This window comes from Lactuca saligna, chromosome 2 (genome assembly GCF_052625555.1).
Source record: "Lactuca saligna cultivar CGN05327 chromosome 2, ASM5262555v1, whole genome shotgun sequence".
Lineage (NCBI taxonomy): Eukaryota > Viridiplantae > Streptophyta > Magnoliopsida > Asterales > Asteraceae > Lactuca > Lactuca saligna.
In genome coordinates, this window is record NC_136418.1 from 186,429,027 (window position 1) to 186,501,115 (window position 72,089).

General features: G+C 35.8%; 3 protein-coding genes and 1 long non-coding RNA gene across 4 annotated transcripts; 2 read left to right on the plus strand and 2 right to left on the minus strand.

Annotated features, from left to right (window-relative positions):
* Positions 1-20,331: 20,331 nt before the first annotated feature.
* On the plus strand, positions 20,332-23,569 carry LOC145028543 (putative methyltransferase PMT15). The gene is made up of 6 exons (XM_078977236.1): positions 20,332-21,072; positions 21,819-22,029; positions 22,149-22,446; positions 22,556-22,948; positions 23,038-23,115; positions 23,204-23,569. Exons 1-6 carry the CDS (start codon positions 20,359-20,361, stop codon positions 23,433-23,435), a joined length of 1,926 nt encoding a protein of 641 aa, XP_078833362.1. The 5' UTR covers positions 20,332-20,358; the 3' UTR covers positions 23,436-23,569.
* An 11,258-nt stretch (positions 23,570-34,827) lies between these two features.
* On the plus strand, positions 34,828-36,517 carry LOC145029443 (uncharacterized). Its single transcript, XR_013676544.1, has 3 exons — positions 34,828-35,248; positions 36,145-36,213; positions 36,320-36,517. It is a non-coding gene; the product is annotated as an uncharacterized LOC145029443 (long non-coding RNA).
* A 7,331-nt stretch (positions 36,518-43,848) lies between these two features.
* Positions 43,849-44,450, minus strand: LOC145029444 (Bifunctional inhibitor/lipid-transfer protein/seed storage 2S albumin superfamily protein). Its single transcript, XM_078977969.1, has 2 exons — positions 44,092-44,450; positions 43,849-44,012 (listed from the first exon to the last, which is right to left on the minus strand). Exons 1-2 carry the CDS (start codon positions 44,357-44,359, stop codon positions 44,005-44,007), a joined length of 276 nt encoding a protein of 91 aa, XP_078834095.1. The 5' UTR covers positions 44,360-44,450; the 3' UTR covers positions 43,849-44,004.
* Positions 44,451-47,916: 3,466 nt separating this feature from the next.
* LOC145030513 (protein FAR1-RELATED SEQUENCE 12-like) lies at positions 47,917-49,949 on the minus strand. The gene is made up of 4 exons (XM_078978867.1): positions 49,471-49,949; positions 49,074-49,356; positions 48,760-49,009; positions 47,917-48,686 (listed from the first exon to the last, which is right to left on the minus strand). Exons 1-4 carry the CDS (start codon positions 49,947-49,949, stop codon positions 47,917-47,919), a joined length of 1,782 nt encoding a protein of 593 aa, XP_078834993.1.
* Between the last annotated feature and the right edge of the window lie 22,140 nt (positions 49,950-72,089).

A 72,089-nucleotide genomic window follows, 5' to 3' on the forward strand; every position in this document is an offset into this window, starting at 1 on the left:
GCAAACTTCGGGCAAAACATAGCCCTATCCGTGAACATGCGGGTGATCTCTATCACCGACTCTTCATCCTGCTTCAAAGTCAAAAACTCCTGAGCAAGTTGCTCCTGCTCCAATCGTGGAACATAGCGAGCGCGGAACATATCCCTGAACTACTCCCAAGTAATAGCAGCTCTCTGATCATCAGTGTACGACCCAGTCGTAAGTCTCCACCAGTCCTTGGCCCCAATCCTCAGCAGGTTCATGGCGCACCTGACCTTTTGGTCAGTAGGACAGGAGCACGTGAAGAAACAGCCCTCCACGTCAAATAACCACCTCATAGCCCTGATCGCATCCCGAGTACCATCAAATGTCGGGGGCTTCGTATTATTGAAGTCCCGATACTGAAAAGCCCGACTGGCTCCTCCTCCACCCCCTGCCACGGTTACAACCAACGTGGCTACGGTGGCGGCCGTCTCTGCCAAGGCTACATAGTGCTCATCAAAGTACTCGACCATAGCGGTCTTAATCGACCCAAACATCTCTATTAGTTGTACTCGAAACACAACAGCAATCTCATCATGCAGGAACTCTCGAATCCTAGCATCCAACTCCTTTATCCCTATCTGCACCACAGGCTCAGGTGCTACAGGCACATCCTAACCCCCGTCTCCTGATCCTCATCCTGACCCGGATCCAGTCGTAAAATGTCTTGTCATCACCATACTGAAAATATACAAAGGGCGTCAGATAAACAACATAAATCGGGAGACCAATTCTCACAAACTCTAGGGATTGTGACTTCCTTGTTACGCTTATGGGTCCTGTGATTTCAGTAGTACAGGCCCATACTACCTTCCACACCTACCCATATTTGTCCCAAGTATCATCACAAACCCTAATAATATACATAATCATGACGAACTCTCCATCCTCACTCGTAGAGGAGAACGAAATATCTCATATAAAGAAAACACTAGCACATTATATAATCAGGAGATTTCTATCATCCAATCCTTAAAGATCCCTAGCCTAGTACTAGCATGTTGTTCTAACATATCATAATATCAAATAACTATACGGTATTTTAGGGCCTACTTACTGGCTCCGGTTGATCGTATACTTCGCATCCTCCATCCTTTATTTTGAAAACCGATTAGAACTTATTCTGAAAATCTCCTTGATTTGAGACTGGATTCACACGAGTGTTTCTACAATTCACTCGAACCAAGGCTCTGATACCAACTTGTAACATCCAAAAATTTAAGCCAAATTTAAACTTTTCCAACCATTAAAACCCAAATAGTGTGATACAAATTGTTTTCAAAATATTATTCATCAGAGTGTCCCAAAAATAAAATCATAAGGATGAGGAGCGGTATGGTCACACCTTTGCCTTGCCATGATCTCCTGATGTACCTGAAACAATAAACTGAAAACTGTAAACTCAAAAGCTTAGTGAGTTACCCCCAAAATACCAATACCACACTGATAATACCATATCACTAACAAATAATCACAACCTGCATACAGGGCCTCCTGATTGGACCGCCTTGCAAGGCCTACAGTCTATCTAAATCTATTCCAAGCCTTCGGTGTGACTGGGCCGACAAACAGGCTCACAGCCCATCCGAACTGCTCATCGGTATGTTGGCCTTTAGCACAAAGCAGGACCGCCTCAACCACCACCAGCCATATAACGATGTACACATAAATAACATAACCTAGCACATATATCAGGTATAACTACCTCACAGAGCATCAATCATAGCAATCTCATATACTGGAATACCAACCTCACCAGATCACCAACATACTATTCTATCGAATCATCATAGTATAACAACATCATGTCTATCTTGATACCGAACTAACAGATCATAATTAAATGCATTCTACTCAAATCAGTATACCAACCTAAAGGGCCGACCTTGGTGCCTTAGACCCTTTTTACATAGTGAGGATAACTTACCTCGCTAGTGGCTCGGGATAATACCGCCCACTCCTCCAGATATAGCTCCAACAGCCTCGCCTGTACCCATGAGTGACCCACCAAAAATACTAAAATTACCAAAATGCCCATGGAAGACACAGGACAATTCCCAGAGAAAGTCAAAGTCACTGGTCAATGGTCAACAGTCCATGTTGTATTGTTGTTGAGTGCAACTTTCCCCTCACTGAGTCCCTACTGATTTAAGAATCACCCGACCCAACTCGTCGAGTCTCTAACAGAATCGTCGAGTCATTACGCGACTCAGAGTTTGAGAACCCAAACTGACTCACCGAGTCATCTCCCAGACCCGCCAAATCCACACAGGACCAATGCGGACAAAACCCTACTCGACTCGCCGAGTCATCTCCCAGACTCTCCGAGTCCATACGGTTATTCCCATGATCAGGCGATATATAACTATTTTTTCGTTCCAAACAATAGATCTAGATCCCTAAAGTGTATTAGCAACGTAAAGTTGCTACCTTTACGTATTTACATGCCTTAAAATTCGAATCCAAGCTTGAAATGAAGCTCTATTCATAAGGAGGGTTCTTTCATAGCCATACAAGGAACTTTATGAACTTAGGACCCAAGGGAGGTCCAGATCTGAAGTTTCAACTTCAGATCTACCTCATACACCACACTCCCTTCATGAATATGCTAAAGGAAGCCCTAACTCCATCCATGAGAGGTTCTAAGAAGAAATAAATCAACGTAACAGCTGATTACCTCCAAAACATGTCCCAAACTGAGATGGATTCAAGATCTACACGAATTTCCTTGATGCAAGCTTTTTGATCTACAAGTTTCCCTCACTAAATCACTTTCCAAAGCCCCAAAACACTCACAAAGCTCACACACATGAAATTAGGGTCCCTGGCTCTCAAAGGGTGATAAGGGACAGTGGGAGGCGCTAATGGTTTAATATATATGCTCCTCCGCCACCGAACTTTACAACCTCTAGAAAGATCGTGCTTCTCCGACACCATCTCACTGACGAGATCCAAGTCGAACAACTGGAATTTGAGGGTCAATAGTGGTGGAGGTTATGTCGCCGGAAAGATTATTGGTGGTGGCGTCGGAAAGATTATTGGTGAAGGAAGGTTAAGTTACAAGGATATTATGGAGCTGGAGTTGGGGTTGGGATTGGGGGTTGGTTGGAGGCGACGATTGTAGTTTTACCGGAGAAATCTTTGACAGAGGGTTGGAGGAGAAGATGAAAAACATGGTGACAAGACATTTATAAGATGAGGAAATGGGAATTTGTATCTAGGTTGACAACAAATGGTATTTGTAGTGAAGCATCTCAATTGACAACGAAAGAGTTGAAATCGACAATGTCCACATTCAAATTTCGTTGGGATGTTGGTGTCCTACGGATGTGGATCGGTGATGAAATGGGAAAATGTGGAGGCAAATGAACAAGAAAACAAAGAACACATCTTCGCTCACAACCTTCAAAAGAGAGAGGGGAGAGAGAGAGAGAGAGAGAGAGAGAGAGAGAGAGAAATTTAATGACTTTTATTTTTGACGTGGCATATCTCACCTATCATCGGAATATTAGCCCAAAAAATAAATATTAATTGACACATATATAATGTCAACCGAGAAACCATTTAAAATCGGAAAAAATGACTATATTGATAGGAAAAACATGACTTTAATGACCTAATTTGCAAAAAAAAAAAAAAAAAAAAAAAAAAAGCTTTGATGACTTAACTGGAAAAATACATGACATTTTCCAAAAACTTAGACATAAATTTTTTCCCTCGGTTTCTCCCCGATCGAGAAAACCACAATGACCTCACAAACGCTCCTCCTCACCTTTTACACTTTTTTTTTCTTCTGTGTCAAATCTTTCACGCTACATGCACTACTAGAGAGACTATAGTGCTTTAGACTTTTAACAAAGAGAAACCACTATCAAGTAAAACAAGAACACTATCAAGTAAAACAAGAAAATTTAGTGTCAAAACCATGAATGAAATACATCTCATACATTACACAAACCACAACTGAACATTATCAAGTAAAACAAGAAAACTAAAAACACGTTTCTTTTACATCTAGAGTTATAATGCCCAATTCTTTTACATCTAAACTGTCAAAAAGATTTCTTGAAACTTCATTAACTCTTCAAAATTTTGGAGACCAGACAACACAAAGCAATCAACAGCCTCATCAATAGTTGAAATCAGAAAATACGTAGAGAATAGCCACCATCTATAAGAGAGCAATCAACTTTACACCATTTTGAGTAGATTGACATTATTTTGATTGAATCAACCAAAATTATGCTAGCTGAACTTGCATTAAGAACAACCCCATCAGAAAAAATAAGCAATGTATATGTAGTTGGTTCCTTAATAGCTAGCATTGACTTTAAGCAGCTGCAAAAAAACAAACTAATATTGAGATAACAATTGTTTTACAAATTGAAACATGTACCTGATACACACAACAAAGAATGATACACACCGAGTACTACACAAATAATTGGTGTTAATCCACAAAAACTGGTCATCCACCAAGCAAAAAAATATATTACAAAATGGATATGTTTCATATCATGATTTCCAATCGCCCTAAATGTGTACGATTAAATCAGAAAAACTAAAAAAATAGAAAGAAAATCGTCTAGACAACGTTAAATTCAAGCTAATGTGAGGAAGGCGACGTCGCCGGAGAAGGTAGACCGCGATTAAAGTCTGAGAGAACGAGGACGGCGACCAGGGGCTGAAATGGCGGTGAGGCTGATGTTATTGGAGAGGGATCAATTCTTAAACGACGAGTGTCGAAGATGATTCTTAAGCAGAGGGTCTGAGATGGCGGAAAGCCAGAAATTTACCTGATAAGCGTAGCCGATTATAACAGGGAAGAGGTGAGAATAAAAAAAAAAAAAAGGTCGATGCAGGGTATGATAATCGACTAAACCTGCCATGGCAGCAGGTAAAGGGATTCATGCGATATGTGATATAGAAGGTAAGGGTAATATTGTCCATTTAATTATTTTTTTCAATTTTAATGACTTTATGTTGTAAAAAATGATGAATAAATAATAAAAACTATTTAAAAATTAGATTTGGACAAATTTGATATTTTAAAGCATTAAGAATGACAAATATGATATTTAAAATTTAGATCGGACAAATACAATATTTAGACGATTAATAAGGGTATATATGAAATTCTTCCTAATTTATATTTCAAAAAATTATTTGTAACTACATTTTGATGGAAAAATATTATGTATTTTAAAAAGACAATGACTTGTAAGGGTAATTAACTTTACATTTTATACATATCTAGTCAGCAAGTTTATTTTTGTGTTCGATATATCATTGAATTTGTTGAAATTAGTCAAAAATGACCAATACGATAATAATAGTGGGTTTTTCCGGTTTCCAATGTCTTTTCCAGCCAAACATGAATTTTCTGACCATCTTTGGATTTTTCGATCATTTTCTCCGACCAACATTGAATTTTCTGGCAATCTTATTCATAATGCGCGAAACAAAAACCCTTAGAAATTTAAAACCGTGTTCTTAAAAACTAAAAACAAAACCATTGAAATGAAAATCATTTGAATGAGGATGAACACGTTCCTGAAATCGAAATTGTTTTTCCATAATCGTTTGAAGGGTTTTTCAAAAATCAGAAATTGTTCATGAACTTAAAATAAGAATGATTTTTGAATCGCATTCCTAAATAGTGTTTTCATTAGATTTCGAGTTTAAGTTTGAAAAACCCTAACATTGTTTTGTATCATATTATGAGTTTGAGTGAGTCTGAAAACCCTAAACTCACAAAGAATATGGTATCTGAAAATATGATGCAAAAAGGCTTGAGTTTGGATTTGCAAATCGGCTCTGAAATCGGATTTTTTAGTTCAAGTTCAAGTTTGAACATGCTAATTTGCTATGAAATTTAAATCTGCAAGTCAAATCTAAAATCATATTTTTTTTGAACCTGCAAATCTACAAATCGAATCTAAAATCCAAAGTTTGTTGAAAGCCCTCAAGTGTTTGCGCTTGCATCTTGGTTTTAATAACCGAAACCCCACCCTTTTCATCGATTCATTTGTAAGTTTGTGTGTGGCCCTATTAAAATGGTGAACATGGATTGGTATTTGTTGTGCATGTATGTACTTTCACCTAGGGGTGAGCATTTGGACCGAACCGGACTAGATCGGTTTGCAAAAATTGGTGGATCTTTGATTGGACTTGTTGATACTTTCTAGGTCTGGAGGCCCAAATGTTCACCCCTACCCTCTCCCTAGCTTCCCTCCTTTTCTTTTCCAACTTTTCCAAATTGTTTGTTTGGTGATGGATTGACTTTTAAGTTGTGTCAAAAGATGAAAAAGCCATTATTATCGGCTTTTAAGTTGAGTCAAAATTGTTTGGATGGAAAAGATGACGGAAATCAGAATAAGCCATCATTATCGGTCATATTGGTAATTTTTGAACAATTTCAATAAATTCAATGGTATATCAAACACAAAAATAAATTTAACGATGAATAGTATATACTATGGTTGTTAAAATCGCGATCTTGATCGTAGGATCGTACGATCGTAGTTATGAAAAACGATCTGGATCATAAAAGGATCGTATTTTGGGTAGGATCGCAGGTAGGATCGTAGGATCGAGATCCGCTCCGATCCTACCTTTCCTTGATTTTTTCTTTTTTTTTTTGCAAATGAAATTTTTTTACCACTTCATGTCTTTTATCATTTACCAATGTACCATTTATCATTTTTTATTGTGACCTATGATTAATCTTTTGAAGTTTTTATAACTTTTGAACGAAAAATTAAATGTTTGAAATAATTTTCATGGTTAAATATTATTAATTAAAAATATATTTTATTTTGTGGAATCTTAGGATCTCGATCCCGATCTTAGGATTTCGATCTTACAAACCCAAAAACAATCATAGGTAGGATCTCCATCTTAACAACCTTGGTACAAACCTAAAACTGATTACTCACAAATCTCCGTGTTTAAAAGATAAAAGTTATTTTTTCGTTGGATTGTCTTAGGTGCTGTTTGTTTTTTCTGAGGAAAAATATCTGCAGTCTGCGGACCACATCTGTGGACCTCTACAGTAGAAGAGGTGGACCAAACGTCTGCAGTCTGAAAAAAGAAGACTGTTTGTTTTTTTAACATCTACGGGCTATTAAAATAAACTGAAATCTAAATAAACTGATTTTTTAAAACTTCAAAGTGAATTTTTTATATATTTTTACGACTTTATTATAAATATATAACGAATCTAGATCAACTTTTATGTATTATTATATAAAAAATAAAAATAAAAATGGTATTAATTCATATACATATTTGATAAAACCCAACAACTTTGATTGCAAAGTTATAACTAAACATTATAATTAGTGATCAAAGAATTTGATACATAAATAGATGGAAATAAACTTCAATTTTTTCAAATAAATCTATTAAAAACGTACGATAAATATTTTCTCGAGAAATTGATGATACTCTATTAAATAAAGTTTTACAAAAATTTGGCAAAAACATATAAGAATATATTATGATTTTTTTTTTTTTTCATATTTATATAAACAACTTCAACGACTATTATTATAATAAATTTTTATTTATAAATTTGTTAAAAATATCATGTTTGTATCGTCAAATGTTTTTTTTTAAGTTTTGTATTTTTTTTTTTCATATTGTTTATCATTAATAAAGTTGGAAAAAATATAAATTAAAAAAAAAAACTTAAAAAAAATAAAGATATATATGTTTTTTTTAAGTTAGAAGATATCTGAAGATGTTAGAAGACTCTGGTCCACATCTGCGCCAAGAAGAGGGCGCGCAGACATTTTTAGGTCTGCAGTCTTCAAAAAAACAAACAGTCTGCGAAGACTAATGTCTGCGCGGCGCAGACAGAAGACATCTCGCAGATCTGCAAACAAAAAACAAATACTACCTTACTGTTTTATCATCATTTTGTTTCTTGGATAACAAATATACAAATAAATAAATGAATAATAAGTAAAATAATAAATAAATATTGAGAAAATCTTAAATTTTGATTTATCGTTAATTTGGGCCATCCTGTTGTTCCTTCATACACCCCACGTTGACCTCACAACAATCTCTTATTGTTTTATGATCATCCTTTTGTTTCGTGGATAACAAATATACAAATGAATAATAAGTAAAATATTAAATAAATACTGAGAAAATCTTAAATTTTGATTTATCGTTAATTTGGGCCATGCTATTGCTATTGTTCCTTCATGCACCCCACGTTGACCTCACAATATCAATTGATATTAATATAAATACTTAGATGTATTATGCCATCCCAAATATCGTATTTTAATATTCAAGTTTCTTCTCTCTCTCCCAATGACCCATGAAAAAGTATATGTCACATATCTATTAAATATTTAACGAGAATAGCCGTAAATAACAATTTGTACTTAATTAAGTTGTATAATACAATATTTTAAATCACAAATTGTTGTTGTGTATGGGAAAATTTTGTTGTGTCATTAAGGGTTTTTTTTTTTTCTTTTATTTTTTTTAATTTGCAGTGTCAAATCTTTCACTGTTTATGTTTGAATTGTACTACTAGTATGGATTGGATATCTAACAAAACAAAAAACGAAATAAAAAATAGGACGTGTAGAAACCATCTTTAAAATAATTAGTCTCCATTATAATTGTAATCGTTAATGATAGTTATAAGTAAAATAAGTTTATATATTAAATTACGTTACTCTATTCTCTATATACACTAGTGGATATCTTAAATAATTATCTTAACTAAAATAAAATTTTGTTTTGATTAAATAAGTTTTTTTCTAAATTAACAAGTTATTATAATAGTTAACAATTACACAAAATTTATAAATATATTTAATTTTATTCACGTACAAGTCACAGATAAAGGTTATTGCGTAATTTGATTATAATTATAATAGATGTTTATGTTATTATATCGTTCAAATTAATCACAACTTTATACATCAACTTAATATGTAAATATTATTATTTTATAGTTAATGTGTTGAGATTATTTTAGTTTCCATATATTTAACTTTATTTAAGTTTTCTTGTTCTACAATGATTAGAATCTTTATCTTTAGTCTCATATCCTATAAAATGATCATTGTAATCGGTTAAAGGAATAAGAAAAACATAAAAACAATTTTACTCATTCAATTTATCAAAGCAAAACCTAGAAATCAAGTCCTAGTGTTTGTCTACCATGTCTGGCGGTGAACAACCAGGTTCGTCTAAAAGAGGAAAATCCATTCTCGATATATCTTTGCCTTACTTCTTCACCAATTCCAATCATCCTGGACAAAACTTCGTAGGAGAAAATCTCCTACACAATGGAAATTATGACGATTGTGAAAACGAGATGTCGAATGCTCTGTTTGCTAAGAACAAAATAGGGTTCGTTGATGGAAAGCTACTACTGACACAAGAAGATTCAAACGAATTTAACAACCGGAAAAGATGTAATGTAATGGTGCGTGGATGGCTAGTGAGCTCCATGGAGAAGGAGATAAATAGCAGTGTGAAGTATGTTGTCACCGCTCGTGACATATGACTAGATCTCAAGGAGGGATTTGGAAAAGAGAATGTTCCTCGAGTGTATGAATTAGGACGAACGATTACCACCATACAAAAGACAACTTGTCTGTCTCATCATATTACAAAAATCTAACAAGCGTTTGGGGTGAAATTCGATTTATAAGCCAAATCCCCACGTATACCTGTAAAGTGTGTCGATGCGAAATCAACAAAGAGATCACCAGACTTTGTGATAAATAACGCCTTTACGAATTTTTATCGGGTTAAACAAAGAGTTCAATACAATAAGAACACAAATCCTTAGTAGAAGCCTTTACCCACCTTAAATGAAACATACCACCTTATTAGCCAATATTAACAACAAAGAAAAATTAGGATGAAACAGAATTCCAGTTCATAAGTTACAACATTCCAGACGACGAAAAGGTCCATTTCTCTTCAAATTAGTAAATTTGGATCATAATCAAGGGTTAAGAAAGACAATCAAAGAAGGTCAAAGGATAAGTGGTGTACACATTATCAAAAACCCGGTCAAATGGTGGAAGGCTATTTCGAACTAATTGGATATCCGAAGCGGTGGAACACGAAAGTACAAATGCAAAGAATTAGACTGAAAAACAAAAAATGAAAGCTATAACAACAGTTGTGGAAGAAGCGGATTCTTAAACAATCATGAAGGAAGAATGTGAAGATATCACGAGAATGCTTAAGGCGTCCAAAAGTATTGATAAACCTCCTAAAGCCAACATCAGTGGTAAGAATAATCCAAAAGCATACATGACTGGTAAGATTAAAACTCCAATTTCTTGGATTATTGATTCTAGAGCAAGTGAGCATATAAATCCTCATAAACAATGGTTAAAAGACCTTAAAACTAATCAAGGCAATTGTTTTGTCACTATACCTAATGGTGCATTTGTTCTTATTAAACATAATGGCCATATACATCTCACTGATGGTTTTGATTTGAAAGATGTGTTAAACATTCCAATTTTCAATTGCAATCGATTTTCCGTAAATCTCATTTCAAATGAAATATGTGTTAACGTTCATGACCAAAACGTGTTATATATAGGACTTACATTCAAGGAACCTAATTGGGACGGGTAAGGAACATGGTGGACTATACTGTTTGGAGTCATTCAAGGAAAGTAGGGTGGCAATGACGGTTCCTAGTAAAGAGATGATTTGGCATAGAAGGTTGGGGCACGCTTTAGAGGGAGTAATGAAGAAGTCATAACAAATAGATGTAGGTAATTGTAATCAATTTTGTGATTCATGTATTAGAAAAAAATAAACCAAACTACCTTTTCCTATTGGTTTTTCTAAAACAATAGAGAGCTTTGAGTTAATAGAGGTCGATATTTGGGTCCATATCAAAATGCTACAATAAATGGGGAACATTTTTTTCTATCGTTTATGATTATAGTATAGGAGTTTGGGTTTACCTTATGAAAACTAAGTTTCAAGCGGGCCACCTACTTATATCATTCTGCAACATGATTAAAACACAATTTAACATAAACGTTAAGAGAATATGAACCGATAATGGGTGGGAATTCAAGTCTAGATATATGATGGAATTTTATAAGGAACAAGGGATGCTTATAGAAACTTTGTGTCCATATACGCCATAACAAAACAATATATGTGACATCCCCAAAATCATGGCCAGAAAAGACTGATTTTGTTTACGCTTTATAAAAATCAGAGTACTTCATTTTATAAAAAGGTTGCGGAATTTGTTCCCAGAAAAACATGGTAAATACGTTATTAAAATATTTTCGAAGAAACGTATTTATTTCATTTTAAAACGTTTGGGATGTCATCGTTAATACAAGAACATAAGCATAAACAGAACTTACAATTATTCACACTAGTGGTCTACATCTCTTTAAATCTCTCAGTGTAATGTCACTTCATATCAACACCTGTGATATGAATAAACTGAGTGGGTCAGGTTGGGAAACCTGGTGAGCACATAGGGGTTTCAATCCCACAATGTTATACCATATATATAGTTTAAAATTCACAAAATATACAATTTCACCATACATATATATAAACAACTCTTATCCCATCCCGTCGATCCTCGCAACGAGGCTATCCATACTCTCGGACCTAAGATTAGTCGTTTTACCTACTCCATACTCTCGGATCAGAAATGAACGAATTTACCAAATCCATACTCTCGGACTAGGGACGAATGACTAATCCATACTCTCGAATTAAAGATGAATGATTATGCCTAATCCATACTCTCGGACTAGGGATAATAGCTAATCCATACTCTCGGATTAACGACGAATGATTATGCCTAATCCATATTCTCAGACTAGGGACAATGACTATGTCTAATCCATACTCCCGGATAAGTGACATGTACTAACTTCTATTCTCTGAGTTTAACTCACTTGTACTCGTAAGAATATACTACCCAATATTCCTCATATTTAATTTAGGTCTACTCTTTATCCTAAATTATCAAATATAATCAGGTATGTTCTTTAACACAAATTTCAAGCAACATTAATTAACTCGCACATAAACATATAATTAATACTTCAATCAATACTTGTATTAAAATCATGTTCGTGAAAGAGACTATGCACTCACCTGAGAAGGTGGTGACTCGGTACTCGGACAGCGCTTCGTTTACTTTAAAATAATTTCCTTCGACGAAACCTAGTATTATCACCAATAGATTTTAGTCTATTATTCGTCCAGACTAATTAATAGTCTAGCTATTATTACTATTATATAAGCGTTAAAAAAAATACTTATATAACCCATAATAATAGCCCAAGTATTTATTATATGTTCTTAATAACGTTAATATAATTAAATAAAAACTATATTAAAAATAGCGTAGGCGTAGCTCACTTACAACGGGTTTTATAGAAAACCAGGCTTTGCTTGGAGCAGCGTTTCCGAGCCAAAAAGCTCTTCTTCTCGGAGCCGTCGAGCACTCCGGGGCTTCCGCCTCGTGCTAGGGAGGTTCCCTAGGCTTTTCGCGGGATTTCGGGGCTAGAGAGAGGTTCTAGAGAGAGTAAAGAGAAGAAAGAATGGGAAAGGTGTGAAGAAAATGAGGGTGAGAGAGGTGGTATTTATAGGGTGAAAATGGCTAAACTTGGTGCCACATGTCACCATCTAGTGGCAAGACTTGGGGAGAAAGCAATGGCCAAGATTGTGCCACATCACCCATTTTCGCACAACACACTTCCGACTTCTAAAATCCGTAACTTTCACATACGACCTCCATTTTTGACGTTCTTTATATCCACGCGTAGGTAAAAATAATATCTACAACTTTCATTTTGACTCCGTTGGCTAATTCTCGATCGATCTTAAATTTAACAGTACGAGGCGTTTAGACTGTTAAATGACCGCGAAGAATTCGTAACTCCTTCATACGGACTCCGTTTTCGTCTGTCTTTTTACCGTTGAGTTCCTATTAATGAGATCTTCAACTCTCATTTATTTCACGTAAGCCAAAAACCGCTCGAACTAAAATTCGAGTTTCGGGCTGTACACTGCTAAGTCGAATCTTAGAAAAATCATAACTTATACGAAGTCAGATTTGGGCGTTCTTTTTATTGACGCTCTTAGTTTAACATATTCTATGACTTTTGTTTAGATTGCTAAGGCTAAAAAGTCTTCTATCGTAAATTCACTATTTACGTCTTCCGGTGCCGTGTCGGTTTTGCCGTAAAACTTCGGCGGGCCATAACTTCTTCGTTATAACTCGGATTTCGGCGTTCTTTATATGTACGGAAACCTTGTGACATATTCTAAAACTTGGTTAAGACTATTCATTATAAATAATCTTTTGTCAAAAAATCATTTTTGACCCCTATTGCCTCTAAATTGACTAGCCCGGATCTGCGGGCGTTACAATATAGTTGAGAGAAAACATCGACACCTCTTGGAAATAGGGTGTGCATTATGTTTTCAAGCTTCTTTGCCAATGGAGTTTTAGGGAGATTGCATTTTAACTACCTCATATATCATCAAAAAATTACCTACTAAGGTTCCTAAAAACAAAACTTATAACATCCCAAAAATCACAATAAAATTTACATTTTTTAGTTAAAGTAAAATCATTGTTTCAATCAAAACTCAAGTCATAAAAACCAAATATCATGTATAATTATCCCAAAATCAGAGTGTTATAAAATCTCCAAAGCATATCACTGAAGAATGTATACGATCACGCCTTCGCCTTGCCCTTATCCTCTAAAGTACCTGAAACCATAAGTGATAGCTTATATTATTTCCATATTTTTATTAGTTTATTTTAGTATTTTTACCTCTTTTTATTAATATTGCATTGTATATTCTTTATTTTCTTTATCATGGATCATATCGGGGACTTTCTAATTTCCATGAGATATTTTGTAGGGTTTTGGAGCTTATTGCAGTTGCAGTTTGACTGGAGTTGGGCTTAGTGGGCTTTTTGATGCATTATTGGGCTTGACGGATCCATCAAAGGAGATTTAGGCTTAAAAAGTTGAAGATTTGGATGAAATGGGCTTTTGAAGATGGGTCATGGATTCTTATTTTGAGCATGGACTATCCATATTTAAAGCTTGAAGGTGATTGGCCAATTTCAAATCATATGAGTCATGGAAGGGACCAAGGGAATCTTGGGTAGTGGAATGGTTAGTGGATGTCACACCCCCAAACCAGAACGGCGGAATTGTTCGAGGGCGGATGACTTCATGTAGTATCATAACAGTTCAGTAAATAGTAAAGAAAGCAAACACAACCATCGTAAATATAATTTAAAAAGTTACATAGTTGATTGTAATACATGTTTCAAAAGAAATTACATTTATGATGATATATAAATTTGAAATTTGATGCCTTAGCGTTCCTTCCCCAAAAGTTGTGGTTTACCTGTATTTCTGAATCCCTGAGAAATACAAATAGTTTTGAAAAAGTATCAACAATTAAGTTGGTGAGTTCATAAGCGTTGTTGTATAAGGATTGTATGCCTTTTTGTATAAAGTAAATGAGTTTGTTTCTAGAAAATCCAATATTTTCCATAAATGAATAGTAGTTTTAAAAGTTCCAAAAACCGGAATGCATAAGTATTTTCCATACCTAAGTAGTGTAAGTAGATTTATATATGTATATATAACCACTAAGACGCTTGTTAGCCTCATAAATCAAATGTTTAAATACTTCATATGAGTTTTATAACCGTACTATTGACCCAGACTGTCTGTCATAATGTGCTTCAGGCGTCGGAATGATATGACGTTTAGCTAACCGTTTAGGTGCGGGATTGTCAATCCCGTATAGATCTATACACAAGTATCACGCTCTCCCTACAGGGGATTATGGTTTATAACACAAGACTTAAAATACGTACTTGAAAGTACGTGAAGTAAATGTCTCAAAAAAGTTAGTATCAAATAGATTTACGTATGAAAAGTCCATTTTTCTTGTAAATGTAAGTATTTCCTTTCCATAGTGTTTATAAAGTGTAAAATATCATGAATATCTAGTAAGCTATACCAATTATAGTTTTTCAAAAGCGTGTTTCGTTTGAATGATAAACCTTAGTTTATTACCAACTTTGCATGTAAAGTATAACATTTGTAATAACGTTATTTTACTTATTTAACATTTATACACAAAATGTAGATAAAGCATTTGAAACTAAATGTAACGATTTGCATTTTAACATAAGTTTTTCTTGTGTTTCACTTGTATCCCCCCCCCCCCCCCTTAAAATATAGTAAAAACGTGAAAATATAGGGGTATGAACTCACTTGGTACTAGTGACGGTTTGAAGAAGACGATGTTTAACTCGGGCAGCACTTCGACTGGAACGAAGCAAATTTCTCGGGAACTTCGGGACTCCGCGCTTCCGTCAAGGCTTGGACACGTAACTGGGGCATCGGGGTAGTCTCCGGACGCTTAACATTGAGTAAAAGTAGAAAGGAGAGTAGGATTGAGAACCTAAACCCGAGACCTTCAGTTTCTATTTATAGGGCGCACTTGTGAAGCTTACGTCGTGAGCATGGAGTTGCTAAGGTCGTGAGTTCGATCTTATCCCCTCCGTAGACTAGACGTCTGATAGCCCGTCTCTAGCACCCATCAGTCTAGCTCACGTCGTGAGCTTCAGGATCACGTCATGAGTCCTCTGTTAGTGTGGGAATTTGTGTCCCAAACTTCGGAAATTCATATCTCCCGCATACGAGTTCTAATTTTGACGTTCTTTATATCCACGCGTAGGTGAGAATATACTCTACAACTCTCGTTTAGACTTCGTCGGCTAATTTTGACTTTCATTTTTAATATTAGATTTTTAACAGGTCGGGACAAGAAAAGTCCGTTAAAAAATCATAACTTCTTCATCCGAATTCCGTTTTTGTCTGTTTTTTTACTGTTGTACTACTATTGTTGAGATCTTCGATCCTCGTTTAGGTTGCATCAGCTAAAAGTCGTTAGATCTCTATTTCGAGTTTTTAGCTGTCTACCGTTATATCCGAAGCATAGAAAAATCATAACTTCCTCATACGAAGTCAGATTTGGACGCTCTTTTTATGTATTTTTACGGTTTAATGATATATACGACTTTCATTTAGATACCTAAGGTTAAAAAGTATTTTATTGAAATTTCACGTTTCACGCTTAACAATGTTTTACTGGTTTCGCTGCGGATTTTTTATTGATCATAACTTCTTTGTTATAACTCGGATTTGGGTGTTTTTTATATTTTTGAGAACATTGACACGATGACTATCATTTTATGTATCCCAATTAAGACTTTTGAACATTTCATTTCTGACGCTATTTTTATTTATTTATCATTTCAAAATAGATTACAATACTTGACTTAGGTCATTACATTGACTTGAAATATCGGGTTGTCATAGTGGAGAAGAATGGACCAATAGCATTCCAGCAACACTTGCGAGGGTGGGATCTCAAGCGCGCGGGTACCCGCGTAACTGCACACTTTTGGATATTTTGGTCATTTTGTTTACCATTTACCTTGGGGGGTTGGATCTTTCAGCAACACTTTCGATTTTCCACCATTAGAGAGCAAATAGAGGCGATTTTGGGAGCTTGGATACATTTCTTCTCAATTTCTAAGTAATTGGTAGATTCTTGATGCAAAAACACTTTTGTGATTGTTATTTTGTTGCCATGAGTGGCTAATTTCCCTATTTTGGTTAACTTTGGCTAAAACCATTGAATGTTTGTGGATTTTTGAAGTATTTATACTTAATTATCATTTATCTTATGTTTATGATTCTAGTTCATATTTCTTATGATTGTTTAATACTTTGATCATGAGCTTGGTACTTGAATGAGCAATTGTTGGTTTATTTCTTTGGTTTAGCATTGAATCATTGAATTTACTTAGAACAAGGGATTTATGATGGTAGAAATCATCTCTAGCTTATAAATCATGACTCATTTAAGGATGTGTAAGCATTAACATCCTCTAGGAATTGGAGATTCTTTCATTCTTAAGGCTAATCAACTATTTGGGTTCAATTGCTTCAATTGGATCCTTGATTTTGATTAAGAAGGTGCGTTGTGGGCTTCCCTAACCTCCATAAAACCTATGAGGAATATTGGCATATCATGCTTCGTGATTGCTATAACCAAATTGGGATGAATGATGAGCATCATATTGAATCCTAATGATAAACATACAAATGTTCATTATGTTGAATTACCTTGGTTAACCAATTTTCTCCAATATTTGAGCATCTCATCATCTTGCTTAATTGCAAGCTTTTTAGTTATTCAAGTCTTTTAGTTTTCAAGCAATCAAAACACACGCCTTTTAGTTTAATTGTAGTTAGTTAGTTTATTTACACTAGTTCTATTGGATTGCATTGGTGATTGAATACAACCATTTTCCTGAGGATCGATACCCTTTTTTACCATTATATTATGTTTTATTTACAAAGAGTGTAATTTGCTTGGTGGACTTGACATCCCACCAATAAGATAAAACTTCACATTGTATATGTATTGTTGTGACGAGTATTTTATGGGAACTCACTAAGATTCGACTTATAGTTGTTGATTTAAAATGTTTCAGGTACCTCAGATGACCACTAAAAGGTAAATGCGAGATTGTACATCATCCAATAGTTACATGTTTTGAGAGATACCTTGATATTATTACTCTAATTTTGATATAGTTGTAAAACAATGTTTTTGTGACTTATGATTTCTATGATAATGCCTTTTAAAAATGAAAAAAATTAATATGGTTTTTGGGTCATTACACAAAAGTTTACTAAACATTACTTAGGAATGGGTTTCAACAATCCAAAGCTGATCATTCGATGTTCATACATCGGAAAGGTTTCATACACCTTATTTCTCCCATCTATGTCGATGATGTCCTCTTAATGGGAAATGATGAAAGAAAACTTGAAAAAGTAAAAGCACAGTTGTAAATACAATTTAGCATCAATGATTTAGGGCCTTTAAAATATTTCATTGGTATTGAGGTAGCCTCTCCTTTTGAAGATTTCGTTATTAGTTAACATAAAAACACTCTTCATATATTAAATGATTTGGGGGTTCAAGGCAATTGTCCTAGTTCGTTTCCCACGGAGCAAAACTTACACCTTCGTAAGGATGATGACAGTCCAGAAGTTGATGCAAAACTATACCGAGGATTAATTGGCAAGCTACTTTATCTTATGGTTACTCGCCCATATATAACTTTTTTGATAAGTCAACTAAGCAAGTTTTTGAGTAAACCAAGAACTACTCATTTAGATGTTGTACATAGAGTGCTTCGCTACTTAAATACCACACCAACACAATGTTTATTTTTGCCTTCATCCAGAAACCTCAACTTAATGGCTTACCGTGATGCTAGTTAGTTGAGTTATCCGTCTACAAGAAAATCTTGTAGTGGTTACATTATTAGTTTAGGAGGATCTCTTATTTCCCGGCGAATGAAGAAACAAAGGTGATGTTTGTTTTTTGGAAAAAAACATCTTCAGACCTCTTATTGTTGCGCGACACAGCACACACGCAACACTTTTCATCTTGCAGCTGTTTGTTTTTCAGAAGTTTTCGGATTTAAAAACCTCTGCATGTGTTCTTCTTGGCGCAACACTTGTTTGGCTCTTCCTTCCTCTTTTTTTTTTTTTCTTGCTAAAATATTGATTATATATTTATGAAATCTTATTTCACAATTTTTTTTTGTTTTTTTTTTTTGTTTATTCTTGTTGAATTTTTTTATATTGAATAATAATAATTTGTTGATTAATATCATCATTTCATGCTAAAATATCATTATTTTTTTTTGTTAAAATATCATTATTTTTGCTGAAATATCATAAATTTTTGCCGAAATGTTATACATTATTAAATTTTCGATATTAAAAAACTATTTTCGGATTATAAAATCAGTTTATTTTAATTTTTAATATATGCAGCAGTATGCATATGTTAAAAAAAACAAACACACTTCTTATTACAGTCTGCAGCCGTTTAGTCTACATCTTCAACTGCAGAGAGTTGCAGAGGTGGTCCGCAGACTTTATGGATTTTTGCTTCAAAAAAAACAAACAACACCAAAGTGTTGTTGCTAGATCTTCGGCTGAGACAGAATATAGATCCATGGCTAGCACAGTGTGTGAAATAATTTGGTTAAGGTAGTTACTATAAGATTTTGATGCTACACAAATTAGAGCAACTCCTTTAATGTGTGACAATGAGGCAGCGAGATACATAACGATCAATCCAGTATATCATGAGCGAACCAAGCATGTAGAGATTGATTGTTATTTTGTTATACAACGTGTCACAAATGGATACGTGGAACCTTGTGCCATTCAATCTAAGTGTCAAATGACAGATTTGTTCACTAAAGTTTTGGGGCAAATCCTTTTCGTTTTCTTTGTAACAAGTTAGGTGCTCATGATCTATACAGTTCAACTTAAGTGAATGTTGAGATTATTTTAGTTTCAAAATCCTTATCTAATTCACGTACTTATCTTTAGTTTCATATTCTATAAAAAGATCTTTTTTGTTTGAAACGATAAATAATTATTTTTTTCTCCTGAAGTATTGAATCCATGAACACCTAGTTAGATGTTAATTTAGAATTTTCATATTAGACAAATGGGCTAACCTCAACTTGTCTTCTAAAAAGATTTTTGTAATCAATTTTTGGAATAAGAAAAACAGAAAAGCAATTTTACTCTTTCAAATTATTATAATGTCAATGAAATAATTATTTTTAACATATATTTACCAAAAAAAATATATAATATAATTATATGACGCGCCACTCAAGTTAACAAATAATGTATTCATATCATAGTTGTTACAAAGGCATAACTTTTCTAAAATTTGAACTCAAATATTATATATAGTAGGTAAAGAATAAAGAAAAATATAATTGAGGAATAAACGAACCTAGATCTTAAAACCGTATTAAGGGAGTTTTTTAGGTAAATATATATAGTTATATAAATATTTCACTATATAATAGAGGAACAATTTACTTCCATTGATCCTTATTTCTTTATTAATAACTTGAGAGTTTACTCGCAACACTCCGGAAGCATCATCGTTGCGACCCAGCCTAACCCAGCCTGGCCCTTCTCCGGTCCACCACTCTCCATTTCTCCCATTCCAATATTATTTTATTTATGCTTATTATTTCTTAAGAAAACAAATAGGAAAATTAATATTCATGTTCTAACACACTGTTTTAACTCACAACTTACGAGTTCACTCACGAGTCCTAACTCATTTTCTGTATATATAGCTTGAAAGATCGTGACAACCTTATTGAAGACTATAACAATGGCGGGACAAAGTACGACGTATTACACCCCCACCACCAAGCCCAACGCCACCGCCACCTCCGCCCATCTCTTCCGTAAAAACAACGTTTTATTATCTTGTCTTGTCTTCTTCCTTTGTTCTTTCTTCTACTTATTCGGTTCATGGCAACCCCGTGTCGCCACCACTTCCACTGTCACTTCCCTCCTCACCTCCACTGTAAACTGTGCCTCCACCCAACCCACCTCCTTCAACTCAACCATCGACGACACAAACAAAGACCTAGACTTCTCTGCCCACCACTCCGCCGCCGCCGATGATTCCTTCACTGTAAAAACCTACCCACCTTGTTCCGTCAAGTATTCCGAATACACACCATGCACAGACCAAAAAAGATCATTGAAGTTCCCAAGAGATCGTCTTATCTACCGTGAACGACATTGCCCGGAGAAAAACGAGCTGCTTAAATGCCGTATTCCGGCGCCGTTTGGTTACAAGAATCCGTTCAAGTGGCCGACGAGTAGGGATCTCGCATGGTACGCCAATGTACCACACAAAGATCTCACCGTCGAGAAAGCCGTTCAGAATTGGATCAGGTTCGAGGGTGACCGGTTTAGATTCCCCGGCGGTGGGACCATGTTCCCCAATGGCGCTGATGCTTATATCGACGACATCGGAAAACTAATCAATCTTAACGACGGGTCGATCCGAACCGCCATTGATACGGGTTGTGGGGTAAGATTCTTTTTATGATCAAGCCAGCCGACCGTTTTATTTTAATAAATTTCATATTTAAACGGAGAATTTTTTGGTGTTATTTTTAGGTAAATTGTCTCTGTCGCCTGTTTTTATAATTTCCTATAAAAACCATTCTTAAAAATGAAAATTGCCATTTTATGACAATTTTAAAGTTCTAAAATATGAAGCTACATTAAATATAGTTAAATATAGAAAATTGATGTGACAGATTAATTAATTTATGTATATCTACTTTGGAATATAATAAGGTTTGAAAACGTTAATTAATGCACAGTTTTTACCTTTGACAATTTTGCAAGTAGGAACATATTAGGTACATAATTGCTGTCAATTTGATTCAGAAACAGTTATATCACAAACTTTTTGTTGTCCCTTTTGGTCCATTTACCCCACAGTTTTTATTAATTTATCTACAAGTATAATTAATGATAATTCAAAATCATGCCGTCCAGTAAGCAAATACATTGTAAAAGACAAGATTACCCGGCAACAGTAACATGTAAAAATATATAGTTCCTAGACAACGACTGAAATTACCATTCAATGTAACGAATAAATCAACGTTGAGGAATCTGAAAAGCCGATCTTTGATTCGTATATAGTATTAAACTTGAAATTTAAACAAAGTTAATATATGGAAAGATTATATTTATATCCTTGTGTAATATGGAAATAAAATTAACATATCATCTAAAAAATAAAAATATGGATGTAATTACTAGGTGGCAAGTTGGGGGGCATATCTTCTTTCAAGAAACATCATAGCGATGTCATTTGCTCCAAGGGATACACACGAAGCGCAAGTACAATTTGCTTTAGAGCGTGGTGTTCCTGCTTTGATCGGTGTTATCGCCTCCAAGAGGCTTCCATATCCTTCAAGGGCTTTCGACATGGCTCATTGTTCTCGTTGTCTCATCCCATGGGGACAATATGGTAAATTCCCCTCCACATATATATATATATATATATACCCCACATGCATGTCAATTTTAAATATTTGCATCCATTGACAAATTGAATTTTAATTAATAATATAATATAATATAATATAGATGGAGTGTACTTGATTGAAGTGGATCGGGTCCTCCGACCTGGTGGATATTGGATCCTGTCCGGCCCACCAATCAATTGGGAGAATCACTGGAAAGGGTGGGAAAGAACAAAGGACGATTTGAACGAAGAACAAACCCAAATTGAGAGAGTTGCAAAGAGTCTTTGTTGGAAGAAAGTGGTCCAAAAGGGCGATCTTTCGATTTGGCAAAAACCGATCAATCATTTGAACTGTAAATCAAATCGCAAAATCTCCCAAAACACGCCTCTTTGCCCGATCCAAAATCCTGATTCTGCCTGGTTCGTCTTGATCAGTTTTCCATTATATATATATATATAATATACATACATAATCGATTCATTCCGAATAATATGATTAATTTCATGATCAAATGAATACTACTTTCAGGTATAGAGACATAGAGACATGTTTGACTCGATTGCCAGAAGTGTCAAGCAGCGATGAAGTTGCAGGTGGGGCAATTGCAAAATGGCCAGAGAGATTACACATGGTTCCTCCTAGGGTTAGCAGTGGAAGCATCGAAGGTGTATCACCGGACATTTTCCAAGAAGATGTGTTGTTGTGGAAGAAGAGAATTACATACTATAAAACTGTAAATAATCAGCTCGGACAACCGGGAAGATATCGTAATCTTCTTGACATGAACGCATTCCTCGGTGGTTTTGCAGCTACACTCGTTGATAATCCTTTATGGGTCATGAACATTGTACCCGTTGAAGCAAAAGCTGATACACTTGGTGCCATTTACGAGCGTGGACTCATTGGAACCTATCAAAGCTGGTATATATACGCTCCATATACATAGATAAATCACAATCTAAGCATCCTTAAAATCCACGAATTATTACTAACGAAAGTTTTTGACATAGGTGCGAGGCAATGTCTACATACCCTAGGACGTATGATCTCATCCATGCAGATTCAATTTTTACGTTGTACAAAGACAGGTTATTGTTTTTACTTAATTAAGCTTTATATATCCAAGTGTTTTTTTTTGGGGTGAAAATTAAGATTAAAAGTATGTGTACGTTACAGGTGTGAGATGGAAGATTTAATGCTGGAAATGGACAGAATATTGAGGCCAGAAGGGAGTGTGATAATAAGAGATGACGTGGATTTATTGGTAAAAGTAAAAAGAATTGCAGATGGGTTAAATTGGGAAAGTCAAATAGTTGACCATGAAGATGGGCCATTGGAGAGAGAGAAGCTTCTTTTTGCTGTGAAATTGTATTGGACTGCTCCTGCGGATTCTGACCAACCAGCATAAAAGTCAAAATTAGTTCAATTTCCAACTTAAAAAGTTTTATTTTTTGAAATTAGATCTAAAATTGTATTTTAATCTTATATTTTTCAGTTGCGATTATAAACACTATTTGAATTATTATTTATAATTTTAGATAACGTGCCGCATCTTTTTTCCCATTTCATAAAATATTGTTTTAAAAACATATATGAAAATATTAAAAAGTCAATTTAGACTTTAATGCTTCCATAATTCGGCCGAATAGTCCATTAAAGCAAATTTTGATGTTATTTATTAGAGTAGAAACTAAAAGCTATTATATTAAAAAGTAAACAATATAAGAACAATGAATATAAAATAATCTAAAGAAGTTATTTATACAAGCAAAATCGTATTTTGGAAGATTAGTTGTAACTATGTTTCACAAAAAAAATAAAAAATTAATAATAATAACCATAGAACTAAATCGAAAAAAAAAAGGTTTTAACTTATTTTTGTGGTTCGATTATAGTCAGCTGATTAACTGCTTAGTTAATAAATTTTTTATAACTAAAACACTCGATCGGTAGATAATTTCAAAATAAGTACAGTATATGTTTTCGAAATAATCTATCAAAAAGGCCAAAACAAAATTTAAATTTAAATTTTAACCAAAAACAATCGAGAAAGAACTACCAAAAGTAAATAAGGTTGTCGTCTTCTAGTTTTTTTATTTTAATAATTTTCCAACGAAAGGTTATCAAGTTTGGACGTCGACCATTGTTTCTTCTCATAATGCAAATTTACAGCGATACAAGATATTATATTTTGAGTATTTATTTTGAATTTAAATATTTTGTGGCAAATAATAATAAGTACTTGCGATTCTTATTTCCTATAAATAATAACTAATTATCTCTTTATTTATGAAAAAAAACAAAACTAACAAATGAACAACAAATTGCGATTATTAGTTAACATAGACATCTTTAAATTAAATGCTATAATTGCTTGATGTGATCCGCAATTCCTAATAATAGTTCAAAAGAACTAGCGGCGTAGCTTGTTGCCCGTTTTCCTTCAATCGATATGTATTGAATTCAAAAAAAGAGAAATAGACTCACTAATTCATTTCAAAAAATATCAATTTTATATTTTAAATCTAGAGACCATCTTATACACCAAAAAGATTTTAACCTAGCATTGTGATGTTGTCCTTAAAGATCTTTAAGATCAATTGTTCAAATCATGTCTGGAACACGCATGAAATTAAGAATAGTTAGGATTATATTTGCTTCACCGTGATAAAAAAAACATCCTCTTATTATACATAGCAAATATAAATTTTAAATTTTCGATTAACATAAAATATGAAGAGTAGGTGAACCAAAAAACCTAATTTCTCTGTTTCTAAGTTTTGGATTTTTTTGAACATCCTCGCTAAACATCTAACAGCATTGAACAGATTATTATCATTTCAAAACTATTTTATGGTTGCTAAACATATAACATCATACAAAAGATCAATATAATTTCAAAGCTATTTTATGTTTAATACTTTATTACAGTTGTTTTTAATTTAAATATAATGATCGAATATCATATCACTAGTACAAACCCATTTAATAATGCTATCAAAATGTTTGTCGATCCATATTTCTTATTTTTTTATGCCAAGGTAAAATTTATAAAAATAAACAAATAAATGACAATGGTGTTTTGTTTTCAGCAATCAAAAACTAATTAAATAAACAAACGTTCCACTTATAGAAAATGAAATTAATATTTTATTGCATAGTTGTTTGATTAACGTGGAGTGGAAGATATGATTACTAGAAAAAGACTTCTAGGGAACCTCGAAACAATGTCCGAGGTAAAACGTTAATTGCATAAGGAAATTAGGCTTTCGATCAAAGTGGTTTTTTTAGAAAAATATTTATGGGTGCATTGGTGGAGCTTCAATATTTCATTTGGGTCGAAAATATAATTTGTATAAACATTGGTGAACACGGAGCCATAGTCAAAATTTTATATTTTTGGACTAAATATGTATAAAATTAAAGCATAGGGACTATTTATGCCAAAAAAATTAAGGGGGGAGGGGGGGGGGGGGGGGGGCACAGCCCCCTCTAGCCGTATGAAAGATATAGGGTGGGTATTCTTTTAAAAATAGTTACCAAATAGCCATAATTTTGGAATTAAGGCTTCAATTGAGAAAAAAAAAAGATTGAGAATAAAAGAATCATTCTCAGCCAATCATTTAATTAATATGTAACCATAAATGATACGGTGACAAACTTGTAAATATGATATAATAGCTTTCAATCATAGATATGTACCTGTGGAAAATTAGATAACCGTTCAAATTTATTCTTAATCGATCGTTTATCATCTAAATTTCTCCTCCAACCTTTAACAATCATCCAAAAAATTTCAATTAAACTCTCGATCAACGTCGTCAAGTGTTAATCAATCATCAATCTTCGTCAATAGCACGTTTATCAACACCATTCAACAATAGATAACAAAAATTTGTTTTTGGTTCTTTCAATCCAGCATTTAATTCTGCTTGAATAGGAGCATATCTTCAACATCTACGATTAATTATATTTTCAACGTCATTAGGTCAACATCAACACCATTTCAAAAAGCTAATTTGTATGCACTCCAACTGTTTGATGAAATGCATAAACTAAATTACCATGTTATATTCACATATGAATATGTTTTCGTACCTAAACCAAATTTTTTATTATTAAAATACAAAACAAATATGCAAGTCTGTATGTTATTCATATGTGAATAATATATGAAAATTCTATATATTTATGAAAATACCTTGTAATATTCATATGTGAATATATTGTGTAATATTTACATATGAATATACAATCTATTATTAATAAGTGAATGTATCACCTATATTCACAAATGAATATATTATGATATTCATATGTGATATATCATGTAATACTATGTAATATTCACATATCAAAATACAATCTAATGTTCATTAGGTAATATATCATCTAATATTTACATGTGAATATACCTTGTAATATCACATCTAAATATACAATATAAACAACATACATATAATATTCACATATGATTATACATTCGTGTGTGAATATACCATGTGATAAATTGTTATTATTATAAACTAATGATATATTTTTAGTATAAACTTTTTTTTTATGTGTATTCACATGCTTGTCAGGAATGGTTATAACTCAATAAATGAATAACATTTCAATCAATAGTTGGTTCATATTTCAATAGTTGACGCTTAGTTGGTACAAATGAGAATATATCATTGACGAAGACAATATATTTTTATATTCTATGTATAAATGTTATACAATTTAATATATTCTTCATCTTGATCGTGTTAAATACAAATGTGAATGATATTCATTAACCAATACGATGTTGTTTGTCTTACTATAATATTGAATTTACATGTAAAATAATATTGTTACAATATACAAAAAAATAAATAAAAATCACAAACTAATTCTTGTAGTGTATTATTTATTTTTATATATAAAGGTTGTATTCACAAATGAATAAATCAACATGTATAGTTTATTCACATAAATAAAAATAATAGATTATAATATTTTTTTACTAGTGAGATTGGAGTTAGTAACATCATCAATAAATATGCCATAATGATTTCTAAACTTTATTCATATATGAATTAGATAACATGTCATGATGATGTCATTATTAGTAGGAATGAAAAATTAGTGACATCATCAAAAATTTGCCGCAATGAAGTTTAGTCTCAGAATTGGACGAAATTCGTATATTTGATGTAAATGGTGCGATTTATAAAACTCACAACTTCGCCATGACGTACGGTATTCTTCGTCCATTCGGGACTGTTTAGGGCTTCAAAATGCCGTTTTTTTTTTTTTTAAATAATTTTTCAGAAAAAAAAATTATCATTTATTCATAAATGAATGTAACAGTGATAAAAAAAATGCTTATATGATTATTTTATTAACCATAAAAAGCTTAATTATATGTGAATAAATATACATTCTTAACGAATACTTTTTTTTTATATTTATGTTTTATAATTTTTGTACTTCTCGATTTTATTGATAGTTTTATTCATCCTATATCCTAGTAAAACAATACCTTTATGCCAGGTGACATTTTCTGAGCCCTTCCTAATGCTTTTTTCTCCGCCTGTTAGGTGTGTCAAACCTAACAAATAATAGGGGTACAACAGACTCCAAATACACTGCTTTAATGCACTAAAAATTAGTACAAGGGAAGGAGGGTTGAACCACAGAGACACGTGATAAAAGTCTATACCTCTTTGCGCAAGGTACTTTGGTCACAAATGGGGTTTTGTTTGCAAAAGTCAAATAATGGAAATAACAATCAACTTTGAAACATGCAGAAAATGAAATAGATTTGTAAACAAGTTGTAAAAGTGCTTCCAGTTCTAGTTCTTAATGTTGTCATTTAACCTGATTATGACTTGATGTAATTTGTGATTACTATTCTAAGTTGGTACTGAAAGATGTTAACACGCTCTAATACCTCTCGCTTTCCAAATTATCTAGCCAAAACACGCTCTTTTACTAGACCTAACTTTACTAATTCAACCTAAACACACTCTTAGATTGTATTGAAAATTTGCATTAAGTTTTGTACAAGCTTCCCAACAATGTCCATTTCTTCTCATACGCTCGAAAGTGTGAAACATGTGATAAATGTTCTACAATAAGAAAACCTATTGTTTGTTACCAATCATTAATTTGTAGAACGATTAGGTGCCCTAAAAGTTATTAACTACACAAATCACATGCTTCAAGTCAAGCAATCAACATGTTTTGAATAAGAACTAGAAACTAGGGTTTCTTAGCCACACATGGCTAAGAACAAATCAAACAAGAATAAAGATGGAATTCGAATGTTTAATGCTTACAAAAAATGAAATCAAAAGTGTTTGCAATGATTAGGTCTTCTCAAAAGCTCCAAGAATTCTCCCAAAATCGCCCAAAACTGATCCAAAAACCGTTCTTCCCTTCAAAATGACGTTCTTCTATTTTTAATTAAAGTTCACGTGCTTTCCATAAGACCATGCGTTTTTTGCATGGTCATGCCTTTCGCCCATGTGTTTTTGGCATGGCCATTTGTCTTGACCATGTGTTTTTGGCATGGCCCATGCTTTTTTCTAAAAATCAAATAAGTTTTTAGTGTTGGCTCCATCTTCAATCTAGCTTCACCATGAGTCATGTTGCTCAAATATGAGATGATAAAGGACAAACACGACCCGTGTCAGTGTGACAAGAACCACATTTCAAACGTAGTCCTTTGCTATGATGACAATGCAACAATGACTCGAGTTATGTCTTCATTTTTTGTGCCATGGAATGACCAGTTCATCTTCTCTTCATACTCCAAAGCTCCAAGTTCCACGCTCCATGCTCCAAGTTCCATCCTTCATGCTCTATGCATCTAAGCTCCAAGCTCCATGCCCTATAATGCCTACAAAATAAATCAAAAAATAGTGAAGAACCAGACATTCTTAATGAAATATGTTATTGCCCAAATAATTAACCAAATGCAAGAATTATGAAGCAGAATGCTATGAAAGGATAGAAATAAACATGAAAAATAGTTGCATAAAATGCACCTGTCACCGCCCAAATTTACAAAGTGAATTTACGATTTTACCCCTCTGCTCCTTTACACTCTAATGGCATAAAAACCCATCCAAATAATCAGGGATTTTTGATGATTAAATTTCATATCCGAAGTAACTAATATCCCAAATAATCAGGGATTTTTTTTTCCTTTCTAAATTCCATTTGAGAACGATGTAATAGACAAGAAATACATAATCTTCTCCAAATTTGAAATCCATTGGTTAGGGTTTCAAGTTGTATTATCTAATGCATACATACTGTGTATTTCATATACATCTCCATCGAAACCATCTCCATCACCTTCATCTCTCTCATCCCAATATACCCCTCTGGTTCTTACATCTTTGTAAGTGTTCCTGTCACTAACACTCTATTTTTCCCTAACCACTTCATACATAAACTCTAGTAAGCAGCAACAATAGTAACCCTCTTCTTGATTACAAAAATGAGAGCTCCAATCTGAGGAGGTATGTTTCTCCTGTTGGATTAGTGTTGAAGTGCGTAACTATATTTGATATGTACTTGATCCAATTATGCATGGTCCTTTTGGGTTGCTTCACCAAAGCAACTTGACAAGGTTATTTAAGAATGTGAGAGGATATTATGGTTTATTAATATATTATAAGAATAATATATTAAAGGAGAAATCATATTTATTTGATTAGTATTGGTCATACACTGATTAGGAATTAATTTGGTGACTAAAAGAGATTAATTAAATAAAGGGGCATAAACTGTCAAATGTAAGATATTTAAGTTTTGGGTTGGGAAACCTAATGGACTAGGGGGGGGGGGGGGGCGAAATTATGATGGGGATCCATCATATTTTCGTCCAAAGGCCCTAATCTAGAAGGTTCTATGGGATGCTTGGTTGCTAAGCTGTCCATTACGGTTTAGACTGAAACTCTAGCAGCCTATACTATAAATAGAGACCCTTGGATGCAATTTTCGGATGCTTGACTCCAAAAAGAAACCCTAGGGCCGATTTTTAGTGTTCTTCCTCCTCTCTCTTAATAGCCTTCTTGCTTGTGGGGTTTGTGAACCATTAGAGGAGTTACAATGACTCTAAGCTCAAGATCAAGAAGATTCAAAGGATTCCGAGCAATTTGAAAGAGGTAAACAGTTAGATCTGTTCTTATAGTGTTAATTTCAAATTATACATGTTAGATCTAGGGTTGCAAGTCTTGGATTCATTGCATGTACAATAGAGAAACCTAGATGCAAGCATTGGGGTTTGTATGAGCACATAGGATTGTTCTTATGCATAAAACCCCTCAGTGGTATCAAAGCTTTGATTAGTTTATGTTGTATGTGATGCTTTAACTGTTTAATTGCTCAAAATCGTTTTTCATGGCTCTGCCCGACTCAACTCACGAGTCTGAGCATCTAGCAGAGGATATTTCGGGATTTTGTTGTTGTTTTGTTATGAGATTAATGCCTGAATTGTTTTTTGAAGATTAAATCCGAATTTTATTGTATTTGAATCATTATCCCTACCAAAACAATAAATAATTTCAAATCTTTTGAATAATAGTTTGTTTATATGATAAATATGAATTATTTATAATATTTGGTAATTATCTTTTAACTAAAATTGGATTAAGTCAAATATAGATAATTATGAAAGTAATTGTTTAATTTAAATTATTTGTTATTTGATCCCTTTTGTTTTGAAAAGTTCAAAACTTGTCCTCAAGTTTTAAAATTTAAATTTTAAGATTAAAAGTTTAATTTTGAGTAATTTAAATTTCAAACCCCTGGAGTTTTACAAGTTTAAAATTCAACCCTATACTACTATATTATTACAAGATATATATATATATATATATATATATATATATATATATAAGAATAAGCTAGTCTTATCGCTAGTAGGCCTCATTCACGAAGCCGATCTATAAGGTGGGTATAAGGTTGCTGCCTATAAAATGGCGCTTAATGGGTGTACACTCACACCCACCGCTCGCTTGATTGGTGGAGAGTCGTTAGCTGAACGGATAGGATATGGCACTTAATACCTCATTATAAGTATAATGAATATTGCAAAGTGACTAACATGTTTTTACAAATTCCCAATCTTAGTTACTTAAGGGCAAAATGTGAAAATGATGTTATCCCATGGAATTACACTATGTACCCTTGTCAAATGTTAGTGGAGCGTGCGTGGTTAACCGGCACACTAATTTGGGATGGACAGTGATGGAAAATGGTGGCTTGATGTTTGTCATAGATCAATGGAGCGTGCGTGGCTAACCGGCACATTTATTAGGTGATAGAGACATTGAGTGCACCATGTTGATTCGCATGGTTATTCACAACTTGTTTGCGATCCTCGGCATCCCAGTCGCAAATTTGAAGTGCATACCGAGATTTAAACATGTCATTGAAAGGTTCAATGAATCTCAAAGATCTAGGAGTTTTCAAATACATTTAAAACTTAATCTCTTTTTCGTTTTTCACGGTGAGAATTAGTGAATCGTCATTCACATACCTTCAAATTATTTACTTTTAGATTAATTTGGATTGAAAACAACTAACACATATTTTTCATAAATCTAAAATAACTCATAAAACAAGGTAACACAAAAAACTTTTGGTAATCCATAACTTGAGGACAAATTATGGACTCCATTATAATACATTTAGATCAAGAATTAACTAACAAACACTTTTGTAAATAATTCCTATGATCTACCAAAACTCATAAGCATGAACAATCCATATCAACAATTTCAAAAACTTACATCAACATACATAAATCTTGAAATGTTGATTTTAACCTTAAAATTGGTTTACTATAATCATTACCACTTTAAACCCAGGTTTTATAAGTCCAAAGTAGCTCAAGGTAATGATTCTAGACCAATTCCAGCTTTAAAACTTGAAGATATGTTGTCAGGGGGTCCAACTCGTCAAGTGCAAGAACCAACTCGGCGAGTTGGATGAGTTTGTACTTGGACTCATCGAGCCCCCCGTCTAGACAACACAAATCTTAGATTTTTCAGCAATTTAAGCAAGTATAACAAGAAGACAAGCCTAGGCTCTGATACCACTATTGGGTTTTGAGCATCTAACATTCCTATGGTGTACATGCAACCCTAAATACCTTGGATTTATGTTTTCTCTATTATACATGCAAATATGAATATTCCAAGGTATTACCCTAACTAGCATACAATCTTTGATACTTGGGTAATAAAATAGATAGGATACATACCTTGTTGATGTAGCTTGACTCCATGAAGCTCGAGAGCCTAGTGCCCCAGGTGTGACACCTCAAATGGTTCACACAACATCATCAACACTTGGAATAACCATGAGAAGAAGACATGAGACATGGAAATCGTCTTGCCCTTCATATTATCCACAAGTGCCAATTTCTCCAACCAATGGGATCTTTATATAGTGTACACATTAGGGTTACACCATGTAACCCATGACTTTACCCATTCCTTATGCTCCATGGAATTTTAACCTCCATGGAGTATCCATGGATCACCACATGGGTTACACCCAACATAAGGAATCATGGATCATAAGCCCACATATATAAGAATGAATGATTTACACAATCAATCCCCATATATTTAATGAGTCTCTTTTGATCACTAAATTAAGTCCACATTAATTCTTGATCAATACTAATTAAATAACATGATTTCATATTAATATATTAGAACTTATAATATATTAATACATCACAAATGTCTTCTTCTCACAAACGGTCTATCCAAATGTTCCGATGTCATGCAACCCAAATGGACCATGCGGAGTCGGGTCAAGTACATACCAATTATAGTTATGGACTTAGACACTAATCCAACATTATTGAGATTAAACCATCCACTTTACGGGTATTAGGATCAAACCATTTAATACTAACAACCTCACCCCTACTAAGGTAGGACAAGACTAAATATTTCATAATTTTCCCGTTTTTTTAACTCGTATTTGATAATTCTATAACATGGGGACCTAATGGTGGTATTTTTTATTAGTTGGTAAGCTATTTTGACTTTTGTCCCATGTTTGGGGGTGTGCATTTTAGGTTGGGTGGTATACGGGTGAGGTGGGTAGGAGTATGTGTGTTCGCGTGGAGTAAGTGGATAAGTTAGTGGTGAAATTTTAAATATACTTGAACAAATAGCACATTTAAAATGCATAAATAGTTAAATAAACTCAAATTATCTACACTAAATTTTGAAGGGTTAAATATGAGTAAAAAAGGTTATAAGAGGTTGGTTTGGTGATAGGATGTGAAGGGTGTATGGTATGGATTTATAGGTGAGTTGGAGGTGGGGTGAGCTGTTAGGCTACAACGTGGGCTTATGGCAATAGGCACATAAGTATAGGTATAGGTAGGTATGTGATAGGCTTATGTGTGATTAGCGGTGTAGGTTATGTATGGTGAGGATGGGTGGGTGTGAGAATGTTGTTGTGGATGTGGGGTGAGGTGGGTGGTATAGGTATGGGTGTGGGTGTGGGTGGGGATAAAGTTTGGTAGATGGGTGGGTAGGTGTGGGGTATGGGGTGTGGAGGTAGTTGAGGTGGAAGTGGACCTTTACTTATAATACTAAACCATAAGTATGCCTTATGCTTTATGTCACAAGCCATATGCCCTGAGCCTTATGTCTTGAGACTCAAGCCTTTTTACTTAAGTTGGAAGACATAAACCATAAGGCTAAGACATAAGGCATAAGCCTTAAATCATATGATCCAGTCATAATCATCATGTTATAAGACTGTAATCCTTAATTTATAAGCCCTAATATCCAAGCCATAAGCCTTAAGCTATAAGTCATAAGCCTTAATCCATAAGCCCTAATACCTAAGGCATAAGCCACAATACCTAAGTTATAACGCCATAAGCCTTAAGTCATAAGTCATAACTCTTTAGCCATAAGGTCTGCCCTGGGCTAACCTAAATCACAAGTTATAAGACATATGACCTAAACCTTAACTCTTAAGCCATAAGCCTTATGTATTAAGAAATAAATGATAAGTCACAATCCATAACCTATAAGCCTTAAGGCATAAGCCTTATAACATAAAATAAATGATAAGTCACAAACCATAACCTATAAGCCTTAAGCTATAAGCCTTATAACATAAACCATAAATCATAATTCATAATCCATAAACCATATGGCATAAGCCTGAAGTTTCCTGACGGACTCAAAGATAATGTTGAGTATATTTGTTGGCCAACTAATACTAATATGGAGTTTTTCTGGTCCTTCAACTTTGTTCCTCCCAATCTTCCTCAGAGTAATTCTCATTTTCATTCTACTAATCCCCTAAAAAGTACCTTATTCGTTAGCATCCCCCCCCCCCCCCCCCCCCCCCCAAAAAAAAAAAAAAAAAAAAAAGTCCACCAACATTTCTATCTCTCGTAGGGAAAACACATTTTGTTGTATAAGGAACGAAAATAACAACCTATACTTAATGCTCAATCATTATTTTTAAGGGTTGGAAGTACAAGTTTTTACCAACTAATGGACTATTTATAATTTACTCCACAATTAATGATTTAGTATTATATTACCAATAGAATTATAAATTTGAAGTTACAAATTTATTACATTTTATTTCAATTTTAATCGACAGAATTTTTCCAATTTTGACCGATTTTAACCAAGTTTCACTCCTTTTAACCGTTTTTTACAGATACCCCCTTTTCCCATGTTGTTGACACTGTTCTCCCTCGTCTACCTTAAATTGAAAATTCAGTTCCCTCCCCACACATAATCTTTCTCGTTGTTTCTTCTGTTCCTCTTCTTTTTATTTCCAAGGATCGGAGCTCTGGTTGAAAGAAAAAGGGTATTAGGAAACCTTTCTCGTTTTCCCACCCTTTAGGTCAATTGTCCACCACCGCTACTCCATCGCCCCATGTTCGATCACGAGCTTACCGATAGTATCGTTGTATGGCTTCAACCCTAATTTCATATCTTCTAATTATGTGAGAACCCAACACCGTCAAATCCCTTTGAAACCCATAAACCCCTTTTAAATCGTTGGCACCGCTCCACCACCCCTATTTGTCAGTTGCAGCTCCACCTCGCTAGGATGGACTTAGTAAGACAAAGCTCAACAAAAACCTACATATGGCGAATGAGGAAGACTGATGAGGAAGAAGACTGAAACTCACTCTCTTTTACGATATTACATGGAATGAAAAAAACTGAGGTCTGCCATTTGTTTCATATTTTGTGTTCATTACATGAAAATTCATGATTTCTTAATTCTTATTATTCTATTATTATTTTTTAACCATTGAACCCCATTATCTCACATTGCCACGATTTCTTTACTTCCCCTCTAATCGACCCATTAACTATTGCACCGATTACATCAACGACTCTTATTTCAGAAATTAGATGTCGTACTAGACGAATCTAAAATTTCAAAGATGCATTTTTATTTCTCAGTTGATTCTTGTTTCTGAAATCACCCTTGATTTATGAAAGTCTGAAGTTTTAGAATTTGATAATTGAAAGACATAAATCATCGAACCACCCACATCGCCCACATGGTTTCTTAATTTTTCTAAGTTTAAATCTTCTTGATTGGTAAATTCTATTTCTTACTTTAATGAAAATTCCGTTCTTTTACAATGTAACATAATTTTGATTTCGTAGACTGTTAAATTTAATTTTTTTTTTTCAAATCTGATGTCGTCATCCCATTATTCTGATTTCTGATGCATTTAGATTTCTTATTCTTAAACATATACAATGTCTCATTCTTAATTTCAGATTTATCATGAATACTAAATTTCCTACACATTTACTGCAACTTCAAGCAGATTACACTATCTCATCTTATTTTTTACAATGTTAATGTCATTGATGTGAGTGTTTTTCTATACCTGGACCATTTTACCCCTACATGGCGTTCATTGTGTGTTGCTTTGTTGGTGCATTGAGAATTTCAAATTTCATATAAACTTCATATTTTTGGTTAGTTTGCTTATGGTTGTTGTTTGATGTTGAGATTGCTATTGGGAGTGTATTCATATATCTTGACCATTCTACCCTTGGATTTTTTTGGTGCGCTAATATAATCTTTACTTTTGTTTGTAGAAGGTAAATGTCAAACCTTGATCCTAGTGTTTTTTCGTGAAAGGATTCTAAGCAGTATCTTATTTGAAGGTAATTTCAACCCACAAACATATAACCTCCTTCACCATTATGGTTATTTTAAAGTATTTTTTACTCTTTTAGTATGTTATGGTAAAGATAAACCATTTTGATGCAGGTCTTGACAGATGCATGCAATACTTTGTGTTTCGCTTTCGAGTGCTCAAAAAAGTATAGTTACTTCCATAAAAGATAAGAAATGTTGCTTGGAAGTTTGTTTAGAAGTTTACATTAGTATGCATGTTAATAACTACTCCGTATGGTGTTTCGGCCCCAAATTGACAATATTACGCTTATTATTTTTCTTAGTTTAAAAAGTTGGTATTTAGATATAATGATAATATTTTAGTATATGTTTCCATCCTTTTAATTGTATTGTTTCCAGCACAATGCTAATTCATATTTAATAGAATTTATCTACTTAGTCATTCAATTTTTCATTGTTTTTTTGAATTGTGTGATCAAAAGTCGAAAAGGGGCATTTTAAATTTAAATGCTATTATCGGTATTCTCTATGGGGAGTTGTTTTGATTTGGTTTTTCAGCTCTAAAATGGAATATAATAAGAAAATTGGGAGTATTTTACTACAAAAGGGCAATATGGTCTTTTACATTTTTTGGGGTTCTAGATGCAAAAATTGGTACAGATCATAGTAACAATTTATGTCCCATTCTAGAGGGTATTTTGGTCGACTTAAACGAGTCATTCAGATGCAACTTTAATCATTTATTTTGTAGAGGTTGACATCACTCCAATTGTTATATAACCAAAATGGATCCCAAAAGTCAAACTGATTTATAACCAAAAATCATTTGATGTAGATAATTCCATCAGTCTTCAAATGAAAATTATTACATTTTACTACAAAAATTGTCCCAAGCTCTAATAATAAGTTATACGGTTTGGGTTTTAGTCAATGGCTCTATTAAGTCACATGGTTGACTATTTAACAAAGGGTATTTTGATGAAGACTCTTCTTAAATTTATACACAAACTAGGACAAAAAGAAAGACCATTATATAATTATAGTCACATATTCAATGACAATACTATAATTATACTGATCAGACATTATGTTTCTTCTAACTATATTTACTTATAGCCACACATAACAATTGTAAAGTTAACAAAATGCAACTTACACTTACAATATTTATTTTCTTTTTCAAACCCAATTTATCATATTTTGACACATATTATAAAAGGCACATAACCATAAACTACTAAAATTAACTTGTTTTCATGCTTTTACTTAGTCGCTGCTAAACGTTACCCTATGGACACACAAATATTTAATGTGGTCATATATCCCCTCTTAGCTACAATGGATTTCATGACAGAAACATATACAATTGACTCATGTTACCATAAATGTCGTTGCTAGTGAAATATGGCCACAGTGTTCGAATGTGGCTAATAATTGTCACATTTTATATAATTAAGTGTGGTTATGTTGAAAAATACCTTTAGTATTTTACAAACTGAACATTAAATGTTGAAGGGTATGTTTTGTACAATATTGCTATTTGTGGGTAGAGTGTATAAGTTTTATGCAGGTGATATAATTCGGGTTAATGCTCGGGTTAATGCGCGGATCTTAAGTGTTTACGGGTTGTTTATGGGTTGGTCAAGTATCTTGTATCCGAAGTATTTTTAGTTCAGTTGTTCAGATTGAGATACACACACATCTTCTTTGTTCTCTCGGTATCTGTTAGGGTTTCTCTAGTAGAAGTTCATAGTCTCTTTAGATCTTGTTCTTATTTTTCATCTGAGAGTGAGTGTGATTGTAGTGAGATTTTCTGGTGTAAGTTGATGTATAATCGAACTGGTTTATATTAAATAAATTGTTCAAGTTGGGAAGTTTGTGTGTTTGTGTTTTTAAGATGGTATCAGAGCTTTCAGGCTCCGATTTGTTGTTGTAAGACGGTCGATCGTGATTTTCATCATCGGATCGTCAATCTAAGGACGGTATGTTTCTGATTTCGTCTTGAGAAGATCATTTCTGTTCTTTACAGTTCTTGTATGTTTCTTGTTCAAGATCCTGGTACTGCGAGAATGTTTTGATTCTTGCAGGTAACAAGTAAAGTTGGAATAAATGCTTGTGGTATTTGCGCTTCGCTTCTGTTGATCTTCAAAGATATCATAATCGATTAATCTCTACTCTGAAATAACTCTCTAGGGGTCGGATTTGATCACCGATAAACCCTAGTAGAGAACGGACTTAGAGAGTCGATTCCCTTGGTCGCTTCCAACTCACTGTGAGGACTGTTTTGTTCTTTTTTTTTCTATTGATTGGGAATCTGTGACTGTATTGTGCACACCATTGTCTGGTTCTTGCATTATATGTTCTTGCTTCTTTGTTCTTTGACACTGTACTGATTGTCTTGGGCCCTAACATACCTGGTGACCATCTGGACATTAGATCAGTACTGTTGTCTTCGGCTTGTGGTATTATTTGTTGTTCTTTACTCCTCTTTAAATGGCCGGAGACACTACTTCGAGTGGTGATTCTGGTTCTATACCTAGTGGAAGTGGAAAGGATGAGTCAATTAACTTTGATGATCCTCTCTACATTCATCCATCTGATAATGCTATTACTTCAATAGTTACTACAAAATTAACTGGAAATGAAAATTTTCGATTATGGAAGAGTTCTATTTCTAGAGCTCTCAAAGCTAGGAATAAACTTGGATTTATTGATGGTACTCTTAAGAAAACTAGTGTTGATGAGTCAAAAAAATCTAAGTGGGATAGGGCTAATGCTGTTGTATGTTCCTGGCTTTTATCTTCTATCTCTGATTCTATATATCAGAGTCAAGCTTACTCTGAGGTAGCTGAGGATATTTGGAATAATTTGTTTGAAACTTATAATAAGTAAGATGGATCTGTGGTGTTTAATATACATCAACAAATTAATACACTTAAACAAAATGGAATTTCCTTGTCTGACTATTTTAATAAACTTGATTCCTTGTGGAAGGAATTTGATGGTCTTACTAGCTTGACTGAGTGTACTTGTGAAGCTGCTATCAAAATGAAAGATCATTCTAATCTCATGAAACTTATGCAATTTTTGTCTGGGCTTGATGAATCCTATGGTCAAGTAAAAAGTCATATTTTGTTAATGGAACCTTTACCTAATGTTAAAACTGCATTTTCTATTCTTTCAAGAGAAGAATCTATTCAAAGAAATGGATCCTTGTCTTCTCTTCAGTCTTCACAGTCCTTTTCCAAGTCTCAACCTGCTGCTTTTAATAGCAGGTTTAATAACAAATCTGGGTTTAACAACACTAATAAAAATAAGACTCAATCTGTTCAGTGTAAAAATTGTGGAATTAAAGGTCATACAATTGATAAATGCTATAAGCTAATTGGTTATCCCAAAGATTTTAAGTCAAGAAATGAGTCTAGTAATCAGAATAACTTTAATAAAAATGTTTCTGCCAATTCCTCTACTACTACTTCTGGTAATTCTATTCCTTCTAGTACTCCTGATTCTAGTAGGGATTCAGAATTTCATCAGCTCACAAAGGAACAATACTTCAAATTTTTACAACTTATTGGTGATAGACAGCTTAATGAGGAAACCTCTGCCAGTGTTAATATGGTAGGTACTTGTCTGTTTCAAGCCTTTAATTCCTCTGTTAGTCCTTTAAAGTGGATTGTTGATTCTGGAGCTAATCAACATATGATTGCTTCTGATTCTCTTCTTCATGATACTGTGGATGTATCTAAATTAGATCTTCTGGTTAGCCATCCTAATGGTACTTCAGCTAAAATTGAAAAAATTGGAAATTTGAATTTGTCTAATTCTTTGACTCTTTTTGATGTTTTTGCTGTTCCTGATTTTAATGTTAACTTGTTGTCTGTTCATAAGGTTTGTAAAGACAGTAATTGTGAGGTTGTTTTTAATGAACATAGTTGTAAAATTCAGGGTTTACAATCAAAGGAGATGGTGGGGAATGGTAGAGAATCTGAGGGTCTCTATTACATCAATAGTGAACCTTCAGGTAATTTGTGTAGTAATAGTCATTCTGTTTCTGTGTGTTGTGTGTCAAAATTAACTTGGCATAATAGACTTGGTCATCCTTCTGATCAAGCCCTAGGATCTTTAAGAACTCAATTAAATTTTGGTAATGAACTACTGCCACCCTGTGATGTATGTCATAAGGCTAAGCAAACTCGGGAGTCATTTCCTGCTAGTCAACATGTTACTACTAAACTGGGTGAGTTAATACATTTGGATGTTTGGGGACCTTATAGAGTGACAACTTCAGAAGGGTTTAGGTATTTTTTAACCATAGTTGATGATTATTCTAGAGCTACATGGGTTTATTTGTTGAAATCAAAAGATGAAGTTTATGGTTGTGTTCTTGTTTTCTTTAATATTTTGTTTAATCAATTTGGAGTTAAAATTAAAACAGTCAGGTCAGATAATGGAACTGAGTTTTTGAATTTTAAAATGAGACAATTGTTTGAATCTAAAGGTGTTTTGCATCAAACTTCATGTGTTCACACTCCACAACAAAATGGAGTGGTTGAAAGAAAACATAGACATATTCTTAATGTTGCTAGGTCTTTGATGTTTCAATCTGGGTTACCTTTAAAATTTTGGGGAGAGGCAATCCTAACTGCTGTTTTTTTAATTAATAGAACTCCTACATCTGTTTTACATGGTTCTTCTCCTTATGAGTTGGTTTATAAAATTGCTCCTGTTTTTGATAAACTTAGGGTTTTTGGTTGTTTATGTTTTGCAACAAAGTTAAATAATTCTGACAAATTTTCTGAAAGAGCTGATAAGTGTATATTTCTTGGTTATGCTTTTGATAAAAAGGGTTATAAAGTATTAAGTCTTGATACAAATCTTATTTTTGTTTCCAGGGATATAAAATTCTATGAGTCTGTTTTTCCTTTCAAGTTAAAGCATTCATCTTTAACAGATAAATCTAATGTTGCTTTGAATGATCCCTTTTCCTATGATGAGTCAATATCTTCTAGTATTTTACTAGACAATACTAATTTAGATGAACTGAGAGGTGCCCATCAGTTGAGTGGTATTGATGCAGACCATAACTTGGATGAGACTGTTTCTTTTGATGTCAGCAACCAGTCTGGTGAGGCAGATGTGCCCTTATCTGATGAGGTGGTTCCAAATTCTTCTTTATTGACTGAGGAAAATGTTTTAATTAATACTAGTCCTTCTGAAGAACAGTCCTCTAGGGTCACAAGGTCCGGACGTAGTATTCATATGCCTCTTAGATTTAGTGATTATGTTGTGGAAGGAAAACATAAATATGGTATAGAAAGATCTGTCAATTACTCAGCCTTAAATTCTGAAACTTATTGCTTTATTGCTAATCTTAATAAAACAGTAGAACCTAAAACTTACAGTGAAGCAGTTTTAGATCCTAAATGGATAAAAGCAATGAATGAAGAAATGGAAGCTCTATATAGGAATAATACTTGGGAAATAGTAGATCTTCCCAAGGGAAGAAAAGCTATTGGTTGTCGTTGGATTTATAAAATTAAGTATAAGTCAAATGGAGAAATTGAAAGATATAAAGCTAGGTTAGTTGCTAAAGGGTACAGTCAAAGAGAAGGTATAGATTATGAGGATACTTTCTCTCCTGTTGCTAAAATTGTTACTGTCAGAATTTGTTTAACTTTAGCTATTCATCATGCATGGCCTTTATATCAATTGGATATAAATAATGCTTTTTTATATGGTGATTTGTCTGAAAATGTTTATATGCAACTTCCTGAAGGGTATCATTCAAAAAAGGATAATAGAGTTTGTAGGTTAATCAAATCACTTTATGGACTTAAACAAGCACCTAGGAAATGGAATGAGAAGTTGAGGTCTTCTCTTTCTTCATTTGGTTTTGAACAAAGTATTAATGATTATTCATTATTTGTTAAAAGAATAAAACATGTTATAATCATTTTGTTGGTTTATGTGGATGATATTATTATCACTGGAAATTGTAAAGATGAATTAGAAAATGTTAAATGTTTTTTAAAATCTCAATTTTTGATAAAAGATTTAGGAGAGTTGAAATATTTTCTTGGAATTGAAGTAATTAGAACAGATCAGGGTATTTGTCTAAATCAAAGGAAATATTGTTTGGAATTGCTGCAAGAGTTTGGTATGCTTGCTTGTAAACCTGTTAAAACACCTTTGGAACCTAATCTTGTTATTAAGAAAGAATGTGATCTAGATCCTTCTGATTATGTGGTAAATATTACAGAATTTCAAAAATTAATTGGTAAACTGATCTATTTAACTATGACAAGACCTGATATTTCATATGCTGTGCAAATTTTGAGTCAGTACATGCATAAACCTTATAAATCTCATGTGAATATAGCTTTAAGATTGTTGAGATACTTAAAAGATTGTCCAGGGAAAGGAATTCATATAACAAAAACTGATTCTCTTAGTCTCATTGGTTTTGTTGATGCTGATTGGGCAAAATGTTTGTTTAGTAGAAGATCTGTTACAGGATATCTTGTTTATTTTGCTGGTTCACTTGTATCCTGGAAAAGCAAGAAACAGAGCACTGTTTCTCGTTCTTCCACTGAATCTGAATACAGGGCATTAGGGTCTGTAACTTGTGAGGTAATTTGGATTCTAAAATTACTATATGATTTGGGAATAACTGGTTTAACTCCAGTCAATATTTTTTGTGACAGTGAATCAGCAATCAAACTTGTACTAAATCCTGTATTTCATGAGAGATCTAAACATTTTGAAGTAGATCTTCATTTTGTTAGAGAAAAAGTTGAAAATGATATTATAAAAGTTAATAAGATTGATTCTTTAAATCAAAATGCAGATGTTTTAACTAAAGCTCTTGGATCTTCTCAACATGAATATATTTCTAATAGACTAGGTTTAATAAATGTTTTTAAATATAATAAATCATAAGTTGAATTAATGTTCAGTTTGTGGGGGGGTGTTGAAAAATACCTTTAGTATTTTACAAACTGAACATTAAATGTTGAAGGGTATGTTTTGTACAATATTGCTATTTGTGGGTAGAGTGTATAAGTTTTATGCAGGTGATATAATTCGGGTTAATGCTCGGGTTAATGCGCGGATCTTAAGTGTTTACGGGTTGTTTATGGGTTGGTCAAGTATCTTGTATCCGAAGTATTTTTAGTTCAGTTGTTCAGATTGAGATACACACACATCTTCTTTGTTCTCTCGGTATCTGTTAGGGTTTCTCTAGTAGAAGTTCATAGTCTCTTTAGATCTTGTTCTTATTTTTCATCTGAGAGTGAGTGTGATTGTAGTGAGATTTTCTGGTGTAAGTTGATGTATAATCGAACTGGTTTATATTAAATAAACTGTTCAAGTTGGGAAGTTTGTGTGTTTGTGTTTTTAAGGTTAAACTTTTTATTATCTATATAATGGACACAAACTAATTTAAATGTATCCAAATATAATCTCTAAATTTTTTTAGTGACCTTTTTAATAAAAAGTATGACAGATCATTTTTCGAAAAGTTTTACCGTATGTCATTTTTGTACTGGTGTTAATTGAGCATCGAAATTTTATTAACCCCACAAAATTGCAAACAAATTTGTTATCAACCTGCAATATACGTGATCTATCGGGATTTTAGTTTTGACTAAACAAAAACATGGTAAAACATGAAGTATTTTTTATTTAAAGTTGATAAGCTGAACTTGCAGCCATTATACACTTTCCTCAACAACTTAATTCTAAAACACCATAAAACCCAATTAAAAGAAAGAGTGAAGTTGATCAACACCTGCCTCCTCCTTGATCACTTTAATTTAGTTTCCTGCAATCAATCCATCAAAAAAGAAGTTATTTCATTTGAGAACCTAACGTAAGCTTATTGCATGCAATCATTTACGTACCGCAAGTAACAGGGAGGTTGCACTGGGTAGGGAGACGGGTTGCGACTTGGATAGTGCTGCAAAGGCAGTCACGATCGATGGATTGAAGAGCTCCACAGCAGTCTGAGTTCGGCATCAAGTCTGTCGAGCCAGGAACCACAAAGGGTGCACACACGTTCAGATTTGCAAGCTGGTTGGGACATGTTTGGCCATAAGTTCCAACCACAAGTGCTAGAACCAACAAAACCAGTGTCGCTTGATTGATTTTGGAACCATCCATGCCAGCCATTAATGCTAATTAATATACTACAGTGTCTACTGCTCTTTCTCCTAGCTTTGCTCCCCCCGTTTATTAACGAATTGCTGCAGTATATTTTAAAAAATATTTTTTTTTTCTATTTTAAAAGGTTTTTTCTTGATTAATTTATAGCAGAAGTTAATCCGGACTAGTGGAACATATTTGCATGACTCACCTAATTATGGAGTTTGGAGCTCACCTAATAATGGCCCCAGTTTTGTCACGTTTTAACCTGTAAACCCACTTGCAATCAATAAGGTTAGCATTGGGAACAGGGGTACTAAAATCCAAGTGCCATAATTTTTTTTAACTTTATATTCTTAAAATTAGCAACTTTTTATATAACTTTGTTGAAATTTTTTTTGAAAAAAAAAACAAAAAGAAAAGTCCGATTTTTTAATTGTTGTTCAGCAAATTTTTAAAGAAGCTGTGTTTTTTTGATATATAAAGTGAAAAAAAAAGTTTTGCGATCTCTAAGTATTTTTTTTTGTATTTTTATGATTATGTTAGGGGTTTTTTTCCATATAACACTTCCTTTTATATATATATATATATATATATATATATATATATATATATATATATATATATATATATATATATATATATATATATATATATATATATAAGATCAATGGAGAACTAAATTGAGGAAAAGAATCAACAAACTTTTTATCTACAATGAATTTAGTTACCAAATTTTACATGTGCATATACATACATATATCTAAAAGAATTGCAAAAAAAACTGGAAAAAAAAATTATATGCATGTATATATGCATATTTTTTTGAAAATGTATATATGCTTACAAAATATAAATATGTACTAAGAATACATTTTTCTGAATTTTTTTTAAATCTTATTTTCGAAATATAAGATATATTTTCATATATTCTAAATTTTTTTTAATATTTAAAAAAAAAATAAATGTTTTTTATTGTTTTTATTTTTTAAGTTAATTATTTATTTTTTTAAATTAGCCAAAAAATATTCCTTACATTTCGAAATTAGTATTTGAAAAAAGTTTTTTTCATAAAAAATGTATTTTTTATGCTTCTTCATATATATTTTTTTTGTATATATGCATATTTTTAAAAAATATATCATATGCACATTTATATTTTTAAAAAGACAAAATTCCAAAAATGGTCCCTGTGGTTAGCAAAATTATGTGATTTTGGTCCAATTTTTTTTTTCCGATGCAGCAGTGGTCGAATTTCGAATATTTTGTGTGGTTTTGGTCCCTATGATTGGTATTTTCTGTATGGTTTTGGTCAATACTCCACCTGAAATGACCAATATACCCTTAAATATCTCCTTTTTAACTTTTATTTAATTTATTATTATTTTAATTAAAAGAAAAAGAAATTATCACACCTACACCCACCATTTATCTCTCCTCCTGCTACTATCACCATTCCCCACACCATTTGCCACCAACCACCTCCATCTCCCCCACCCTTGCATCTCATTCCTTAACCTGATAAGCCTTCACCACCAACCATCGGTCATTAGATTTTTTCTAGAAAACCCTACTAAATGCCTCTCCCTCCCAGATCTTGCCGTAAAAATCAAACCAAAAGCTTCGTCGAGCTCTGCTCTCACCATCCACTAAGACATGAAACATTGGAAAATTGATGGATTTAAAGAAGATGGTGAATGTTGAACCACATATCCATCTTCTCCGACGGTGAATATGGCTTGATGTTGATTTTGTTGTCGAATAGTCAATGTTGAGGTGGCTTGAAGGGAACATATGGGGTCGATGGTGGTGACGCATCCATCAAAGCAAAAGAGAGTTGAGGGCTAGGGTGTTCAACTTCCCTGACGCCCTTCTCCCTGATTAGCTTCTGCTTCTTTCGAACAAGATGAGGAAAAGAGGTGTAAAGTCGATTTCAAGGATCCGAGATTGGCATTCCCTTCCTAATTTGAGCTGAAATCATACAATGGTGTAGAAATCGAGCAACTATTGCAAAGGCGACAACGATCGATAGTGGTGATAGTCCAGTTGTTCCGGGTGGTCGATACGGTGGCCTGTAGGGTTCTTTAGTTGAAGCTTTCACCTGATTCTGTGATTCAATCAATATATTTTAATTGGTTCGAGCCTAAATTTGTTAATGGCATCAAGATATCACAGTGGGCAATCTAGGGTTTCATGAAACATCAAGTTTGGGACATCAGATATGGCGAAGTGGAGATATGGTCGGAAATTTTCATCAGTGGCTATAGGTAACAAGACGATGGTGGTTTTCAAATTGTGTTTTTATAAACGGTGTTGGTAGCAGGTGGATCGTGGTGGTGAACGATGGTGGGATATGTTGGGAGTTCTTAAGAGTCTAACATCTGATCGGTGTGTGTGAGAGAGAGAGAGAGGGAGAGAGAGAGAGAGAGAGAGAGAGAGACTTTTTGTATCTTTAGTTTTTTAAAAAGAAAAAATTGCAAATTTGGTCCCTGTGGTATGTCCAAACTAGCATGTTTGGTCCAAAATGGGTTTGGCTTGCAAAGATGGTCCAATAGTTTCTATTTGTTGCGAGTTTAGTCCAATGGCTTAACAGCCGTTACCAAGCTCCCGTTAATTTACCCATGCCCCTCTCACTTAAGGGTATTTTAGTCCATTCATCTAGCCCCTTTATTATTTTATTATTATTTAGTCCATAAAGAGACTACAACGTCTCTATTCTCGTCTCCAGCAACAAGCCCTAACTATCACTCCCTCTCTGATTTCATCTTCTCCATCGATCACCCCCCTGTGATTTCATCTTCTCTATCGACAATGGTGATGTGCGTCTGCAGAAAGTGGGCGATAGTTCGGACATCGTGGACAGATAACAACCCAGGGCGCCGATTTTGGGGATGTCCTGACCCAGTACGTGTGTTAAACTTTATTTTGAAGACTACTCCCTGATGATCTAATGTTTCTTTCTTCTTTTTTTCAAGAATTCATCATGTGGGTTTATTGGGTGGTATGATGAACCCATGTGTGCTCGTTCCAAAGTTATAATACCAGGGCTGCTTAGGACAATCAATAAGCTACGAAAAGCAATGGATGATATAAGAGGACAAGCAAGCAAGCATGAAAAAGCAATGGAGAAGATCAAAGAACAAGCAACTATGTTGAAGTATTACCTAGTCTATAGTTGGATTTTTTTTTGTTGTTGTGTTGCTGTTCTTGTTGTAAGTCCACAGGTTGATTGTGGTCATCTTTTGTAATAGGATAGGGGTATATGTGTCTGGTTTAAGTATTTTTTTGCTAATGTGGAACATTGTTGTAATGCAAAGTAATGGTTAATGAAAATTTGGTATCTATTGGCCAATTATGGATTTGTTCTATTGTTCATACATAACCTTCTAAAGATAACATATAATGCATCCATATATAGTTAACACAAAAGCATACTAAAGACATAATACCTATTACCATGTTCAAAATACATGTCATAAGTTAATTGAAAACAAAGTTATTGCAACAAAAGACATCCTGCATCTAGGAATCAAACCAAAGTTGTTCAATACAGTCAAACCAAAAGATAAAACCAACATACACCATCAAGTCCCTCCCTGACCTTTGCATGTCCTGGAGTTGTGCCCTTTGTTTCCACACTTACTACAAGTCACACTAACAAACTTTCTTGTTAGTTTCCCACTACCATGTGGACCATGACCATGAATCTCACTGGGACCAACATCTGACCTTTGACTTTGACTTTGAATCTTGCTTTGACTTTTCTCCTCCATGGATTGCCTTCTCTTCCTCTTGGGTGTCCCAGGTTGATTACGGTATGGGGGAGGTGTGATCTGCATTGGACACTCACTTCTAGGCCACAATGCCCGACCTTTAATTGGTTTCACCTTGTACCCATATGCAGTTTTCCAAGTTTGTAGCCAGTGCACCTTGTGGACATAAGTATGGAGCTCTTGTACACACTCACCATGATCTGCTTTGTTATACAACACAGAAATCACATGTCTGCAAGGGATACATGTTAATTCCCATTTCCTACAGCTGCATACCCTTTCATGCATATCAACAACATGTTGATCATTCCATGGGCCTTTGACTTGGTATTTTTCATCACCACACCATTCTGCAATGTACTGAGTAGCAGCTGCTTCATTCTTCTCCATGATCTTTGTTGCTGTTGGGGTGAGTGGGCCTAAACACTTTTGTTGCACCTTGAGGACATTGCATATCCTCTTCATCATATATTCCCTAATAAACTCCAAGCAGCTAATAATTGGTTTGTCTCTCCCATCAACTAGCTTGCCATTAAACACCTCACAAAGGTTGTTTAACAGCATGTCTGTGGTTGCTCTCCCTGTATAGAAAAGGGTAAAAGTGTCATAATGTTATGTGAAGGGTAAAATGGTAAAAGGGTCATAATAGCTTACCTGTGAAATGGCTTTTTGCCCAATGTTGTGGTGGTATTGACTTCAACCATTCATATGCTGATTTGTCATATAAACTGAATTGGTGCATGAAATGGTTAAACTCTGGCACTGTTGTAGCTGTGGCACAATCCCAAAGGTGATCTTTATATTCCTTAGTTCTCCATTGTTTCTTCATGTTCTCATGTATATGTCTGAGACAGAACCTATGCTCAGCACATGGGAACAGTTGACTAACTGCTTGTAGCAAACCCTGGCAACAAATTACACATGATTAACAAAATAAACATTAAAAATAATAAATAAACAACCATTACCTTTTGTCTGTCACTAACAAAAGTGAAATTAGACATAGCATGTAGATCCAAGTCATCACCAAGACATTCAAGGAACCACTTCCAAGATTCGCAGTTTTCAATCTCTACGATGGCATATGCAAGTGGGTATATGCCATTGTTGGAATCTAATCCAACTTCAGTTAAGATCTGGCCTGGATAAGGGCCTTTCATATGAGCCCCATCTAGCCCCAAGAAATCTCTTAAACAAGCTTTGAATCCCTTCTTCATCCCCCCTAGACAAACATAAATTCTTTTGAAACATCTTGAAGTGCAATTCACCAAATTAGATTCTGAAACATCTCCAAGTTCTAATTTGACTGTGGTATCAGGATTGGTTGACTACAACTGAAGGATATAGTCTCTCAGAACTTCATACTGTTTTTTGTAATCACCCACTACAATCTTTTTTGCATCTGCTTTAGCTCTAAAAACTTTATGGATTGAGAAGCCCACTCCATACTTCTTCTGTAATTGTTCTTGGAGAGCTTTAACTGGGATAGTAGGGTTGGATTCTACTTGATCCATGATTTGTTTGGACATAAACTTCGCTGTTGCAGCTCTCACCTTCCTTGTATTCATACAAGTGTATTTGTCTTCATATGTTTTAATGTACCAGCTACTTGCATCTGTAGACCTCGAGGCATGTAACATCCAAGGACAAGAAGAATCTGCTTTTTCCTGACTTGTACCACCTTGTTTGTCCTTTTCTTTACTTTTCCCTTTACTTTTCCCTTTAATTTTCCCTTTACTTTTTTCAGCTTGGGTAGGTCCACCAACTCCATTACATATGGCCCTCAATCTGGATTTGTCATTTTTTTTAAATGCAATATTCTTTTTTGTTTCCAATGCATGCATTTTGATTTTCTCTTTCAACTCCTGCTTACTGTTATACTTTTGACCTATTTTAAAATGACACTTATGAACCTCACCTAAAGAACAACTTTTTTCCTTACTTAGTTGTTTCAAAACTGCTCTTCTCTTCCTGTCCTTGTCAGAATCCTCATCCATGGAATCAAAAGCATCATTGTCACTGACATTAACTCATCTGCTTCTTCATCACTCTCATGTTGTCTAGGATTCCTAGCCCTTTTATCTAAGAACTCTACTTCTGTATCAATGCTCATGTTAAAATCCCTCATATCAACTTCAATATCTTCAATTACATTATCTTCATCCACCCAATAATCACTATCATCACTATCATCTTCCTGCTCTGTTTCACTTCTTTCTTTACTTTCAACCTCACTTACATTTTCTTTTCCACTACTATCCATGTTAGACTGAGGTTGGTTTTCACTTCCATCTTGGACAAAAGCATCAGTTTGATAGTCAAAATCCCAAAAGTCATTCATTTGAGGTTGGTTTTCTTCATCCACCTGAGCTTGGTTTTCTTCATCCATTTGAGGTTGGATTTCTTCATCCATCTGAGGTTCATTGACATCATGCATGTCAGTGCCATTGACTCCATCAACATTGCTTTGTAGTATTTGTTGGTAGAGTCCAATATCAAAATTAGTAGCTGCCTCAACAAAGTCTTTGGCTATCTGTTCAGTCTCACCAATATCATCAAAGTATATTTTCTTACTGCAAGATGCCATCACTCCATCCTTGCTCATACCCCTTCTCCTATTATATCCAGGTGATAAGGATACGACTTGAACTATTTCATTAACTTGGATTTCAAGTTGGTTTGCTTGAGTGGGCACCACATCAACTAAATTATCAGTAGGTGTAGTCATCACAGGTGTTTCCTTTGATTGGTCATCAGGAGCTTCATCAATGTGTTGCACATCCTCATGTGGTTCATCTAACTATACAAGGGTAACCTTGGTAACAGGCTTAGGATTCAAGAAATAGGTGAGTAGTCTTGTTTCACCATGCTCTGTGTATACCTTCATCACTTTGTGCTCACTGACATATTGAGAAAAGTTTGCAACATCTTGATCATTTCCTAAAGGGCGAAGACCAAAGTGGAAGTCTCCACCAGGCACAAGAAAATGGTAGTATATAACAGGAGGAACCCCATATCTAAAACCCTTCATGATTGCATCGAGCTCATGAACTGAAAACTCATCTATGTCTACCATGTCAACATAGTTTACAGTTCCATCAATGTAACGAACATCAGGGTACTTGGTGAACTCACCTCCATGGTACAACTTAATGGTAAACAATGTTGGGTGTCCATCTTCAAAATAAGAAAAAAAAACACCTCAGTTGGACTTACTTAAAAAAATCAAGAAATCAAAAGATGAAAAAGGGCAAATTACGTACCATAAACAACCTTGGGGTTGAAGGGTGTGTTTAACAACCTTACGTGCCACATTGTTATGTTTATCCACCGATAATCTCTACAAATCGCAGCTTAACTAACAGAACTGATTTTGTGTCTAGGGCTTTTATTGATCTTGGTAAAGAACGGCGTTCTACTTTATTGAGGAGGAGACGAACTGCTTTTATTGAGCTTTAGCGGGAACGGTTACAAGGATGAATGGACTAAAATACCCTTAAGTGAGAGGGGCATGGGTAAATTAACGGGAGCTTGGTAACGGCTGTTAAGCCATTGGACTAAACTCGCAACAAATAGAAACTATTGGACCATCTTTGCAAGCCAAACCCATTTTGGACCAAACATGCTAGTTTGGACATACCACAGGGACCAAATTTGCAATTTTGTCTTTTAAAAACATTAATATTAATATAAAAAATAAAAAACTAAAGGGTATAATAGTCATTTTAAGTGTATAGGAATCAAAAACACTAAAAAGATTTAAAATTGAACAACTAATACACCACCAAAAATTTTTGGACCAAAACCACAGAATTTTGCCAACAAGGACCAATTTTGCAATTTTGTCTTTTAAAAAAGATTTTTATGCCTCTATATGCATAAGAGAAAACACACACACACATATATATATATATATATATATATATATATATATATATATATATATATATATGCTAATGCATATGATTATGATTATGTATATGCATATGCATAATAATAAATATATTAAATATGCATATGAATAAGTATATGCATATGCATATGAATAGGATATGCATAATAATAGCATATGTATGTATATACATACTAATATGCATAGGCATATGTTCTTATTTATATGTATATATGCATATATATATATATATATATATATATATATATATATATATATATATATATATATATATATATATATATATATGGAAAAGTGAATATACCCTTAGGGTATATAAGTTTAGGTACCCAAACTCACTATACTACGCCGTTTTGTATTATATAATACATTCTAATTATCTAATGTTCTTATAGTATAACTTCTAACTTGATTTATTTCCATAATTTTTATAAATTACACATTTATTTTCATCTTACATAATTTTCATTTTCAACTATAATATATGTAGCCTAATATGTGTTCGACAAAAAGATGTGATATAAGAGAAAGATAATAGTGAATTTCAAAAATCTTGACAGTAAATCAAGTTAGAGGTTCATGTTTAAGAAAATTATTATGAATATATCAAATAAAACGATGTATTATGGTGTGTTTGGGTACCTAAGCTTATATACCCTTAAGTGTATATTCACTTTTCCCATATATATATATATATATATATATATATATATATATATATATATATATATATATATATATATATATATATATATATATATATATATATATATATATATATATATATATATAACGACGCACGGTTTATATGACTAAGTCTAGTCCGATGTCATTGGCCGCGTACCAAAAACATCATACTAGGGACTTGATGATATATGGTCCATTAGCATGACCTAGATTGATATAGAGGGCCAGACTGGCCTGGCACGCTCCTGCTAGCCATGTATGGCGTTCCCCTGCTACCCTTGCTAGCCGTGTTGGGGACTCTCTTACCGGCCCGGCCTGGCGATCCCCTGCCAGCCTTTCCTGGTGCACGCTTGTTAGCCTTGCCTAGGGCGCGCCCGTCAGCCCTGCCTGGCGCCTCCGAGCGGCCTTGCCTAGCTCCTTGATAGTTGGGCCTGAATTGGGCTGGCCCAAAGCCCTGACCTAATTCCCTTTGACCTAATTGTCTCCTATAAATAGAATAGTGCCTCGTCCATGAAGGGGGACCTTTCCATAGGACTCTTACCTAAGTGGTTCAGCCGCCACTAGACCTCTCCCCATGGCTCAGCCACCACACTATACTCCGGCCGGGTGGCTCAGCTGCCACTCGCCACTGTCTGCCACCATACACCACCACCATCACCAAGATGGTTCTCTCCAACTATGGAGAACCAGCTCAGTTTTACCGGATGATCTAACTTGATCGTCGGTGTCCGCTCTCGGGGCATATTCCCTAGGGCGGCTCTAACTACTTTGCTCTGTGATGTCCAGATCTTCGCCGCAGCAGAAGACCAGAAAACTCGTCGGGGGTCGATGTCGCATCATTTGGTGCCATCCCAGATTCGAGCAAGTAGCAAAAGCCTCAGTTGTTTTCAAGCTCGTCTTTTGGCCTAGATCTTTCCAGATCTATTGGATTTAACATCAAATTTGCTCAGATCTGTTCATTTCTACCCATCATTTGTTCAGATTCGTTTGGCTCATGCCAAGATCTATTCATATGCGTTAGTTATTGATAAGATCTATTCAGATCTGCTTCTCCATCGTCCAATCTCTTGATCTGTGGAGTTTTCTCACTCAAAACTTCAGATTTGCCTCATTTTTTGCTCAGATAGCTAGATATGTTTCGTTTTAGTTCATTTGAGCAACTCTCAAGTTTCAAAACACTTTCTCAGATACAATTTTCATCAATATTCTGATGGGTTCTTCAGCAAGTAGTAAAGAAAGAATTTCTTATGAGTTCTTAACCCATTTTCGTTTTTATTTTGGTGTTTTTTCAAGCAATCTGAGAATGAATGAAGTTTTCATAGTGTTTTACCTCATCTCAAGTTGTTTTCCTAAAAGAATTTGTTTTTGGTTTCTGATATTCTTGGCAAAACTATGTTGAAGTTGTTTATTTAATGTTTCCTTCAAAGCTTAAAGAAGGAAAATGAAATTTTTCCAAATCTGTTCTTGCACACATCTTGATAGCTTGTTGAGCAAGCTGAACAAGGAAAGAACGTTTATGAGAAAAAAAATCCTTTCAGGTTCATTTTTGTTTATGTTTTGGTGTTTTTTCAGCAAGTTTGAAAAGAAAAGAAATTTTGTTGTTTATTGGGTAGAAGTTTGGAAAAAGTGTTGGTTTTTATACAAACAATCATATGTGTGTATGCAACCCTAGAATTGGATCTATGTTTTCACTATTAGATACACAACATTATGAACACATAAAGAAACTCTAATACTAGCATATAAGTGATCATATTAACATAAGAATAGGTTTATAATATTACCTTTGAATTTTATGTAGCAATAACAATCCCAAATCTCCTTGTATTGACTTTGGAAGGCTTAGAGTCACAAGTGTCACTCCTCTAATGGCTTACAAACACCAAGAGCAAATGGAGAAGGTATAAAGAGAGAGGAGAGAGGTTAGAATTCATCCTTAGGACTCCTTGGGAACAAGTTCACGAATTCTAAGGCCTTAGGGGTCTTTATATAGGGTTAGGATTAGGGTTTTAGTCCTTATCCTTATCTAGTTGCTTGTCCACCAAGCAACCATAAGATAAGTCTTAGAAACCCTTATCCTAGTCGAACTCTAAGGCATTATCACCTTAAATTCGTTCACCATATATTTAAGATAATCCTTACCTTATTTTGTAACTATCACATAATTACAATTCAGCCCCTCTAGTTTAATTAATTATACTTGATTACAAAATTAATTCTTAATTAATTATTGACCAATAATAATTAAACAAATATGATTTTTCCTTTAATATATTATTCTTATAACATATTAATAAATCATATTATCCTCTCTCTCTCTATATATATTTCTCCAATCAAGTTGCTTCGGTGAAGGCAACCCAAAAGGACCATGCACCATCAGGTCAAGTACATACCAAAATAGTTATGGACTTAGACACTAATCCAACAGTCTCCCACTTAGATAAGTCTAATAACTATTCTGCGTATGACTTCAGATCCTGATCTGCAATCGTAGCTTTCCAAAGCCGTTGTCAACTCTGATCATATCAGATACGCGTGTCCTTAGATAAGGGATCATATATTCCTCCATTCTAGATATCATATGAGATATGATTTCTAATCATTCTCTTTGTACTACTTCTCGATTTCTGATTTATGATGACAGACTAATTGAACAAATCAAATTAGCCCTAGCCCAGCTGAGCATTTACGTATGTCATCACTAAACCATCGAGGGGCCCAAAGATATCGCTTTTATCCTTCTTTGGATAAAAGGAACGGATAAACTTTGATACAATGCTTGCTTGCACTCACTAACCAAATCACACACAACAATATGTTTTATAACACCAAGTTACTAGTGCGTTTACATATTATCAATGTGCAACCGATTCGCAAGATACAACTCACACATCTCGGTTTCAAGAATATAAGATGTTATCGTCTCACAAATCACTCGTGATACAATTCATGGAGCGATCCAAGTGAGCGTGGGTTTAATCCAATGCTCAAATCATATTCGTAAGCACTCATGAACGTTGCAGCAAACATTTGCTTATGTCTAATACTCTTCTTAGACAATCCACACTCCAATTCATGACAGTCTTCATTCATATCTACTTCCAACATATGAACGACTGTGGCCCGTTCGAATAATTCGATTATTCTTAATAAACTCAATTATTCTGGAAGTCAAAACATGCAAAGTGAAACACAAGAATAATACTAATCCCATATGGCCTCAAGCTTTTGAGTATAAATAAAACTCCTTTTATTTATCACCATACCGATTACTCATTATTTGTCGTTTCGGGTAATCAACTTCTTACTTGAATTATTACACTTGTCCCATGTTCCTAGCATGCACACAATGTTTACCTATGGTTCTTACTTTTGTGAAATAGACAAATTGAGCACATTTCCAATCATTCTCATTGTAACAGCCCGGAATTTCAGGTATTGCTTTAAAACTATTTTTGGGGCATTTTAGGAGGGGACTCGGCGAGTTGGTGCATGACTCGCCGAGTAGGACCACAGGCTTGGTCGCGGGTTCGCGACTGGACTCGACGAGTCCAGATATGGACTCGGCGAGTCGACGCTGTTCAGCAGAAACCCTAGCCGTCTGATTTGGATCGTATATAACGCCTCTTAGGCCGTCATTGTTCGTTTTTGCTTACTGAGAAGAACCCTAGAACGATTGTGTGCATCTGGAGCAAGGATTGAAGACCATTGTTGGGTTTGGAAGAGTTGTGTGTAAGGAAGAGGAAGGTTTAGCTAAAGGAACAGCAAGAGAATCACGTTCTGAGGATTGGGGACACAGAAAGTGCATCAATCAGGTAATATCTCGAATTTCATTCTTCTGTGATTGATGTGTATATGAAGTTAGGGTTTATAGAACCCATTTGATGATTAGATGGATTATTATGTTGTTACCCAAGTGTTTATACCCCAGTAATAGGATGTTTAGAGGTCCAGATAGTCCCATGAGTGTGTATTTCGGGACCATACGTGTTTCAGGAAGCAGTTGATCGACTGCATGGCATGGACTCGCCGAGTCGGATGAGCAGACTCGGCGAGTAGCTTGAAGATTCACTGGGACTCACCGAGTTGTTCTTCAGACTCGGCGAGTGGAGTCGGGGTGGCCCCGCGATTCTTCCACGAGGACCTCGTCGAGTCAAGAGGGATACTCGACGAGTAGAAAGGAGAACAATAGGGAAAATTGGGGAGGACGTCTAGACTCGCCGAGTCGCCTTTGCACTCGACGAGTCCGGTCAAGTTGACCGTTGACCAGAGTTGACCTGCATGTAAATTCTTAGGGTCAGTTGTCTTGAATGATAAGAGTATTAATAAGGGTATATGGTATTATAGAAAGTCTGCAGATCGGCGGATCGAGTGCGAGTAGTTTCAAGAGTTGATAGCTTACATTACCACGAGGTGAGTCTTCTCACTATACTGTACCCGGAAGGGTATCTATGTGTGACCGGAAGGTCGAATATGTTATGTGTTATATATATATGCTATAATTGAAAAGGTAGTTGCTATGCATGCTATGTATGTTCTATGGGCCGGAAGGCAAAGTATTATGTGACAGAAAGGTCAGGTATGATATATGATATATGTGCTATATGTGTTTAAGTAATTGTACTATGTGTTGCATATGTTCATGGGTCGGAAGGCAATATGTTACGGGCCGGAAGGCAATATGTTACGGGCCGGAAGGCAATATGATACAGGCCGGAAGGCAATATGTTATGGGCCGGAAGGCAAAATATTATGGGCCGGAAGGCGATTATCTCATGGGCCGGAAGGCGTTGTACTGTGGACCGTAAGGTTCGGGCCTGGAAAGGCGTATGTGTGTAGTGGTATACTGGGGAACTCACTAAGCATTTATGCTTACAAGTTGTTATGTACGTGTTTCAGGTACTAGCGAGGACCGTGGGAAGGCGCCGGCATGATGCATACACACTGCTGCTATTTGAGATCTTGGGGATTTTATATATGTATTTGATATGAAACATGAAATAAATATTATTAGTTGAGTGAAACTACTTTATTTTAAATGAAAATTTTAATTGAAAAATTGCGTTGTTACAATTGGTATCAGAGCCTTGGTTTGAGGGATTCGGGTGTACCTTCGGGTGTAACTGAACTCAAACCGAGGATTTGAGGAAAAATCTTTTTAAAAATAATAAATACATAAACTTTTATAAATGGTAAAGTGGTAAACAAGAAAGAAGCAGTGTGTACGATCAGCCAGCGCCCGAACGGTAAAGATCCCCAGAATACCTTACAATGTTATGTTATGCACTGAATTATGAATTGTTATGCATGCTAGAAGACTAGGTATACATGATAGGACTAGAATGGCCTGTTTTGTGATGCCTTAGTCTAGGAAGATTGCTTATATGAGATATTCGGTAGCGTGCAGGTAGGTAGTGCATATTAGAAGTAGAGTACTCACTATTCGGGGTTCGGGGAGGAAGATTTGGGATGAATGCTGATACGGTGTGGTCGGTAGTATTGGGCCCGTACTACCGAAGACACCGGGTCGGTGGGCGACTCGAGTAAGAATCCCTGGATGTCGGAGACTGAGTAGGGTTGCGTTATCGAGTGCAACCGTACTTGATGGAGTCTCTGATAATCTTATGTTATATTTCAGAGACATTATGGTTACGACACGCCATGGAGCGAGTTCGAGCAGTATGAGTGACGAGGAGATTCGTCAGATGATTCAGGAGGAGGTAGCTGCGGCGGTTCGGGATGAGATCCCGGAGATGTTTGGGTCCATTAAGACCACCCTGATGGAGGAGTTTGAGGAGCGGTACGCCGCACTGACTGAAGCTGCAGTCGCTGCCGCTACCGCAGCTGTGGCCGCAAGGGGTGATTCGTTGCTATTCCGGGAATTCAGCAACACGAAACCCCCTGAGTTCGATGGGACGCAGGATCCGATTGCGGCGATGAGGTGGATCGCCGACATTGAGGGGTGCTTCTATACTTGCTCATGCCCGGAGCACCTGAGGGTATGGTTCGCCTTGAACCAGCTCCGTCTGGGAGCGAAGGATTGGTGGAAGTTCGTAACGGCGAACTTCACTCTGGCGGAGATTTCAGCGGTGACATGGGAGAGGTTTACTGAGATGTTCAGGGATGAGTACGTTCCCCCAGTGGAGAGAGAACGATTGATTCAGGAGTTCTTGACCCTTAAGCAGGGTACTGATTCCGTTGCGGTGGTCACACGGAAGTTTCACGAGAGGGCGATGTTCTGCCCCGAGCTGGTGTCTACAGAGCAGTCACGGATGAGCCGGTACTTGGGCGTGTTGAGGAGGGATATCCGGGAGTTTGTGTCAAACTCCACCTATCGTACTTTTACTGAGCTTCAGGCGAACGCCAGGAAGCGCGAGATCGAGTTAGAGACCCAGGCCAGGGAGGAGGCCGAGTCTCGGCGGGCGGACCGGCGACCGGCTCAGTTTCAGCCGGCAGCCAAGCGGACCAAGTCCGCTGATTCGAGGTTGGGAGGTTCGAAGGGCCGCACTTGCGGAAAGTGCGGCAAGAGTCATGAGGGGGTGTGTCGAGCGGGGGGTTACTACAAGTGTGTCAAGGAAGGACACATTGCTAGGGATTGCCCTAAGGGGTTTATGGTTTGCTTTCACTGCAACCAGACAGGCCATCGGAAGGCCGAGTGCCCGCAGCTTCGTCAGGGATCTACACCTACTACCAGGACTACTGAGACCCGACCGGCGAAGGTCGAGGCCCCGAGGGCTCGCGGGAGAGCCTTTCAGCTGACTGCGGAGGAGGTCCGTGCTGCGCCCGATGTTGTGGCAGGTATGCTATCATTCACGTATTTACTTTAAAGTCGAAATGTTATGCTTATGTTGATGTATGTGTAGGTACTTTTCTTGTTAACTCTATGCCTGCTCTAGTGTTATTTGATTCGGGTGCGAGTAGATCCTTTGTATCGTTAGCTTTTAGTCAGCATATCGGCATTAGTCGTGAGCCGTTAAGTCGGCCTCTGAGCGTTTCTATTGCGGCCGAGAGGGTGGTTTATGCCACGGAGGTTCTTCGGGGATGCGTGCTGGAGATTTTCGGGGTTGCGTTTCCGATTGACCTAATTCCTATTGCGATGGGGGATGTCTGTGTCATCATGGGCATGGACTGGTTGAGCCGATTTAGCGCCGTCATCGACTGCGAGCGTCAGCTGGTGACTATACGAGACCCTAGTGGGGGAGTTCTTACGGTATACGGTGAGGGTACCCATTCGGGATCAGCTTTTTGTTCGGCCGCTAGGGCGAGGCAATGCCTGCAGCAAGGATGTAGAGGTTTTGTGGCGTATGTGATGGATACGCGGGAGGCTTCCGAGAGACCGAGGACAGTGGAGGAGGTTCCAGTGGTGCGCGAGTTTTCAAATGTTTTTCCTGAGGAGTTGCCGGGAATACCTCCTGCGAGGCAAGTAGAGTTTGGTATCGATCTGATTCTGGGGGCTGCGCCTATTGCGAAGGTGCCTTATTGTCTTGCACCTCCAGAGATGCAAGAGTTGTCCTCGCAACTCCAGGAGTTGCTGGGGAAGGGATTTATTCGGCCGAGTAGCTCGCCGTGGGGAGCACCGATTCTATTCGTCAAGAAGAAGGATGGTTCACACCGGATGTGTATTGATTACCGGGAGTTGAACAAGGTGACGGTCAAGAACCGCTATCTGTTACCGAGGATCGATGATCTATTCGATCAGTTGCAAGGGGCATCTTGGTTTTCCAAGATCGATCTGAGATCAGGGTACCATCAGGTAAGAGTGCGGGATGAGGACGTCCAGAAGACAGCATTCAGGACGCGGTATGGGCATTACAAGTTCGTGGTGATGCCTTTCGGGCTCACCAATGCCCCGACAGTATTCATGGACCTCATGAACAGGGTATGCAGGCCGATGCTGGATCGGTCTGTGATTATATTTATCGACGACATCCTAGTATATTCGCGAACTAGAGAGCAGCATGAGGGACATTTGAGGGAGGTCCTTGAGGTACTGAGGTCGGAGAAGCTATATGCAAAATTCTCCAAATGTGACTTCTGGTTGCGGGAGGTCCAATTTCTTGGACATGTTGTTAATCAGGCAGGGATATTGGTCGATCCGGCCAAGGTGGAAGCAGTGATGAGTTGGGAGGCACCGAAGTCACCTTCCGAGATCAGGAGTTTCCTTGGGTTGGCGGGGTACTATCGGAGGTTTATTAGGGACTTCTCCAAGATCGCGGTACCACTCACCAGATTGACCCGGAAGGGTGTTACATTCTCATGGGGACCCGAGCAGCAGACTTCCTTCGAGACACTTCGTCAGAGACTGTGCGAAGCCCCGGTATTAGCTCTCCCGGAAGGGATGGAGGACTTTGTCGTATATTGCGACGCATCGATTTCGGGACTGGGTGCAGTGTTGATGCAGAGGGGCCATGTGATAGCTTATGCATCGAGGCAGCTAAAGCCTCACGAGGCGAGATATCCCACGCATGACTTAGAGTTGGGGGCAGTAGTGTTCGCTCTCAAGATTTGGCGTCACTACCTATACGGGGTTCGTTGTACTATATACACGGACCATAAGAGTTTGAAGTATTTGATGGATCAACCCAACCTAAATATGCGTCAGAGGAGATGGTTGGACGTGGTTAAGGATTATGACTGTGAGATCCTATACCACCCAGGCAAGGCAAATGTGGTAGCAGATGCATTGAGTCGTAGGGGGAGAGCATTCCATTGCGAGATGTATGTCTGAGACTGACGGTGATGACCCCGGTATTGGATGCTATTCGTGGGGCGCAGGCCGAGGTTGTGAGATCCGAGATGCAGAAGAAAGAGAGAGTCGTTGGGTTAATTTCAGAGTTCGTTAAGGATGGACGAGGACTTCTGATGTTTCAGGGTCGGATTTGGGTACCATTCGTGGGCGGTACGCGTGCTACTTTGATGGAGGAGGCTCATAGATCGAAATTCTCGATCCATCCCGGTGCTACGAAGATGTATTTGGACTTGAGGAAGGAATATTGGTGGCCTTGTATGAAGAGAGACGTCGCTTGGTTCGTTGAGAGGTGTTTGACCTGCCGTAGGGTTAAGGCCGAGCACTAGAGACCGCATGGTAAGTTGCAGCCCTTGGAGATTCCTGAGTGGAAGTGGGAACAGATTACGATGGATTTCATCACCAAATTGCCGAGAACTGCCAGAGGAGTCGATGCAATTTGGGTGATTGTGGATAGGTTGACGAAGAGTGCACACTTCCTTGCCATTAGCGAGAGTTCATCAGCGGAGAAGTTGGCGGAGTTATACGTGAGAGAGATAGTATCTCGGCATGGAGTGCCGATCTCGATTGTTTCAGACCGTGATGTACGCTTCACTTCCAGGTTCTGGAAGAAATTCCATGAGGAGCTGGGTACTAAACTGCATTTTAGTACCGCATACCATCCCCAGACAGACGGTCAGAGCGAGCGGACGATTCAGACATTGGAAGACATGCTTAGAGCGTGTGTACTAGACTTCGGGGGTAGCTGGGATGCGCATTTACCCTTGGCTGAATTTTCCTACAACAACAGCCATCATTCGAGCATTGGTATGCCACCTTTTGAGTTGTTGTATGGCAGGAGGTGTCGGACTCCCATTTGCTGGGGAGAGGTGGGACAGAGAGTGATGGGCAGTACCGAGATCGTACTCCAGACGACAGAGCAGATTCAGCAGGTTAGGCAGAGGTTATTGACCGCCCAGAGCCGACAGAAGAGTTATGCGGACAGACGCCGGTCCGAGCTAGAATTCCAGGTTGGCGACTTCGTTCTCCTGAAGGTTTCTCCTTGGAAGGGAGTGATCCGGTTCAGAAAGAGGGGCAAGTTGGGGCCCCGGTTCATAGGTCCATTTCGTGTAATTGCAAGGGTAGGTCGGGTAGCTTATTGGTTGGAGTTGCCAGCAGAGTTGGGACAGATTCACAATACCTTTCACATATCACAGTTGAGGAAGTGTATAGCCGATGAATCAGCGGTGGTTCCGTTAGAGGATATTCAGGTGGATGCGAGCCTGAATTACACCGAGAGACCAGTAGCTATCAGAGATCGGAAGATCAAGGTTCTGCGGAACAAGGAGGTACCTCTGGTGTTGGTTCAGTGGCAACACCGGAAGGGATCGGAGATGACTTGGGAGCCGGAGCGTGAAATGCGGGAGCAACATCCGGAGTTATTCGCAGAGTGAGACTTCGAGTGCGAAGTCTAGTTCTAGTGGGGGAGATTTGTAACAGCCCGGAATTTCAGGTATTGCTTTAAAACTATTTTTGGGGCATTTTAGGAGGGGACTCGGCGAGTTGGTGCATGACTCGCTGAGTAGGACCACAGGCTTGGTCGTGGGTTCGCGACTGGACTCGACGAGTCCAGATATGGACTCGGCGAGTCGACGCTGTTCAGCAGAAACCGTATCCGTCTGATTTGGATCGTATATAACGCCTCTTAGGCCGTCATTGTTCGTTTTTTCTTACTGAGAAGAACCCTAGAACGATTGTGTGCATCTGGAGCAAGGATTGAAGACCATTGTTGGGTTTGGAAGAGTTGTGTTGAAGGAAGAGGAAGGTTTAGCTAAAGGAACAGCAAGAGAATCACGTTCTGAGGATTGGGGACACAGAAAGTGCATCAATCAGGTAATATCTCGGATTTCGTTCTTCTGTGATTGATGTGTATATGAAGTTAGGGTTTATAGAACCCATTTGATGATTAGATGGATTATTATGTTGTTACCCAAGTGTTTATACCCCAGTAATAGGATGTTTAGAGGTCCAGATAGTCCCATGAGTGTGTATTTCGGGACCATACGTGTTTCAGGAAGCAGTTGATCGACTGCATGGCATGGACTCGCCGAGTCGGATGAGCAGACTCGGCGAGTAGCTTGAAGATTCACTGGGACTCGCCGAGTTGTTCTTCAGACTCGGCGAGTGGAGTCGGGGTGGCCCCGCGATTCTTCCACGAGGACCTCGTCGAGTCAAGAGGGATACTCGATGAGTAGAAAGGGGAACAACAGGGAAAATTGGGGAGGACGTCTAGACTCGCCGAGTCGCCTTTGCACTCGACGAGTCCGGTCAAGTTGACCGTTGACCAGAGTTGACCTGCATGTAAATTCTTAGGGTCAGTTGTCTTGAATGATAAGAGTATTAATAAGGGTATATGGTATTATAGAAAGTCTGCAGATCGGCGGATCGAGTGCGAGTAGTTTCAAGAGTTGATAGCTTACATTACCACGAGGTGAGTCTTCTCACTATACTGTACCCGGAAGGGTATCTATGTGTGACCGGAAGGTCGAATATGTTATGTGTTATATATATATATATATATATATATATATATATATATGCTATAATTGAAAAGGTAGTTGCTATGCATGCTATGTATGTTCTATGGGTCGGAAGGCAAAGTATTATGTGACAGAAAGGTCAGGTATGATATATGATATATGTGCTATATGTGTTTAAGTAATTGTACTATGTGTTTCATATGTTCATGGGCTGGAAGGCAATATGTTACGGGCCGGAAGGCAATATGTTACGGGCCGGAAGGCAAAATATTATGGGCCGGAAGGCGATTATCTCATGGGCTGGAAGGCGTTGTACTGTGGACCGTAAGGTTCGGGCCTGGAAAGGCGTATATGTGTAGTGGTATACTGGGGAACTCACTAAGCATTTATGCTTACAAGTTGTTATGTACGTGTTTCAGGTACTAGCGAGGACCGTGGGAAGGCGCCGGCATGATGCATACACACTGCTGCTATTTGAGATCTTGGGGATTTTATATATGTATTTGATATGAAACATGAAATAAATATTATTGGTTGAGTGAAACTACTTTATTTTAAATGAAAATTTTAATTGAAAATTTGCGTTGTTACACTCATTTCACAACTCCAAATCCTTTTTCATAAGTGTAAGAATATCAAATTCTTGCTACTTACAGAATATGCTAGATTCTAACATTCTATGCAACGATCCTTTCGTAATATCATTGCACCAAAGTCACAAAGACTATTGCCAATGATATTACAAAGTTCTCTAACGGAGATTGTTACAAGACGATTCCTTAGATATGATGTCTCTCACTCAAAGTACATTCCTTTGAACATCCTTTTGCATAAAAGTTTCTAATCTAGTCATAGATTTTCAATATTTACTTCCCAATATGGACACGCTTCCATATTTTCCTCATGACAACTCATTCTTAATAGAATCTTTTCTATTTGTAATGATGTCGATATGATCCATCCAATATGGAAACATTTCCATAATTTCCAATACTATACTTACAACTACTCACAAGCGACCAATTCTCGTCGAACTTTGAATTGTCCTTTGATAGTTGTTTAATTATTTTAGTCAAAATCAATTCTAGTCCCTTTTCCCTCTAAATGCGCTAGACATTTGGAAAAATTTTAGAATGGTCAAACATTAAAACATTTGCAATCGATCCTATACCCGAAGCGTATGGAACATGACGCATAATGTTTTATTTGCTATGTTCTCAAAATTCGAATTGTGAAGAGGAATGTCGTAATCATAATCGAAATTTTAAGAACACACTATGTACCTTTGACTAAATTTATTAACATTCCACAACCTAATCCTTTAGATTTGAAATGAAGCATAATATTCTCTCCCTTAATTATAGCAAAACAACTTTATAACCCTGACGACCTTGCAAGGTATAACTCTTGTTTTCTATAATTAATATTGCCAACTTGCAATAAATTCCATAATAATCATACAATCATAACTTTTATGCTCCCACTATCATGATGATTACTATAAAACATAACACTTATGCTCCCACTAGCTTCGACATGTATTCATAAACATCTTAACTTCCAGAAAAACAATACTTATTGAATTTCTTAAGTTCATGTTTCTAATACTTAATGCTTTGATAATCCTTTTATCAAGGCTTCTTGAACTTATACACCTTTTCCTTAGATAGTTTATATGTGTGTCTTAACGATTAAGACTAATTGCCAAACCTCACAATTCGAATCATGGAAAGGGATACCGTAACCATAATCAAATTTGAGAATGCAATTTTACAATCACTATCTTCTTAAAATCTTTCTTAGTGAAAGCATTTCCTCACAACCATTTTCATGAAGGAGGAAATCTTATGACACTTAGATTTTAAACGGTGTATGTGTTCCTATCCATGTGAATTTGTTAAAACCAAAGTTTACGACAAATTCAGACTCGTATGGACCGAACTTTCTTAATCTTGATTTCTTGCCTCATGGTAGCACAGCTGCCCAACATGTCTTCCAAGTAGTTAAGCATCTCATCTTTTCCTATCAATGTACTTTTCATTGATTAAGGTGCTTTTCCTTTTATGTGTTCAAATGAGAACTCATAGAACTCACATGCATAATTAACTCAATTTGAATGGCATAGAAACAAAATAACGTCAACACGATAGGTCGTGAACCTCAACTCGTGTGCTAGTGATGATTGATAAGGTTTATTTGATTTGTTCTTGAAACTTTTCAAGACCATTAAGACTCCCACTGACTCCTTGACATATAAGCTTCTTTTGTCAATAAACATTTCTTGACAAACAAATATTCAAGAGTTAGTGTAGTTTTTATCAAAACACTTCATAAATTGGTCGTAGTTGGTCTTTGTCTTATCCAAGACATCACAACTTTCCACATTTGATGAATGTTATAAACCTTTAAAACCTTTCACTTATTGTCACAATCTTAACTTTAAGACTTGTTATTGGAACGAAGTATGATAGAATTCTTGATTTAACCATTTCTTCAATCCTTGATTCCTCTTCTTAAACATACAATTGTACTAAGACTCACTTAGAGGATCAATTGAGATATGGTTCTTAATCATTAAGACCTATCATAAAGTATAAAAGCTACTCTCCCTTCTTCTTAGAATGGAGAAACTTTTATCTTTTTTCCTACTTGATTCTTCTTATTCGTTTTGCTATTGATTTAAACCTTTTCAATCAATTCAAAATTACACTTAATCCTATCATATTTACTAAACCTTTAGTAAATCATGACGAAAGTCTTTGTTACTCTTATGGTGCACTTAATCAACACGCAACTTTGTGTGCTTGATTTCCTAGTTCTTCACTTGACACTTTGTCAACGAATTAGTCTAATTTCCAAATATGAAATTTCTCATTCATCATGCAACCAAGTTGCATGATTCCAAATTTCTGTCCAATTGAAACTTTGGGCGATGAGAAACTCTCCCTATTTGGTAAATTCTCGACATTTCCATAAATAACATAACTAAGAATCATATCCATTCGTTGTAGAAATATGCAAACATCAATTTTCATAACGATTTCATTGCAAGGAAGTAAACAAATAAATAAGTCAAACAAAATTTATTTTATTTATAAAAGAAGCGGAAAACATTTGTCCTTACAATGCAAATTCTATTGAAAACTATGAAAAAGAATATTTCTAACAACTCTATCATAACTATCTAAGCTCAAAATCCAATCTTCAAGTCCATGCGATCAAGATCTATCTCTTGTGATTAGATTCATCTTGCTCTCTTATCAAGCTTCCTTTCTTTTCACCGATCCTTCAAAACATTCAAATGCAATCTTATCATATCATGTATTAAGAATCAATGAATAGAAACTTAACGGAGTTAGATAGTGGATTTTACCTGAAGCGTAGTCATACTTTTGACTCTCCCATCTCTTAGATCTCTTAGGTAAATAGGGCAACTTCGTCTCCAATGCCCCTTCTCTTGGCAATAAAAGCAAATTGACTCTTTTGGAACAACACATGGAACTTCTTCAGACATCGCCTTTCTCTTATGATCAAACTTTTCGATCATTGCATGTCTTTCATTGCCATTGTCTATATCCATAGAGGTCTTGAAGGCAAATTCACCAATCAACTTTGCTTTTCTATTGCGCCAAACCATTTCTGATTCAGCAGCAATAAGCATATAGGTGAGATCAATAAGGGTCACGTCGTGGTTCATCATATAGTACTCTCTTACGAACTCACTATACGAGTTAGGAAGTGACTGAAGAACCCAATCAATAGCCATCGCTTCACCGACAACGGATCCCATCATTCTTAACCTAATAATGTGTGACTTCATCCCTAAGATGTGTGCACACACCGACTTTCCTTCTTTATGTTTACTTGCCAAAAGGGCTTGACTGATATTGAACCTTTCAATTTTACAATCTTGTGGGTTAGGGAGAATAATTGGAGGAGGAGGAGGAAGTGAAGCATGATTTCTTGTTCCTCGATCGAATTGTGGAATATCATCTTCATGTGGAATGCTTGTTCCACGGGATTTGGGAAGACCATAGTTGTCGAACTTTGACATCTACAAAACGGGAGAAACAAATTCAAGTTAGTTGATCGATTGAGTCCTTAGTAAATCACCCAAATGAGATACTAAGGCTAGGACCCAACACAATACGCTACAACCTAGAAAAGGGATGTCGTAATCTAGTTGCATAATATTTGAAGGTAAGTGAATGACGATTCACTAATTTCCACCATGAAAAACAAAAAAGAAATTTAAGTTTTAAATCTATGAAAACTCCTAGATCCTTTGAGATTCATTGAACTTTCAATGGCATGTTTAAATCTCGATATGCCCCTCTTGTTTGTGACTGGGATGCCGAGGATCACAAAGCGGGTGTGAATAACCATGCAAACTTACATGGTGCCCTCACATGTTACAGTCACCTATTCGATGTGCCGGTAAACCACACACGCTCCACCGAACTATGACAAACATTGAGTCACCCTTTGCAACCTTTGCTTAGAACCATTTAGTGTGCTGGTAAACCACACACACTCCACTAACGTCTTCGCAAGGGCACAAAGTGTAATTTCATGGAATTGCATCAATTCACTTTTGCCTAAGTAACTAAGATTGGGAATTAGAAAAACATTTAGTTACTTTGTATTTCATTATACTTATAATGGAAGGTTTCGTCCTATCCTACCCGTTCGGCTAACGACCCTCCACTAGTCAAGAGTGCGGTGGGTAAGAGTGGATACCCATTCAATCGCCATTTTATAGGCAATTTCCTTAAACACCCCTTATAGACTAGCTTCGTGAATGAGGCCTACTAACGGTAAGACTAGCAGTTTAAGTTATACATATATAATATTAGACTTTTAATGTTATACATAGTATAAGGGTGTATTTTATGCTTTTAAAATACTAGGTGGTTTAATTTTATAAATTACACTTTTAATTTAATTAAATATAAACCATAACATTATGGATTTATTAACTCTCTCTTAATTATACATTTAATCAATTTTAATAAAACCATAAGGGTGATATTTGAACTTTTCAAAACTAGGGTTTTAGAATTTAACATTTTAAAATTAAACTTTTAATCTAAATTTAAATTCCAAAACTTGAGGACAAGTTTTTGAAACTTTTCAAAACAATTAGGTTTCAATCTCACTTTAAAATTTTCGAAATTTAATACCATTTAAATTAAAATTTCAAATATTAAAACTCTTGATTTAATAATTATCTTAAACTATTAATTTAAATTATTAAATCATAAGGGATTATCTAAATCATAAAGGATAATTACCAATTAAACAATTAAGATATCCTAATCCCTTAAATATCTCTATAGATTTCGAAAATCATGGGATAGGATAATTCATAATCTTTAATTACCATATATAACCATTAAAGGATAATTACAAGATATCGGATAATCCAAATCCCGAAAAATTAGGATCTTATCTTGGGGAGGAGGCTAATCTCGAAAATCAAGGGTTGGATAACCCTAGAATTCGAAAATTTTGGTGGCTAAGGAAAGGGTTTAGGAAACCCTAACCAATTTCGAAAATCAGGGTTCAAGAACCCTAATTTCGAAAATTCAAGCTTCCTAGGGTTTATTGGCCATAAACCCTAATTTTTCAAGTTCATACATTTGTATCATGCTAATTGAAAACAAAACCAATGGCTCTGATACCACTTTTGATTTTTATACAAACAATCATATGTGTGTATGCAACCCTAGAATTGGATCTATGTTTTCACTATTAGATACACAACATTATGAACACATAAAGAAACTCTAATACTAGCATATAAGTGATCATATTAACATAAGAATAGGTTTATAATATTACCTTTGAATTTTATGTAGCAATAACAATCCCAAATCTCCTTGTATTGACTTTGGAAGGCTTAGAGTCACAAGTGTCACTCCTCTAATGGCTTACAAACACCAAGAGCAAATTGAGAAGATAAAAAGAGAGAGGAGAGAGGTTAGAATTCGTCCTTAGGACTCCTTGGGAACAAGTGCACGAATTCTAAGGCCTTAGGGGTCTTTATATAGGGTTAGGATTAGGGTTTTAGTCCTTATCCTTATCTAGTTGCTTGTCCACCAAGCAACCATAAGATAAGTCTTAGAAACCCTTATCCTAGTCGAATTCTAAGGCATTATCACCTTAAATTCGTTCACCATATATTTAAGATAATCCTTACCTTATTTTGTAACTATCACATAATTACAATTCAACCCTCTAGTTTAATTAATTACACTTGATCACAAAATTAATTCTTAATTAATTATTGACCAATAATAATTAAACAAATATGATTTCTCTTTTAGTATATTATTCTTATTCTTATAACATATTAATAAATCATATTATCCTCTCTCTATATATATTTCTCCAATCAAGTTGCTTCGGTGAAGGCAACCCAAAAGGACCATGCACCATCAGGTCAAGTACATACCAAAATAGTTATGGACTTAGACACTAATCCAACAAAAAGAACATAAGTTTTTATGAGTTTTACCTTATTCCAGCTTATCTGATGATTTATTGAGCAAGACGAGGGAAAAATAAGCCTCTATAAGCTTTTATTCTCTTTTTAGTTAATGTTAGCAAGAAAAATTTTTAGTTCATAATTTTCTATGAACAAGACCTTCTCACGCCTGTTTTGCTAATGTTTTGGGGTTTGTTTAGTATGTTTCAAGAAAAAAAAGCTTTTTATCCCATCTTAAGTTCATATGTTATCAAAAAATCAAATTTTGTTGAGATTTTCTACCTAGAACTTTGATCTCTGGAACATTTATTTGTAACCATGGTTGGATGCTTGTATAATTTATCAAATTGTTTATTTAGTGTTTTCTTCAACTTCTGAGAATATATATGAAAAAAGAAGAGAGGAAAGAGGTTTTTATGAGTTTTTACCATCCATTTTTCTATTCATATAATATGAAGTTCATTTCAGAAATGGGTTTATGTGTACAAATTTGTTCAAGCTGTGAACACACATGTGTTACTTGTACATTCCAAAACCCATCACATAGTATTTTTACCTTAAAGAGAGAGAGAGAGAGAGAGAGAGAGAGAGAGAGAGAGAGAGAGAGAGAGAGAGAGAGAGAGAGAGGGAGAGGGAGAGGGAGAGGGAGAGGGAGAGGGAGAGGGAGAGAGAGAGAGAGCCTAAAAAATTACACAAACATTACCATTTTCACAGTTTACAGTTTACAGCTCTCTATCTCAACAAATTGTATCTTAAAAAGTATGTTTTGGGGAGGAGTTTGACCCTCTCTAGCCGATAGATAAAAGGGAAAATAAAGAGGGGAGATAGTAGAGCCCCATATAGTGCATACAAGACTCAACAGTTGGCAGAAAAGAATAAGGCCACAGTGGAACCCACCTTGATCCAGCTCTCCCTTGGAAGCCGAATGCATCTCTCTTGATGAACCAAGACGCGCTGAGCAACAACCCATCATCGGCAGCATCCCCGAGAATCGACAGTCATTTCCACAGCTAGCCAACCATCTCCAAAACACCCATTGTCACCATCAGACCTGCATCTCAACCACCTTCAACACCAATTGACCGAGTGGATTGACAGAACTCGAGCATCACCAACAACCTTCAACTCTGACTAAGTAGTTCATCGGGGACCGAAACAAAACTCAAAGTGCCATCAGTCAGCAACTTGTGGACGAAACCATACCATGACCGGTCGATCCCGACTGCCTAACACCACATTACTTCTCCAACGGAGCAGCTCGACACCAGTCACCACTATGCTACCCGCTAATCCCATTCACCGGCTGTTGTACCCTCACCACAGTGAACTCCAAACCATCGGACGACCTCCAAATTGACAACTGCAGATTCGCCAACCAGGCGACGCGATTGATCGGCACCGCTGACGAAGCCACACTGCACAACAAATCCAGCCGATCTAGCCTCCAGGCGACGAATTCCCGACGAGTAACCAAGCCTCCAATCTGACATCTTCAACTGAGGACCAACTATCAGCCGCCGCCGGCGAACTCACAGTCTCTATGCTATCAGGCTCCGATGAAGAACAACCAAGATGCCTTTCTCGCGAATCCCATTCGTCGACTGCCCCGATGACAGCTCTACACTT

Excerpts from the sequence above, each read along its gene's own strand:
- LOC145030513 (XM_078978867.1), bottom strand. The coding sequence starts at position 49,949 with ATGCATGCATTGGAAACAAAAAAGAATATTGCATTTAAAAAAAATGAC. Across the intron at positions 49,357-49,470 it reads GTGGGTGATTACAAAAAACA|ATGTTTCAAAAGAATTTATG; the intron begins GTATGAAGTTCT and ends TTGCACTTCAAG. Across the intron at positions 48,687-48,759 it reads GGCAAAAAGCCATTTCACAG|GGAGAGCAACCACAGACATG; the intron begins GTAAGCTATTAT and ends TTTTCTATACAG.
- LOC145029444 (XM_078977969.1), bottom strand. The coding sequence starts at position 44,359 with ATGGCTGGCATGGATGGTTCCAAAATCAATCAAGCGACACTGGTTTTG.
- LOC145028543 (XM_078977236.1), top strand. The coding sequence starts at position 20,359 with ATGGCGGGACAAAGTACGACGTATTACACCCCCACCACCAAGCCCAAC. Across the intron at positions 22,030-22,148 it reads CATCCCATGGGGACAATATG|ATGGAGTGTACTTGATTGAA; the intron begins GTAAATTCCCCT and ends AATATAATATAG. Across the intron at positions 22,949-23,037 it reads ATTGGAACCTATCAAAGCTG|GTGCGAGGCAATGTCTACAT; the intron begins GTATATATACGC and ends TTTTTGACATAG.